Raw genomic sequence first — 72,089 nt, 5'->3', positions numbered from 1 at the left:
GTTCCACCCGCCCAACCCACGAGTTGTTGTAAGCAGCGAACACGCGCTACACGCGCTGATTTTGTGTCTTCCGCCTCCACTGCACCGATCCAGAGACAGTGTAATAAACTTTTTGTGAAGCTACGCATCCCGGGTAAGACCTTCAATTTTCAATTAGACACTGGTGCGTCTGTGACTCTCATAAATAGTGCTACGTATGCGGCTATCGGCCGCCCTAAACTTTCAGTGGCAAAACATTCTTTGGCTACTTATAGTGGAGAACAAATTCCTGTGTTAGGTGTATGTAGCGTGCCAGCCACATTCCGTGGCAATACAAAACAGTTTCATTCACAGTGCTCCGCGCTACAGACAGTGTAAACATTTTCGGATTAGACTGTTTTGACTTGTTTGGCCTGTCTATCCAAGACAATGTGTTGCAAATTAATTCTGTTGTTGTTCCTCAAGACAGCATAACCGATTTGTGTAAACGATACAGTGACATATTTAAAGACGAACTAGGTTGTGCTGCGAACTTTGCCGCTCATATTACGTTAAAAGATAATGCTCAGCCTCGATTTTGTCGTGCTCGTCCAGTGCCTCACGCCCTCCGGGCACCTGTAGAAGATGAACTTCGTCGTTGGCAAAACAACGGTGTTATTCAACCCGTTTCAGCGAGCCAGTGGGCTTCTCCCTTAGTTATTATAAAGAAACCGTCTGGCAAGTTACGTTTGTGTGCTGATTTAAAGTCGACAGTTAATCCTCAGACTGTCATTGATTCTTTTCCTTTGCCTAGACCGGACGAGCTGATGGATAAGTTAGGGGAAGCTCGTTTCTTTTCCAAAATTTATCTCCGTGAAGCATATTTGCAATTGCCCCTCGACGAGCAATCACAACAGTATTTTGTCATAAACACGTCGTTGGGGTTGTTCCGTTTTCTGCGTTTGCCTTTTGGTTGTGCGTCAGCTCCAGCTGTTTTTCAGTGTTTTTTGTCACAACTTCTGGCTAATGTGCCATCGTGTTGCAACTATTTAGACGATATTGTTGTGTCCGGTCGGACGCCTGCTGAACATTTCCGTAATTTGGAGTGTTTGTTTACAGTGTTGTCGCAGGCAGGCCTACGTTGCAACATCGATAAATGTTCATTTTTCCTTACGGAGATGGAGTATCTGGGACATGTTATTAATGCTCAAGGCATTCATCCCTCCCAGTCACATTTAGCAGCTATTCGTGATTTGCCCGCCCCTCGCAATCTGCATGAATTGCAAGCAGTTCTTGGCAAATTGACATATTACATTAGGTTTATACCTAATGCATCACAGATTGCTGCACCGTTGCATCGTCTCCGCCGTAAGAATGTTCCGTTTGTGTGGTCAGCTGATTGCCAATCAGCCTTTTAGCAGCTTAAAGAGGCTTTATTGAATGATCGTTGTCTGGTCCATTACGACCCTAACAAGCCTCTGGTGTTAGCTTGTGATGCCTCTTCTTTCGGCCTCGGTGCTGTGTTATCTCACCGAGTCGGTAACACCGAACGTCCTATTGCGTTCGCATCTAAATTGCTAAACAAAGCTCAGTGTAATTATAGCCAATTGGACAAGGAAGCGTTGGCTATTGTGTTCGGTGTCACAAAATTCCATCACTACCTCTATGGTAGGCCATTCTATTTAGTAACAGATCACAAGCCCCTGACGTCACTGTTTCATCCGTCTAAACCAGTTCCTCAGCGGACAGCTCAGAGACTACAACGTTGGGCTCTTTTGTTATCACAATACCAGTATGAGATACTGTATCGCCCTGCAGCTCAGCATGCAAACGCTGACGCGCTTTCTAGATTGTCGATTGCTGCGGATGATGTCTTCGATTCCTCTGACGACTCTTGCCGTCAGATTGACGCCGATGAGCATCAATCCCTCCGGGATTTTCCGATTGATTATCGTCAGGTGGCACGTGAGACAGCTACGGATCCTCATCCGAGTTTACTATTCCGTTTTGTTCAACGTGGTTGGCCGTCCAAGGCAAAGGACATATCGGATCCTGTGGTTCGTCGCTATTATCCGCAACGTCATCTGTTGTCTGTTTCGCACGGAGTTTTGCTGTTACGCACCGAGAATGACCAGCTTCGTGTAGTGGTTCCCCAAGTGCTCCAATCCAAGGTCCTCGACTTATTGCATCAAGCTCATTGGGGAGTGGTCCGCACCAAGCAGCTTGCCCGCCGTCATTGTACATGGATCGGCATTGATAAGCAGATTACGCAGATGTCTACAGATTGTTCGACGTGTGCCGAACACCAAGCTGCTCCGCCTCAACGCTATTTTGAGTGGGCACGCCCTGCCGGTCCCTGGCAGCGAGTACATATTGATTTCGCTGGTCCATATTGGAATTCTCGTTGGCTCATCGTGATAGATGCATTTAGCAATTTTCCGTTTGTCTACAACGTCTGCACAAACTATACAGGCGTTGACTTCAATTTTTTGTATTGAGGGTCTTCCAGAAGTTTTAGTGTCTGACAATGGTCCAAAATTTACCTCTGCTGAATTTGAAAGTTTTTGTTCTGCCAATGGCATTCGCCATGTTCTTACTCCGCCGTTCCACCCTCAATCGAATGGTGCAGCGGAACGTTTTGTACGCACATTCAAGGATCTTATGGACCGCCTTCGTGCTACGCACTCTCGTCAGCAGGCCCTCATCACGTTCCTGTCGTCGTACCGGACCACGCCACGCGACGGCCCTTCGCCTGCGGAGCTTCTCCACGGCCGTCGTCATCGCACCCTACTACTGTTGTTACACCCCCCGGATCGACCCGCCGCTTCTGAGCATCGCACGCGTTTTCAGCGCAACGACGCCGTTTTTTTCAGAGTTTATCACGGTCGCCGTCGTTGGGAACGTGGTACCGTGATAAGTGTCCAGGGTCGCGGTTTTTATACTGTTCAAGGTGCTACTGGGGTGCACAGGAGGCGTCAGAACCAGTTGCGCCGCGCTGGCCGCCCGGATTCTGCCGCTCGTTCTTTGTCCACAGATTTGGTCCGCGGCGGGTTCCAGCCGCGCCTTCCGACTTCGCTGCCGCCCCCAGGGCAACAGCAGCAGCCGTCGCCGCTACCACGCCGACAGCCCGTCCCGTTGATGCCTCCCGCGCAGCTTCATCCGGGAGCGCCCCAGGTGGTCGCTCCGGCGCCTGTGGTCCCTCTTCAGTCGCCACCGCCTTCGGAGCTGATGGACGTCGACCCCTCAGCCGGGCCGCCTTCCCAAGCGGTGGCTGTGCAGCCTGTCCTGCAGCCGCTTTCCTTGGGCACCCCCAAGGAGTCTGACCCCGCAGCGCCTTGTCCGGCGCCCACTCAGCAGCCGTCGACGCAGCGTCAGGAGACGCTGCCTCTCTTCGTGGGTCCCGACGCCTCGTCGCGTCCAGTAACAGAAGCTGCGCCCGTGGTCACAGGCGTGCACCCTGACCTCGGTTTTCAGTCGGTGTTTCCCGAGGCCCCGCGCAGCCAATGCTGGGGTGCGGACCGGGGACTGCCACCGACAACAGTCTCCGCCCCGGTCTCTTCTGCTACGCCTGCGGCCAGATCCCTCCCCCGCCGTCGACGCTCGCCACGTCATTATTCAACGACGGTGCGGCGATTTGGGGGGGAGGAGTGTTATATCCTAGCCAGTAATGCCACCCGAGCCCGCTGCCAAAAGGTTGGCAGCATCAAAGTCCGGACGCCGTCCGCATATGCAGCGCCAGGGAGACAGGAAATCGCCGCAAGTCTGCGCGCGCCACCGCTGGCTCCTGGGTTCTTAAGCGCTGGAGTCGTGAGCGCTAGGACAGTTCTGTATTCGCCGCTCAGTTGTATACTCGCCACCGAATTGTGTACTTGCTAGTCAGTTGTGTGTTCATCGCAGCAGAGTTGTTGTTTGTCGTCAGCCGACGCTGACCTAGCCGCTCCGACTCGAACTAGACAGATCTCTGTAGACACGGCGTTCACTACTGTGTTCTGTATCTTCGTTAATAAAGATAAGTACCGACTTTTATTTAATCAGAGTGTTTGGGTTTTCATCTTTCTGTTCACTGTTCCAGCGGACCGGTCGGCCCGCTATTAAAAGTGTGGCGGTGACTTCGTAAGCCGTTTCTACAGCGAATTGCTGTCGCTACGAACGCCGCCACAAAACTTTGTAAGTGCGTTGTCCGCCACGTTGCAACCACTGTCAGTACGAGATTCGTGCCCACCTTAGCCGTATATGTCCTGTGAAATAAGAATGGTCGTCGTAAGAGCCAATATCTTCAGGTGTGCACATAACGATCAGTGAACATTGGCTAAACACACTCTTGCTGAAAACAACAATTAGCGTTGCACAATTAAAAATATTAGACACTATCTGGTGGAGAGATTGAGTTTACAATTCATTATTAACAGTAATTCAGCTACTATGGAGAAGTTTTATACTTCCGCTTCCTTGCACGCCGGAGGTCTATATACTCGTATGTTAACTATAGAGAACAGGATTGTTCATGTTACATAGTAGTACTTAGAGCAATTTTGTGCCATAATATAAGACCATATTCTCTGAACACAACAAACTTCCTAACAACAAATTACAAGTGCTTCGCACCCTGAGCAAAAGAGTTAAGGATCACATACAGGGATTACTCGTAATATCCCATACCACTAGACACAAAGTGAAGAACAGGTTCTTTACTCACCATCAAGCCATCGAGCAGAAACGATGGAAAAACTTTTCAAGTGGCTGTTTCACTTCTCCCTGTTCAACTTTCAGAAACATATGTCCTAAAAATTCTGTAGAAATTCCTGCATTATGTATTTGACTGCTGTCATTGTTTTACATGTTTCTCTTCATTTTTAACAGAACATCCACGGTGATTGGCACGGTATAGCCAGCTAGATAGAAGACTTATTTATTGGCCTTCGTTGAACCTTTAAACAAGAAATATCCTGTTGTTCTGCACCACATATTTGCACTCCATATAGATATACACTCTTGGCTTCTTACAACCAACGAGAATTACTTAGTGTCTGCCACAGATGCCTTGCTGACAGTGATTCAAGTGGAATCAGCAACGCTAGTGCAACGTTCTAATGGTATAAAAATTATGTTCCTTTATCAGTCTAACAGTGCGGATCATGGATTCAAAACTTGAAGTAAAAATGAACTCTATGAAGATTTAAAGTCACATACTTTGATCCAGGAAGGAGCTAATTTTTTAGTAACCCGCATTCTCAATAAGATGTCAGCACACGTAAAACATTTATCGGTTTAGTAAGAGCTTTAAGGATTTATTGATGACCAATACTTTCTACAACACAACCAGTTGATGCTTCTATTTTAATTATATCAAATAATGGGATACGTAGCATCTGACTTATGCAAATCTTCAATGCAGCGATTTATCAAAGTAAATAAGTATCGAAAACTGCTTTCTGATGAGGTGCATCCACAATAGCCTTATAATTAGATCATACACCCCGATATATATGCATCTGTATGTTTATGAGTTTCTGACAACACCAAACTGTTTCCTGCTGTTTAGTTGCTCCTCTAACCAGCGTCCCATATGAGCAAACAGTTGCTTCTATAGGTGTGGTTACTCATACTTTAGGTAGTTGGGCTGTGCAAAGCTCTGGTTAAAAAGAATTGCTCGATGTAGTCATAGGGTCGAGCTACGCATGTCTACCTTCATAACTCACAGCTAATCCGCTGCAAATAATGACCTGTAGCTCTGATCCTAAAGTCAAATAGTCTATTAATTGGATAAAATTGCGAGCTCATAAATTACATAGAAATACGGAATAAAAGTTAAATAAATAATTTAATAACAAGTGTGCTGCCCTGACATCTATAATTGATGCAAACGACAGAGAAGTGTACTGAATAATGTTTACTCAAGGAAGGACATCTAAAGTAAACAGGAAGTGGTCACACTATATTCAGTTAAAACACAGAGAGGAAACACTCTTACCAAATGCAGTAATATTACGTTGAGAGCATTACGAGAATGGAAAAAAATTCCACAATTAAATTTTAATCGAAGATATTTGAATAGAAAGTCCATTTCGTAGTCACAGTACATGAAATATTTACCATTTCATAACATTTGAGAATCCCCCCTGATGAGCTACAAATTATCACACATGGTACAAAGAATAGTATGTCATACTATATCCTCAGCTCCATACCACAAGTGGAAAAAAGTTAGAGTCCTACTCAGAAAAACATTCGGAACTCTAGAAATATAACCGTAAAGTATGGTAGCGGCCGTTCACCGTCCACAATGAAACACTTCCACGGTCACATACTACTCTTTGCTACATGGAGGTCTGCTCCTTTCAGAACTCGTGTAATAGTGCCCAGATCCGCTCCCTTGAGCTCTTCATTCGAAAAAGTCCCATTCCCCACTTGACTCCCGTAGTTTTCCACTATTGTCTATTTTTCCAATGGCTGAAAGCCATACCAACTAAAAGTGCATCGTTTATTAATTCTGCAGGTATCATTTGACTCTGCTGGACCACTTCTCAGACTAATGCACTACAACACTTAAATAAGGAAATATTATGTACACTCTGCTACACTCAGATCATTCACAATAAATACAAGCTAAAGTTTGTCAATAAATAACTAGGTCAGTATTCTTGTGCAAGTACACACATGATAAATGACAATAGACTGTCTTCATATATTGTTTAATCAATTATTTAAGCCTGCTTCTCAGAAGCGTCTTTTGGCACTCTTTTACAAAAGGAGGAATCAGTTAACACATACCACTGACCGTTTCTTAAGTTATCATGATTTTATATTATCGATTGTAATCAATATTTAAATAAAGTTATTGGCAAAATAGTAAACTATTCATTAAATAAATGCACAAGTGTGATGAACTCTGAGGAACTCGTATTCATTTGTGCGTGTGATTGTAGAGGATACAATGTTATGGCAAACATTTGCACAATGCTATCGTCATGTTGAAATCCTACGAAGAATTTGAAAGTTGTAAATTCTTAGGTTCATTGTGAAAATTCTTATTTGATATGACATATTAAGGTCTGCAGATTAAATACATTGAAATATTATTGTGTCATTTGATGCACTTCATTTTTCTGAGATCGTGAATGTATTCAGATTTGTTTTAATACTTAACTGTGAATTTTTATAGGTTCTGGAGAAGCTGGATGAAACTGTCTTTCAGCATGTCCGACTCTCTACCACTTAATGGAACACTGTTTGTCCTGTTAATCATCAAAATACCTCGTACCAAGATATACCCATTTCCAGCCACACGCTTCTTGTCTCTCCATCTGAACTTACGTGGAACGGCTGTGTGACTTCCTCGTCTGCCAACTAGTTTCCAGCCAAGCAAGCAAATTTAGCTCTCCTCAGTAGCAGCCCTAGGTGGAAGAACAACTCGTCCATTTATTCGTAATGTTATAGCTCCTGTCACTACGTAAATTAAAATATGTTAAAGGTTTTTTTGAGTTATTCCACATGTACAAGGACAATTTCACTTTGAACGTTTATATGAACGAACATGAATATATGTCTATTTACAGGGTGGCTCATTTAAACGTTTCAGAGCATTTATCTCTGGAACAATAGATACTAAATAACGGGTTTTGCGGGGATGAATGTAAGGCAGGGGATCATGAATGTAAATACTATGAGGCGTTCGGAAATGTACGCAAATATTAAGTTCAACGCAGACTTAGGACTTTTTAAATGGACACCGCGTTTTATTTGTTATGCAATCCGTAATATAAAAAATCGGAAGAAGAATGGTGTTGGTTGCATCGCAATATGTCTGTTACATCCAGATAAATAGCAAAACGAAGTTTATGCTTGAAATAAACGAAACGTGACACTATTGCACCTGCTGAGATGCAAGCGTGAACATGACGTTGCCCGTAACCGCAATGTGACTGACCTACTACGATGCAGAAAACGCTGCACTTACAGCTGTTCACCGAAGACGATACAAATGTCAACTCACTCGTTCACGCTTTATTGGTCTTTACTACAGTACTAGAATGTACACAAGAGCAGCTCGAATATTAGAGGCCAGAGTCAACATAATTAATGACTGACCAAGGATCTAACAGAAGGGTATGTGGTAGTTGTACCTACTCGTACATCAGAGGTAAAAGACATGTGCAGGTTATGTCATGCAATATTTTTAATGATTACGTTACAATTGAACCTCTGCGCATAACGAAACGCTTACTTGAAAGCACAATAGTTTCTAGAAAACAGGGATATATCTTCTCAGAAACACAATTATCTACGCCGGTATGCAATCACACTTCTCATATCAGAAACGCTACAACGTATGTTCGAAGACATCACCATTCACATGGCAACACCGTTGTGCACTCTCCAATAATTATCGACTTACTGTTGTTAGTGTTTCTGGTCTGACTGTAGCACATGTAGTGATAATATGAGCTTTCATGTTGTCCATTCCTGCTTGAAACTTTTGATACACCACATTTTTCACATGTCAGTAAAGTTCATGGAGTGAAGGCTGGTGGCTTTGCTGGAAATCTCTGAACGGGACTGCCCAACCCTGTCCATCAGTTTGGGAACTGTTGGTTTAGTACACTGACTGGTATCGTTCCATAGTGTGTATGAAAATAAATAGCACCTCAAGAGAGTAACAGTTATGTACATACCAATGTTTGTGGTACGAAGCCCTATTATTACTTTCTGGCCTCGTGGAAACAATGAAAGTACCATTTTATACGTCAATCACATCGCTATTACGGGCAACGTGGGGTTCATGCTTACATATCAGGATGTGAAACAGCAGCACATCCTGTTTATTTCAAGCGTTAACTTCTCTTTGAAATTTCTCGGGATGTAGTTGAGGTATTGCGACGCGAGCAACGCCAGTGTTTTTTGTGATTTTTCATGTTACTGATTTCGAAAGAAATAATACGGGGTGTCTATTTTTTAAAAATAAGTGTATGTTGAAAACAATATTTGCTTACCTTTCATAATGTCTGCCTTACATTCATGCCTGCTAAAGTCGTTTGTCAATATCTGTTGTTGTGCCAGAGATAAACGCGCTGAAACGTTTAAGTAAGACACCCTGTGAACGTTTAGGCCAAAAGGTGGCATCTCCAACAAAGAACTAGGGGCTGTGCACTAAACAACAGTGTTAAAGGAACTTCAAGAGTGCACCCAGTTGCATCTTTTTTACATATTCTGCATCCTTGAGGCCATCCTCCTCACAGGTCTAGGGAAGTCTATGTATTCTAACATCATCTAAGCTCATTAAGTGAATAATTCTGCAACATCGTCAGTTTCGTAGCATACGAGGAAACTCCCCCTTTATAAGTGGACGCGACACTCTGACAGTGTTCTAGCAGTAGTGGACACCAAAAGACCCTAGGGAGATCCCAGCAGAGGGGTCGAAACGTCGAACAGTTTAGAAGAAACATGATGCAGCCTAATAACCCAGAAGATTTTAACTTCAGTGACAACGGCCACGAAAGCCTGCAGACTTTCATACCACATCTACTTTATTTCGTAGTAAAATTAGATAGCTTTATGGTAAGTAAATAAGCAGTGGCATTAACAGCCTTTACGAGACTGTTGGAACTAATGTACAAGTTATATTACTGTTTGCAAAAAATTATAAAATGTAATTTAACAACTATCCTCTAAAATATGCACTATAGAATTTTCATTCATGATATTGTTCGGCTAATGTATGTTTTTAATTATATTTCGTCCTGCCTCAAAGATGAAGAAATAAATAATCATCGGCCGGACATCCCTAGACAAAAACAAGCAGATATTGCTTTAAATTTGTATCTGAAGTCCGCAGTCTCCACTCCCACGCCTCCATCCCCTCAGATGATTTGTCTTCTAAGAATAACAGTACTGATAATGGTACGCAGGGAAGGGTCTACATTCTCTCCTCACGCCCACAGTTATTACAAAATACAGAGCCGTGCTACCCTCACTGAACCATTGTACAAATTCCGCATTGTCAATCGAGAAGGACTCTACGTATTTTGCAGCTGATGGAAAGCAGCACAGGAGCATTCAGTTTCGTCGACGTACAGAAAACAAAAGAGCCCATATAGTCGTTCCATAAGGAGTTGCAGAAATGTCTATTGTTTCAGCGATAATGTGTGCGCTCCATGTGTTGAGCTATCTTCCATAAACTATTTTACAGATACTAACGATAGTATTTGGTAATACACTAATTTTAAAGTTTTTACATGCCCCCGTGTCAGTGATACTAGCGCACGCATTTTCATTCGTATGTTATACATTTCATTTCTCTGCTGTTTATATAGACAATTTTAATACATTTGTATTGTAATTAAGGAAGCTGACAAAATGCCAAGTCGGGAATTAGAAGTTTCACGCGAAGCAGGTTACGCCACGAAAGTTAAAGTTATTCCTGGAGACTATGTCAAGAAACTTAAAGTTCTGTCCACAAGAAATACACGAATTATTGTAAGTTCCGTCGAGGTGGCTACGCCGTACTAGTGGGTGTTCTAGCTGCCACAGCAGTGTGGCTGACGCTACAGATGAATCTCGCATATGACATCATCATCAGTATCTGGGCTGATGTAGAATGCAACACTTAATGTGACACAAATTAGGTTTTTCACTCGTATAGCATACAGGTGATATCTTCATTCTTCACAGACACAATTTTAATATTCTAAGTCCCGTCAAGATCGCGAAGACAAGCCAGAGGTTGTTCTGGCTGGCACGCCAGCCACGGCGGATGTCAGCGACTAAGTCCGTATCAGCGGTGAAAGTCACTCGTAGTGACACACGTGGTAATTTCTTTATTGACAAACCATTACGTGTAAGGACCTGCCGTATATGTACAATTTGCCCAAGGATGATGCTGTATCTGTATTTATTAAGGGTCGTGAAATTAATATGAAATTTAAACTTGTTGTAACGTTGTGTAACAGAGTTTAGTTCGTGTACGTCACAAACCTGTACCAGTAACGGATGAAACATCTATATAAATAAACTACACATTGATCTCGTCAAAAGCCGAGAAGTCATTACTTCCTTTCTTTTGTAGCCCTCATCCGCACCACATCGTCCTTCGCTCTGGCAACTCAATACGTTACCTAAGTTAATGAAATGTGCTGTTGCGGTCTGTGACTGGTCCCTGATAAGAACCTACGTAGTATTAAAATTGTGTGTGTGAACAGTAAAGAGACCAAATGGATGATATGTGAATGATATACCTAATTTGCGTCACATTAAGTGAAGGATTTTACATCAGCCCAGATGCTGATGATGATGTCTTATACCACTGATGATGACTGGTAGTGATTGTTCTGTAGCCCTCGCGACCACTACGGTCGCAGGTTCGAGTCCTGCCTCGGGCATGGATGTGTGTGATGTCCTTAGGTTAGTTAGGTTTAAGTAGTTCTAAGTTCTAGGGGACTGACGACCACAGCAGTTAAGTCCCATAGTGGTCAGAGTCATTTGAACCATTTGATCTGTAGCGTCAGCCATTAACCGTAGGTGCGTACAACGAGAGACATTCACGGCAAGAGGGAGGGGGGGGGAGGGGGGGGGGAAGGATAAAGGTTTAATTTCAATAGGAGGTGCCATTATGTGATGGCTGTGGACATTCTCCAAATACAACACTTGCAAGAGAATAGAATGGCATAATATGCCCTCGCCGAAATTTGACAAACATATTGTCACCTATTTTAAGCGGTTACGAATCATTTTAAAAAAATGCACGACAGACCGCTGTTTCACTGTCTTTTTTTAAAATTACCGATTTCGGCTGACATCGCCCTAACGGCATCGGTATGCATCAAGACAAAGCGTGAACCAACTAAAACTGCCATTACTCATAATATTTACAACCAGCTGAAACATTAAGTGGATACACTATGAAACAAGTATCGTTCAGCATGTGTTGGTGTGTCCAATTTGCACCTGTTAAATGTATTCAAATATAGATATTTGTAGTGAAGAGCAAAACGAAGTAAAGAGAAAAGCTAATGCTTCTTCAAGCATTCAGTGTTAAAAGCTACATACACAAAAGAAGTTATGCATCACCTTCGTTCCGAGAATTCCGGAACCTGCACAGAAAATTGGAGATCAGCGTAAACATCATTTTAGCCCTTTTTATGATGAAAATCACGTATTACATGTTGTACCACCATACAGCGAGACTTTCAGAGGTGGTGGTTCAGATTGCTGTACGCACCAGAACCTCTAATACCCAGTAGCACGTCATCTTGCATTGAAAGATGCCTGTATTCGTTGTGGCATACCATCCACAAGTTAATCAAGGCACTGTTGGTCCAGATTGTCCCATTCCTCAACGGCGATTAGAGTGGTTGGTGGGTCACGTCGTCCATAAACAGCCCTTTAAAATCTATCCCAGGCATGTTCTATAGCGTTCATGTCTGGAGAACATGCTGGCCACTCTAGTCAAGCGATGTCGTTATCCTGAAGGAAATCATTCAGAAGATGTGCACGATGGGTACGCGAATTGTCTTCGCCTATATGTTGCGGATATGTTCGCACTGTCGGTCGGAGGAAGGCATTCACGTATCGGATAGCCGTTACGACGCCTTCCATGACAATCAGTGGCTTACTTAGGCCTCACATAATGCCACCCCAAACAGCAGGGAGCCTCCACCTTGCAGCACTCGCTGGACAGTGTGTCTAAGGCGTTCAGAATGACCAGGTTGACTCCAAACACGTCTCCAACGATTGTCTGGTCGAAGGCATATGCGACACTCATCGGTGAAGAGAACGTGATGCCATCCTGAGCCGTCCGTTCGGCATGTTGTTGGACCCATCTGTACCGCGCTGCGTGGTGTCGTGGTGAATCGTAACACTACGTCCTGTGGCTGCGCGAAAATCGTATTCAACATGGTGGCGTAGCTGTCAGGGTTCCTCCGAGCCATAACCCGTAGGTAGCGGTCATCCACTGCAGTAGTAGCTCTTAGGCGTGGACGGCTTCAGCGAGGCATGTCATCGACAGTCCCTGTCTCTCTGTATCCCCTCCATGTCCAAAGAACATCGTTTGGTTCACTCCTAGACTCCTGGACACTTCCCTTGTTGAGAGCACTTCCTGGCACAAAGTAACAAAACAGGTTCAAATGGCTCTGAGCACTATGAGACTTAACATCTGAGGTCATCAATCCCCTAGGACTTAGAACTACTTAAACCTACCTAAGGACAGCACACACATCCATGGCCAAGGCAGGATTCGAACGTGCGACAGTAGCAGTCACGTGGTTCCGGACTGAAGCGCCTAGAACCGCTCGTCCACAGCGGCCGGTCACAAAGTAACAGCGCGGACACGATCGAACTGCGGTATTGACCGTCTAGGCTTTGTTGAACTACAGGCAACAAGACCTGTGTACCTCCTTCCTAGTGGAATAAAGGGAACTGATCGGCTATCGGACCGCCTATGTGCAATAAGGCGCCACACATGCGGGGTTGTTTACATCTTTTTGGGCGGGTTTAGTGACATCTCTGAACAGTCAAAGGGACTTTTTCTGTGATACCATAACCACAGTCAATGTCTATCTTCAGGAGTTCTGAGAACCGGAGTGATGCAAAACTTTTTTTTATCAGTGCATTAAAACCCAGTCGAAACGTCCTGAATCACCTCTCAGTTAGAAATTAATAACGCAGTCATTGGCTGGTGATGTCATGTTAAGCCATCTTTTGAAGTGTCCTTTGACTTTTCAGTGGAGAAACGCCCTATCAACAACCTGTGGTACCCAGGCTTAACTGAGAACAAGATCCAGCCCACGTTGAAAAGGAAATGTCCGGAATGGCACACAGAAGGCGTGTTTATTCCTCATGGCAACGCTCGACCCCATACTGCATAAATTATAATTTGAAAATTACGTTGGGGGTTACTGCCTTACTCTCTAAAGAGGTGACATAAAGTTTCTGCTCACCACCCCTTGGGCCTCTGACCTGCGTTAAATACCAGATCTCCCCGCAGTGTCTCATGACGCGAGGGCATGTGACACTCTTGATGTGATCGCTCTGTTGCACAGGGTCGTCAAACTCAGTGGACCCCATTGTGATTTTCGAGAGCATTAGATTACGTAACGGCATGGCGTTTCACCCTGTCCCTTCTCTCATCATCATCATCATCGTCATCATCATCATCATCATCATACAACACCAACATTACATCACAGTGTACACACAGCCATCACACGTCCCTACACCCAACAGATATGTCATAACTCGCATGTCTGCAACGAAAGGGTCCACTGTGTGACGACGGAAGAAAACCCATTCCGAGTACGCTGCTGAAACTACCCTTTGGGGCTGCAAGCTAACGCTTCCATACGACTTTGCTTTACCTGATCCCCCATGCAGCAATGACGGTGTTCCTTCGGAGTTTTATCTGATGGGTCCGATGAAAGAGGTTATGCGTGGCAACAGGTTTAAAGGCCACGAAGAGGTAAAGAAAACTTCATCTTGAAGAGAAGATGAAGATAAATAATCCTCATCTGGGGAGGGGGGGTGGCATAGCGATATGTTTGCAGTTTAGACGTGGGAGTGGTAAAGTTATGAATCAAAATGAAAAAAAAATAAACAAATATTTACAAATATTTATTTGCCTCCTCGTTATTTTAATATTGACAAAAAACAATTAAAACAACCACTGCAAAATCATTAATAATTACGCCAGTGAAAATGGCGACATTTGCAAAAAATCTCCAGTTTCTACGAATGGTATTTAGATGCGATAAACTGCAAGAGAGTTGGTATTAAGGATTTCTCAAGTTAGAAAACAACAAATCACCAAACAGCTGAAAGCAAACATGTTTGGTTACAAATAGTTCGTTAACATAAGGCTACCAGTTTAACCTAGCTCAGACATCGCTCAGTCCCTTCTAATCTGGAACACACAAACATAGAGTGTAAACTACACACAATAAAGTGACAACGAGAAATGGACGGCAGTTACAACTTTAAACAAGACAATTTTGCGTACCTATTTACAATAAATCTTGAATTAAAAAATTATTGTAGCAATTGAAAGGAAAACAAACATTTCAAAATGATTGGCAGCTGTAGATGATGTAAATTTCTTGTAAATAAATATATAGAGAAATGGGACTTCCACAGAGAAATTAACATTAAAATGTAAAATTCTGTTTGTTTTCAACAAGTGGATTCAAATTACTCGGTTCTGAATTTCGTCCAGTGAACAAGAGAGTGTATAAACTACAACAGCCCATTTACGGCCTTTAATTTCACATAACAAAGGTGCTGACCATTTTCCTAGTAGACCTGTGCATCCATAACTAAAGCAGCAGAAACGAGAAACGTGACTGTTCCGAAGACGCAAACCCACATCCGTGCAAACAGAGGAAAGCAATAATTCTTCGTCATATACACACTGTTTCCACAGCCACCGATAACTACACGAGTCGGATCTCTATCCTCGATGAGCTACCCCAGCTACCGAACAGAATGCCAGGCAAACATTGGGGCTGGGAGCACGAGCATGCGAATTAAGTGACCTCGGTGAGTGACTCCGCAGCCTCTCATAAGACGCTGACCAACCCGTTGCTTGGAAACGCCGAGCAGAGAAGTTCATGAGCAACACGGACCTCGACTTCATGTCGCACGGCACAGATAAGAAGACTCGTAAGATGAAAGAACAAGTGATTAGAATATGGGGAGGATTATGAAAAATAATGGGAAAAACATTGTATTGATTCAATAAATTGTTTTCGTTCTACAGCTACGAGAACGTTCAATAGGTAATGCAACACATTTTTTCTCGTCGGCTTTACATTGCAAAAACGCGAAATTTGTTTTGGGACATGATGGAATATTCCGTCTTCAATCCCTGTAGTCCGCCTCGGTAGCTGAGTGGTCAGCGTGACAGACTGTCAATCCTAAGGGCCAGGGTTCGATTCCCGGCTGGGTCGGAGATTTTCTCTGCTCAGGGACTGGGTGTTGTGTTGTCCTAATTATCATCATTTCATCCCCATCGACACGCAGGCCGCCGAAGTGGCGTCAAATCGAAAGACCTGCACCAGGCGAACGGTCTACCCGACGGGAGGCCCTAGCCACACGACATTTCCATTTTTTTTTCAACCCCTGTGCTTACATGAAGTTCCGATAAATGGCGGCGCTATACGTTTCGTTCAAAATAGCGTCTGTAAAGGAGGTGCGTTCCAAGCAGAGACTGTCACTGAGGTTCTTTGGAGGAAAAAGAGAGCATTGTACATATTCGTAAGCGCTTTCACAATGTCTACGGAGCACTTGCAGTGGAAAAAAGTACTGTGACTCATTGCGCGAGGTGTCTGTCATCATCGCAACAAGCACGCACGAACCTGTCCGTTTTCCCTCGTGCCGACCGACCACGCACAACTGTAACTTCTGCAATGTTAGAACGTGCGGACACTCTCATTCCAGTTGATCGACAGATCACAATCAAACACCTCGCTGTACAACTGGACATCTCTGTTGGTAGTGTTGACACAGTCCTCCACCAGTTGCGATACTCAAACCTTAAACAGCAACGAGGGACCATCTGTGAGGAAATACTTGCGCGTTACGAAGTACACTATGTGATCAAAAGTATCAAGACACTTGGCTGAAAATACTTACAAGTTCGTGGCGTCCTCAATCGATGATGCTGGAATTCAGTATGTTGTTAGGCCACACTTAGCCTTGATGACGGCTTCCACTCACGCAGGTATACGTTCAGTCAGGTGCTGGAAGGTTTCTTCGGGAATGGTAGCCCATTCTTCACGGAGTGCTGCAATGAGGAGAGGTATCGATGTCGGTCGGCGAGGCCTGGCGCGAAGTCGGAGTTCCAAAACATCTCAAAGGTGTTCTTTAGGATTCAGGTCAGGACTCTGTGCAGGCCAGTCCATTACAGTGATGTTATTGTCGTGTAACCACATCGCCACAGGCCGTGCATTATCATCAGGTGCTACATCCTGTTGAAAGATGCAGTCACCATCCCCGAATTGTTCATCAACAGGGAGAAGGAAGAGCGTGCTTAAAACATCAGTGTAGGCCTGTACTGTAATAGTGGAACTCAAAACAACAAGGGTTGCAAGCCCTCTCCGTGAAAAACACGACCACACCATAACTCCACCGCCTCCGAATTTTAGTGTTGGCACTATACATGGTGGCAGATGACGTTCACCGGGCATTCACCGTACCCACACCTTGCCTCGAGCGCCACATTGTGTACCGTGATTCCTCAGTCCCCACAACGTTTTTCAAATGTTAAATCGTCCAATGTTTACGCTCCTTGAACCAAGCGAGGCGTCGTTTGGCATTTACTGGCGTGATGTGTGATTTATGAGCAGCCGCTCGACCTTGAAATCTAGGTTTTCTCACCTCCCATCTAACTGGCATAGTACTTCCAGTGGATCCTGATGCAGTTTGGAATTCGAGTGTGATTGTCTGGATAGATGTTTGCCAATTTACTCATTACGACCCTCTTCAACTTCCGGAGGTCTCTGTCAATCAAGAGACGAGGTCGGCCTGTACGCTTTTCTGCTGTACGTGTCCCCTCACGTTTTCACTTCACTAACACATTGGCAACAGTAGACCTAGGGATGTTTAGGAGTGTGGCAATCTCGTGTACAGACGTATGACAGAAGTGACACCCAATCACCTGGCCACGTTCGAAGTCCGTGAGTTCCGTGGAGCGCCCCCTTCTGCTCTCTCACCATGTCTAATGACTACTGAAGACGCTGATATTGGGTACCTGGCAGTACATGGTAGCAGAATGCGCCTATTATGAAAAACGTATGTTTTCGGGTGTGTCCGGACACTTTCGACCAATTCATCACATAGTGCAGATTGTCACATATATTGTCGAACACCGTCACAGGCGATGAAACGTCGCTTCATCACATCGATCTATAAACAAAACGGAAATCCATGGAGTGGCGCCACATCATCACTCTTCCGAAGAAAAAGTATAAAGTTACACCTTCAGCCGGTTAAGTCATGGCGACGGTCTTCAGGGGCTCTGAAGGTCTTATTCCGTTTGAAGTGGTCCCTTAAGATGCAACGCGTAACTCTGAAATGTATTGCGCTACCCTCACTAGACTGGAGAAACGACTCTAGCGTATTCGTTGCCACAAAACTGGAAACCAACTTCTCCTTAACCATGACAACGGAAAGCCTCGCACAGATCTACGCCCCGAGAGGAGCTCACGAACCTTCATTGGAATGTTCTTCGTCATCCGCCGTATGGATATTATCCCGCACCTTCCGAGTTCTATCTGTTTGGCCCAAAGAAGCAGCAAGTGGGTGTTGGAGAGGTCGTTCATGCAGTACGACGCTGTCCCTGATGTCAACCTGTAGACTGCCACCATGCTGCCACACAGCCAATACGGTGGTGTTGGACCCCCATGTTGAAAGCAGTTTATGTTTAAGAATATTATTTTGTACCCAAAAGAGTAAGGAAAAATGTGGTGTACTGGAATTCCCAATAAAACTAACCTACTTTCAGAAAAAAGGTGTTTTGTTATTTATTGAACGCCCCTGATATTCATCTTTTTGATTATTATATGAACCTCGTAGTACTGACGCACAGTGCACGCACACAAGTAGTCATTCTATGTACTGTAGATGTAACCTTCTTTAGATATCGCAGCGTAGCGAGTATTTCCATTTTCCATTAAAATTTCATTGAAGGGATTCTGCTTGCTAGTGTGCTGTTTACGGGCTACGGCGTTTCCAGAAACGCGGTCAAACGCAGAAAAACGCGCCGGCGGCGAAAGGCTGCGAGTTTTCTTGTAGGCGGGCGGTGAGTGTCGCGCGCAGCACGCAGCGGCCGTGGTGCGCCGACTGCAGACGACGGCCTGTTTAATCAGCGGAGACGCAATTACGGAATTCCATTTTCCGCCGAGAGCGGCGCATTTTGCTTTGTTCCAGCAGCGCGTAACAAAACAAAGGCCCGAGTCACGGGGTGCGTGGCTGGCTGGCTGGCTGGCGGGCTGAGTGGTGCAGCGGCCGCACGGGCGCGTGCCCGCCCCAGAACCCAGCCAGCGGAGGGGCACCGGCACCGGCAGAGGGCGTCCGGCTAGCTTCTCGCTGTGGTCCTAGTGTTAGCACAGCCACAAAAGCAAAGTCCCGAGTCGGCTGAAAATAAATGCTACAGTAGTGTTGTAAACCTTATTATAAATCTTTACAGAAGGGCTGAGCTCTTCGTGAAGTCAGTATAGTTGATGGGAATCTGTGAAGGACCTTCGATGCCGGTAAGATATTATTAGAGTTCCATCATTTATTCGCTGTGTTTGCACGTTGCCATTCCTATTCACCAGCCTCGGCTCTTGTTCATTCAGCTCGAATTTGGATTCTAGCTGGAGTCCATCGAGTCAGCTCATCGTTTGCATGGCCCAGGAGGTGATGTTAGCGACGCGGACGGCGTGGCGGCTGCCGGCGAGTGGGGCTTCGGCTGCAGGGTGTCCTTGGTTCCACTCTACGATGACTCTTGTTGACCCATCCATGTAATGTGGGCCGTTGATCTTCTCCCTATCAACTAGCAGATTTCAGCACTCGGAGCTACCTGAGTATTGAACAAGAATGTGCACTCCAAGAGGTCCTTTGCTGGCTACCACATTGATGCTAGCAGTACTCTGCAACATGGTGTTGCCGGGACAGGTAGTTTCTCCATCAGCAGATGGCAGGTGGCGAGCAGTATGAAGTTCACTACATATGGAATATCTAGGACATAGGTTCACTACAGTAGCATGATCATGAAATCCAGTGCTATTACTACGAATGTCATCCATCCCAATGATCAACTCATGATGAGTGCTGGAACGCTGCGGTATTTAAAGGGAGATAGTGTCAGGACATGCTGTGAAGATTGGTTTGCAATGACCGCATGTACACATCCACTTAACACACTATTAACTGCTGTATCAATTAACTGCTATGTTTACTTGTGGAAGAGATGGAGTTTCTTGCACCATGTGACCTGAGCTAATGAATGTGCTTGTCTCGTTTTCTTTGGTTTTCTGTCACTTTTTTCTACTGAATGCATATCCTCACTCTGCACATGGTGTGGGCCTGGCGTGACTTGATTTTGCCTATAGCAATGTTAATGAGGTTTAATAAAAATTTCTAATCTGCTGCCCGCATCTCGTGGTCGTGCGGTAGCGTTCTCGCTTCCCACGCCCGGGTTCCCGGGTTCGATTCCTGGCGGAGTCAGGGATTTTCTCTGCCTCGTGATGGCTGGGTTAGTTAGGTTTAAGTAGTTCTAAGTTCTAGGGGACTGATGACCATAGATGTTAACTCCCATAGTGCTCAGACCCATTTGAACCATTTTTCTAATCTGCTTCGCCTTGCTGTTGAGTACGGTAACATCTTGAATGTGGTCGGTGTGATTTTCGTCATTCCTCTTACTGCACTGCGCTGCTGCCCCTTAACATTTCAACACCCTGAACGCACCATACAACAAACGTCACATGACATGTTTGGATATGCAAATGATTAGCATACCAGCACAACCACAAGACGTAAGTAGGAGTAACGGCATCTACTTTCTGCGAATATGGAAAGATTGTTCTCTGGTGTTCTCATTCAGAAATCACGTAGATTTGTTTGTTCATGAAAAGTTGGTTTTACACCTCATGCTGAAAGGAGAATTGTCTACCAAGGGATTTATAAATATGTAAGCAGCAAGATTCTGGCTTTCCTTGATGTTCTTCTGACTTTGAACAAGGTTCTAGTGGTATAATGCGAATATGGAATCGATTGATTCAGCTGGATCACAGTCAGTGCCTGAGAGGATCTCAGCTGCCCCACCCGTCTACCGCCTGAGAGGACATACATTTTTCAGTCAGTCTCCATACGATCTCAGTTTATTTAATATGGTAAGGTGAATCTTTCGATTCACTCGAGTGCCTAGGAACTGACTGACCGTTTGGAGGCTTGTCTAATTGAATCATTACCGCTCTGCTACATCATTTCTATTGTTTATATTGTGACTCGTTCCACTATACAGGGTGTCCCTCCTAAGAGTCGTCAGGCATATTTTCTTTGATGTTTTGGCCGATATTTCCAATTTAGTTTGCGCATGGTGTAGTTGGGGTCAACCTAAACAAAATGCTGCCTATCACTTCTTTCGTGTGACTCCCTGTGTCGACGGAAAGCGTCCGTAAGCTTACGGTTGCAAACAAAATAATTTTTAAATCGGAATTTCATGTGTCCATTCGATAGATCACTCACAGATTAGTCGCTTTATCGCTATGTACGAGGGCAGTTCAATAAGTAATGCAGCACATTTTTTTTCTCGGCCAATTTTGGTTGAAAAAGCGGAAATTTATTGTGGAATATTTTCAACCATTCCCGCTTCGTCTCGTGTAGTTTCATTGACTTCCGACAGGTGGCATCGATGTACGAAGCTGTTAAAATGGCGTCTGTAACGGATGTGCGTTGCAACCAACGGGCAGTGATCGAGTTTCTTTTGGCGGAAAACCAGGGCATCTCAGATATTCATAGGCGCTTGCAGAATGTCTACGGTGATCTGGCAGTGGACAAAAGCATGGTGAGTCGTTGGCCAAAGCGTGTGTCATCATCGCCGCAAGGTCAAGCAAGACTGTCTGATCTCCCGCGTGCGGGCCGGCCGTGCACAGCTGTGACTCCTGCAATGGCGGAGCGTGCGAACACACTAGTTCGAGATGATCGACGGATCACCATCAAACAACTCAGTGCTCAACTTGACATCTCTGTTGGTAGTGCTGTCACAATTGTTCACCAGTTGGGATATTCAAAGGTTTGTTCCCGCTGGGTCCCTCGTTGTCTAACCGAACACCATAAAGAGCAAAGGAGAACCATCTGTGCGGAATTGCTTGCTCGTCACGTGGCTGAGGGTGACAATTTCTTGTCAAAGATTGTTACAGGCGATGAAACATGGGTTCATCACTTCGAACCTGAAACAAAACGGCAATCAATGGAGTGGCGCCACACCCACTCCCCTACCAAGAAAAAGTTTAAAGCCATACCCTCAGCCGGTAAAGTCATGGTTACAGTCTTCTGGGACGCTGAAGGGGTTATTCTGTTCGATGTCCTTCCCCATGGTCAAACGATCAACTCTGAAGTGTATTGCGCTACTCTTCAGAAATTGAAGAAACGACTTCAGCGTGTTCGTAGGCAGAAAAATCTGAACGAACTTCTCCTTCTTCATGACAACGCAAGACCTCACACAAGTCTTCGCACCCGAGAGGAGCTCACAAAAATTCAGTGGACTGTTCTTCCTCATGCACCCTACAGCCCCGATCTCGCACCGTTGGATTTCCATATGTTTGGCCCAATGAAGGACGCAATCCGTGGGAGGCACTACGCGGATGATGAAGAAGTTATTGATGCAGTACGACGTTGGCTCCGACATCGACCAGTGGAATGGTACCGTGCAGGCATACAGACCCTCATTTCAAGGTGGCGTAAGGCCGTAGCATTGAATGGAGATTACGTTGAAAAATATTGTTGTGTACCTAAAAGATTGGGGAATAACCTGGTGTATTTCAATGCTGATTAAAACAACCCCTGTTTCAGAAAAAAATGTGTTGCATTACTTATTGAACTGCCCTCGTATTAACAGTAGCAGTAAAACATGAAGAATAACCAGCACTCCAGCAGGAACAGCACCACCCGGGACTGCGCTGACTGCTACTGCCCCAGAGCAGCGCTACTAAGTTGCTGGTGGAGTACTAGTTCCTCTCAGTGTTTTATTTTCCCTGTTAAGTATTGATAAAAGGAATATTGCACTAGATTAAATTAGGACCGCTCTATCAAATGAGTACGCAGAATTTCTTTTAAAAAATATTTTGTTTGTAGAGGAAAACCAACAACGCTTTCCATCGACACTGGGTATTGTATGAAAAACTTGATGAACAGTATTTGCCTGTGCCGACTTCAGGTACACACTGCAAACGTGAAACTGGAAACATGAGTCGCAACATCAGGTGAAATGCGCCTGATGACTCTTTGGAGGGAGACCTTATATACAGAGTATAAGCAATACGAACGACGTAACATACAGTTAATGACTAATTAGACACGGCTCCAGAGGATCAGTCATTCCCTGGGAATGTGTAAAGTATAAAGTAAACGCTGACTTTTTTTTTTACATTAATATTAAAGGATTTTGATCTGTCCATGATTCTTGGCGATGGTATCTCTAAAGCAACTAACCACTGCAATGTAATGTGCTATATGATGAATTACAGTTATCTGCCGACTGCACTTTATATATTCTGATTATTCACATAACAAACATCTTCTATTTGGGAATGCTCATTCCATTATTAGATGTATCCGGAGAGCCAATGACATTTCTGTAGAGTATATGTAATAAAACTGTGCACTACACGAAACGAAGAAACGTAGTATTTTATGACTTCTACGTCAGTGAATCACAATTGCTACCTGTCAGCTCATACGAATGCCTGATTGTAACAATATTTTTTGATATTAAGTGGACAGCACAGGCTTATTTGTGGGTAAAGCCGACGGGAGACTGTAGTCCATTGGCAGAACACTGGAACAAGCCAATTATACCTCGTAAAAGCATACTTACAAATTTTCGGCAACCAATATTAAGTATCGCATCAGTACTCATCCTGAGTACAGACTCAGACTAACCACACTACGCAAATAGACATTTATCCCTGGCCGCAAAAACGACTGGAACGCGAACATCTAACATATGGTACTATACTAAATACTCACTTTCGTGCAGTTCTCAATCCTTTTTAGAGAATGTATGTAGATGTAGAAGTAGATGTAAGCGAAATATACGTAGTAATTCCAGGCGCAGATGAGCTCTATCCATTGGCATGTTTCAATACCACTTTATCTCATAAGGAAACTCAGATGATGTTATACGAAAACTTTTAATTTTTCACGTATGACACGTATAAAACCAAAAATTGCCGGACGGTGTGCCGTAGCTGTAGTTGCTACTTTCACGGTCGACCTGGATTTCATATATGTCGAAAAATTGAAAAAAAATTATTCGCCCAAATTATCAGAAGCTTCACAGCAGAACCTGAGGTAATAGCACTCGTACAAGAAGGAATATTGTGTAGATATGGCCTAGCCACAGCCTGGGGCATTATTTCCAGTATGATTCTTCACTGTGCAATGGAGTGTGCGTTGATAGGTAACTTTCTGGCAGGTTAAAATTCTGTGCTAGACTGCCACTCGAACCCGAGCCTTTGACAGCCAAGTTCTCTACATGCTGAGCTACCCGAGTAGTTTTGCAGGACTACTGCCATTATATCTGGAGCGGAAGAGATGAGGTTTTTTTTTTGTCATCAGTCTACTGATTGGTTTGATGCGGCCCGCCACGAGTTCCTTTCCTGTGCTAACCTCTTCATCTCAGAGTAGCACTTGCAACCTACGTCCTCAATTATTTGCTTGACGTATTCCAATCTCTGTCTTCCTCTACAGTTTTTGCCCTCTACAGCTCCCTCTAGTACCATGGAAGTCCCTTTACATGTCTAAGGAGATGTCCTATCATCCTGTCCCTTCTCCTTATCAGTGTTTTCTACATATTCCTTTCCTCCCCGATTCTGTGTAGAACCTCCTCATTCCTTACCTTATCAGTCCACCTAATTTTCAACATTCTTCTATTGCACCACATCTCAAATGGTTCGATTCTCTTCTGTTCCGGTTTTCCAACAGTCCATGTTTCACTACCATACAATGCTGTACTCCAGACATACATCCTTAGAAATTTCTTCCTCAAATTAAGGCCGGTATTTGATATTAGTAGACTTCTCTTGGCTCGAAATGCCTTTTTGACAATAGCGAGTCTGCTTTTGATGTCCTCCTTGTTCCGTCCGTCATTGGTTATTTTACTGTCTAGGTAGTAGAATTCCTTAACTTCATTGACTTCGTGACCATCCATCCTGATGTTAAGTTTCTCGCTGTTCCTATTTCTACTACTTCTCATTACCTTCGTTTTTCTCCGATTTACTCTCAAACCATACTGTGTACTCATTACAATGTTCATTCCGTTCAGCAGATCATTTAATTCTTCTTCACTTTCACTCAGGATAGCAATGTCATCAGCGAATCGTATCATTGATATCCTTTCACCTTGTATTTTAATTCCACTCCTGAACCTTTCTTTTATTTTCATCATTGCTTCCTCGATGTACAGATTGAAGAGTAGGGCCGAAAGGCTACAGCCTTGTCTTACACCCTTCTTAATACGAGCACTTCGTTCTTGATCGTCCACTCTTGGTTGTTGTACATATTGTATATGACCCGTCTCTCCCTATAGCTTACCCCTATTTTTTCCGGAATCTCGAACAGCTTGCACCATTTTATATTGTCGAACGCTTTCTCCAGGTCGACAAATCCTATGAAAGTGTCTTGATTTTTCTTTAGCCGTGCTTCCATCATTAGCTGTAACGTCAGAATTGCCTCTCTCGTCCCTTTACTTTTCCTAAAGCCAAACTGATCGTCACCTAGCGCATTCTCAATTTTCTTTTCAATTCTTCTGTATATTATTCTTGTAAGCAGCTTCGATGCATGAGCTGTTAAGCTGATTGTGCGATAATTCTCGCACTTGTCAGCTCTTGCCGTCTTCGGAATTGTGTAGATGATGCTTTTCCGAAAGTCAGATGTTATATCGCCAGACTCATATATTCTACACACCAACGTGAAGAGTCGATTCGTTGCCACTTCCCCCATTGATTTTAGAAATTCTGATGGAATGTTATCTTTGCCTTCTGCCTTATTTGACCGTAAGTCCTCCAAAGCTCTTTTAAATTCCGATTCTAATACTGGATCCCCTATCTCTTCTAAATCGACTCCTGTTTCTTCTTCTATCACATCAGACAAATCTTCACCCTCATAGAGGCTTTCAATGTATTCTTTCCACCTATCTGCTCTCTCCTCTGCATTTAACAGTGGAATTCCCGTTGCACTCTTAATGTTACCACCGTTGCTTTTAATGTCACCAAAGGTTGTTATGTCTTTCCTGTATGCTGAGTCTGTCCTTCCGACAATCATATCTTTTTCGATGTCTTCACATTTTTCCTGCAGCCATTTCGTCTTAGCTTCCCTGCAGTTCCTATTTATTTCATTCCTCGGCGACTTGTATTTCTGTATTCCTGATTTTCCCGGAACATGTTTGTACTTCCTCCTTTCATCAATCAACTGAAGTATTTCTTCTGTTACCAATGGTTTCCTCGCAGCTACCTTCTTTGTACCTATGTTTTCCTTCCCAACTTCTGTGATGGCCCTTTTTAGAGATGTCCATTCCTCTTCAACTGTACTGCCTATTGCGCTATTCCTTATTGCTGTATCTATAGCGTTAGAGGACTTCAAACGTATCTCGTCATTCCGTAGTACTTCCGTATCCCACTTCTTTGGGTATTGATTCTTCCTGACTAATGTCTTGAACTTCAGCCTACTCTTCATCATTACTGTATTGTGATCTGAGTCTATATCTGCTCCTGGGTACGCCTTACAATCCAGTATCTGATTTCGGAATCTCTGTCTGACCATGATGTAATCTAATTGAAATCTTCCCGTATCTCCCGGCCTTTTCCAAGTATACCTCCTCCTCTTGTGATTCTTGAACAGGGTATTCGCTATTACTAGCTGAAACTTGTTACAGAACTCAATTAGTCTTTCTCCTCTTTCATTCCTAGTCCCAAGCCCGTATTCTCCTGTAACCTTTTCTTCTACTCCTTCCCCTACAACTGCATTCCAGTCGCCTATGACTATTAGATTTTCGCCCCCCTTTACATACTGCATTACCCTTTCAATATCCTCATACACATTCTCTATCTGTTCATCTTCAGCTTGCGACGTCGGCTTGTATACCTGAACTTTCGTTGTCGATGTTGGTCTGCTGTCGATTCTGATTAGAACAACCCGGTCACTGAACTGTTCACAGTAACACACCCTCTGCCCTACCTTCCTATTCATAACGAATCCTACACCTGTTATACCATTTTCTGCTGCTGTTGATATTACCCGATACTCATCTGACCTTCCACTTCACTTCACTGACCCCTACTATATCTAGATTGAGCCTTTGCATTTCCCTTTTCAGATTTTCTGGTTACCCTACCACGTTCAAGCTTCTGACATTCCACTCACCGACTCGTAGAACGTTATTCTTTCGTTGATTATTCAATCTTTTTCTGATGGTAACCTCCCCCTTGGCAGTCCCCTCCCGGAGATCTGTAATGGGGACTATTCCGGAATCTTTTGCCAATGGAGAGATCATCATGACACTTCTTCAATTACAGGCCACATGTCCTGTGGATACACGTTACGTGTCTTTAATACAGTGGTTTCCATTGCCTTCTGCATCCTCATGTCGTTAATCATTGTTCATTCTTCCGCCTTTAGGAGCAATTTCCCACCCCTAGGACAAGGGGGTGCCCTGAACCTCTATCCGTTCCTCCGCCCTCTTTGACAAGGCCGTTGGCAAAATGAGGCTGACTTCTTATACCGGAAGCCTTCGGCCGCCAATCCCGATTATTTATCAAAATTTAGACAGCGGCGGGGATCGAACCCGGGACCTAAGACGTTTTGATTATGAATCAAAGACGCTACCCCCTTTTTTTTTTATTGTATTTTACTAAAACATACATTTCAAGTATTCAACAGTACAATTAATGATTAAACCATTTGCAACATTAAAAAAAAAGAACCAGTTTTAAACTATTTATATGCTAAATATGTCTAATACAGTAATAATGGTAAAACAAACTTTAAAAGTGGTTACAGTATAAACTTTGCTCAAGATAACTGAGATTATTCTAGGTGCAAATTATTGTCACCCAATCAGTGGGTTTGTCTACAAAGTTGAATTCACTGTTTGATTTGTAAACTGTCCATTGAATAAAAAATATAGCATATTTAATACCAGTTTTCTTGACTATGAACCAGTTTAAATACAATCAAATTAAACACATACAAAAAAAAAAAAAAAAAAAAGTTCCGGAAGCAAGGTTAAAGTAAATAATAATAAGGAACCAAGTGACTTTTATTTTTCTTCTGTTCGTTCTCGTTCAAGGTGTTGTAGTGGTTTCACATATTTAACCAACACCCATTCTTTCAAAAATGATCTTCAGCATGTTGCCATAGTGCTTCTTGTGGTTGCGATACGTGCTGATTTTTGCATATTCACACTTCATGTAAACGCGGAATTCTATCTCGTTGTCCGACCCAAGTGTGTGGATGACATAACTAACATATTTTCCCAGTAACCAGCTAATGGCGTTGGTTTTTAATTTCGGAAAGTATGTCATGTCCGGTCTCAGGAGGAGCGACGGCGTTATATATTGCGTAGAGGATCTGGTGAGAAAGGCGATTTGTTGCCTGATCCAATTCCAGTTATACACATTGCCACCACAGGTGAATCTGTGGCTGAGTGTATCCACCAGATTGCATTTTCCACAAAGGTGTGTCTGGTTTAAACCGATCCCATATAGTCTCTCGTTGGTGCTGATGACATTATTAACTGTTTTGTACCATGCGGAAATAGCGTCTGTAGATAGCCCGGCATAGTTGATGTTCCGCCATACAGCTTTCCAGTCACAATTTGGGAATTTCGTTTCAATTTTGTTTCTACCCTCATTTAACTTCCTTTCAAGTATGATGTCGCTTGCAGTGATACGTGTGTTGCTTCTGATTTCGTCACTAAGATAACTTGCTTCGAGGAAAAAGTTCCTCACATACTGCAGACGGGCATTAATCCTTCGCACATCAATCGGTGCTTGCAGGCTATGGGGTGTCACAGCCTCAAAGAGCTTTGCGGTTATACATTGTGGAAGTTCTCTGAGTATATGGAAAGTCCGTTTGAGGAACAGAGCAGACGCTTTATTGCCAATATGCACCAAACCGAGGCCCCCGTTTCTGACATCCAGTATAACCGTAGTCGCACCAACCCTGAATATGTCTCCTCTCCATAAATAATTGGTAACAGTGGACATGATCCCTTTCGCTACTAGTTTAGGGATTGGAAATACCTGCGCAGTGAAATACGCTTTAGACAAAACGCAGGAGTTGATGAATCTGACTTTTTGCACCAGGTCCATAGTTCGATGGATGTTCTCCATTACAGCACCATGAACTTTCCTCCTAGTTTCCGTCCAGTTAAAAGCAGCCATCCGCATCGGACATGCCATTAAGGTGATTCCCAAAGTTTTATGTTTGTTGTCTTGTTTTGCCCATGCCAGTCGAAGGTGATCTAGGCCCCGTAGATTCAATATTTGACTTTTGTTTTCATTTACTGTCGCTCCCGACGCTAGACAATATCTTTGGATTTCTCTTTCCAGTGTAACTGTCTCCTCCTTATTCCTTATTACAACGCCCACGTCATCAGCATAAGCTCGTATGACAGTTTTCTCACCACTCAATGTTATGCCTGTTAATCTTTCGTGGACAGTGCGGAGGAAGGGCTCTAAAGATACTGAAAATAAAAACATTGATAAGGGACTGCCCTGTGGAACCCCTCGCCTTATCTGTATGGGTTTAGATGTTTGGCCATTGATTGCTATTTTCGCATTTACACCTGTTGCAATATTCCTTAGCATGTTCACAATCTGGGGGTGGAAAGCCATTCTTGACAGCGTCGCAAAGAGGTATCTATGACTAACGCGGTCAAAAGCTTTGTTGAAATCTATAAAGATTAAAGCACATTTTATACTTGTCACTGAGGTAATTGCAATGACGTCTCTGTATGCAGATAGACTTTCGAATATCGTTCTGGTCGGAGAGCAAGATTGGTGATGACTCAATATTTTGTTGGAAAAGGCAGAGAGTCTTTTGTTGATAATACGCGAAATTATTTTGTAATCAGAATTTAGTAGCGAAAGAGGCCGAAAATTGTTTAAGTTGGTTTTGCCTTTACTCTTAGGAATCAGTACTATTTTACTTTCCTTAAACTCTGCAGGGACCGGTTTTCCGTTCAGGACCTCATTTGCCATGGAAGTGATCTTGTCCCCAATTATAGACCAGTAGCGGCCATAAAACTCCACAGGGAGGCCATCAAGTCCCGGAGATTTGTTGAGAGGTGAGTTACGCACTGCCTCATGCGCTTCATCTTTAGTAATAGGTGACAGGATGTCAGCGTTGTCTGTTCCCGACAATTGTGGACCTAAAATAGTGAGAAAGTCCTCGAGAGCTGCATCTTCCACTGTGGTAGGGGCATATAAGGTTTCATAGTACCTGTGGACTTCGTCCAGTATTTGTTTCTGGCATGTGAGCCTCGTACCAGTATGCGTCTGGACTTCATCAATTAAAGTTTGACGTCTGTTTTTAACATGCCGCACCAAGTGATACAGAGAAGCTGTTTCATCTGCTACGACTGATGTGGCTTTCGATTTAATTTTGAGTCCCTCCATCTGTTGCCGTTTAATGCTTAATAACTTGGCTTTTATTTTTTTGATATCATTTAGACGAATTACGTCATCATGGGCCTGTTGATATAAGTCTCTTAAAACTTTATAATAAAACTCCATTGTATTCCTCAACTCCCTGTGCCTGGCTGCACTATACTGCATGACAACTTTCCGCAGCCTTGGTTTAGCCCTCCTTGTCCACCAGTCTATGACTGTTGGGTGCTTGTCTACTGTGCGGAGGCACATAGTCCACGCAAACCTTATTTCCTGTTCCAGTTCTTCGTCAGTTAAAACAGAGATATTTAAGTTCCATTGGCCTCTGAATCGACGGGTTGGTTGTACACTTAGATTAAAGCAAGTTAAAAGTGTACTGTGATCGCTAAAATACACTGGAATAGTCTCAACGTTTAATAAATAATTTTGCAAATTTGGTGACACGTAAATTCTATCTAGTCTGCTGCTTGAGTGGCTGGTTATATACGTGAACCCGACTGACGTCGGGTGCTGAAGTTCCCACACATCCTTAAGGTGTAGATCACTTACTAATTTTTTTAACTGTGGCGAGTAGTTGAAGTTGGGTTGTTGATCCTTCTGGTTTAAAACACAGTTAAAATCTCCACCTAGTATAAGAGAACACGGATTTTTCCTCAATAAATAAATCAGTTCATCTTGAAAAAACTTCGCACGATCCAATTTGTGGGAAGTTCCTGATGGGGCGTAAAGGTTAATCACTGTCACATCGAAAAGTTTTATGCCTATGGCTCTTCCTGATTCTAGTCGTTCGATTTCAGTCACCGGAATGCCTTCCCTTATAAGAATGGCTGTACCGATATTGGCTTCCGTAGAAACATTAACAATTTCAATAAAGCCTGGGATCCGAAATTCCGTTATCGCAACTTCTTGTAGCAACGCGATATCTGTTCCGGATTGGTACAAGAATTCCTTTAGTGCTGCCAATTTCAAGGGTGACTGTATTTTATTAATGTTAATAGTAGTAATGCTATAAGCTTGCAGCACAGACATACCGGAAGAAGCTATTTGGGATGAGGTTCGGTATGATTATAGCAGCAAACGTGCTTCCCTACAAGGCACGATCTTTACAAGCTTTGTGCCCATTACATGTACTAACTGCCTAGAAAATTTGCACTGCTTTTAAACGAATAGCTTGAGAAGAAAAGTATCCTGAAATCCTGACAATGCATTGCTATAAGTCACTGTGGCCATTCTCTTTCTCCTCGTCAGTGTTGGACCTTATGACTTCATATTTGATATTCTTTTTCTTGATGTCTTTCTTCTCTGGTGTGACTTTCGCTTGATGACGCGTGACAGCAAGGCCCGGTGTCTGTCGCAGCCGCCGGCGGTGGCTAAATGGGGCAACGGCCGTGGCTTGCGAGTCGTCAATGTTTGGTTCCGGCGTGGTGTCTGTTGTGTTGTTTTGCTGGCGAGGCGGTGATGCTTGTGTATTTCCTCCTTCGGCGCGGCGTTGCGCTTCGGAGTCAGCAGGTTCTTTACCTGGTACTTCCTCGTACGGTTCGCACTGTATGAGTTGTGCACTTGATGCGGTTATTTCAGCCGTGACCTCAGACTCAGGGTCACATTTCCGTGAAAAATCACTACCCGCTGCGTCACTATCTGTTCGTGGCGGTGTAAGTCCTTGTGCGGAAGTGGGAGCCACATCGACCTTCATTCCATCTCCTTTTTCCACTTCGAACAGATCTTCAGGACTGGGCTTCGGCCTCCTGGCAACGGGTGTTTCACAGGAAGAGTCCTCATCAACATTTCTTTCAGTGTCCTCTAGAGGACGCTTTTTTGTGGGAATCTCGCTGTCACGGGACGGAATTTCAGCAGTTAATGCAGGTTTTAAAGACGGAAAGTCATTAACATTAAGTGCAACATTTTCAGAGGTAGTAACAGGATCCACGACCGCCGCTGGCTCTGTTGTATTACTGGCTGGCAACAAATCGTTGAGTGTCAATTTCCGGCGTTGCGTAAGGTTATTTGTTAGCACAAATACACGGCGAGGGCAGTCCTGACGGAGGTGACCAGACTCGTTACATACATGACATGTAGGGGTTTGTCCTGAGTACATAACATGCGCCTTGTGCCCGTCAACAAAGATGTGGGAGGGAATGTTTGCTTTCACTTCCATCTCCACGGAGCGAATGCCGTTAAAGCACTGCAGCTTGAAATGCGAAGCCCACCTTTCGTTGACTATTTGCCTGACAACCCCATACTTTGAAAGGACATCTTTAATTTTCGAATTGTCTACTTCTATGGGAATATTCAAAACCCTAACATTCCTAATTACAGACTCGGAATTCCGGAGTTTGACAGTACTTTTAGTACCATCACGGTGTATAAATTCCGTTTCATAACCAAATTTTGCCAGAAAGCGGTCTACACTCGCGGAATCGTTAAACTTTACAAAAATGCAGTATTCATCAGAGTCCAGCTGCATGGTATGAACAGATTCAGAATGAAGGCCAATTACCTCGGTAATCCAGTCGTGTATTTCAAGTGCAGAGGGCTGTACTCGACGGGTGTACTTGTCGAAGGTGAAAATCACGGTGTTTTTTCTCACGGAGTTTGCCATGGTGTTCTGCAGCGAAGAAATCTCGGACAACGCCGAAATTCCAACGGCACTTCGTAGAAAGATGACACGAAAGAAGACCAAATGCTCGATTGATAACGCTTAATTCACGTGCAAAACGTCAATAAACGAGCACAAAACACGAAAACACTGGCGTAAACACTGAACGTTCACGGAGCAAACTTGAGGAGCGTGCGACCGCTGCGGCAGCTAATGCCAGACTGGAGACCACGGTTGAGGTACGGCGAAGCAAAGCTATGAGGATGGGTTGTCACGAAGCCACACTACACACAGTCTTAAGTATTCTACACAAACACTGCGTCATATGTTATTCGCAGGCAACTGCGAAACACACTTAGCAGGCATGCCACAATGTGACATTACCATTCCATTAGCTACAAAATTGACTGTATAGCCCACTACCACACCGAGGAAAAAACCTTCTTACATACATAATTCAGTAACATGTAAGAGTTCCTATCACAGATCCATAGATGTACACTTTTCATATATTACTAACACATACGCCCACAGAAAGTTGATCAACGTTTGGGGAATGTGTTACGCCGTGAAGTCAACCACTCGGGAACGAAACAGATGGCCGTGAGAAGACGTCAGCCAGTAGCACGCTGGCCGATACCTCTCCAGGACGACAACTACACACATCAAAAAAAAAGTTTTGCATCACCTCAGTGCCAAGAGATCCGGAACCAATAAAGATATTTTGAAGAGAGATCAACATAAACATCATTTCCGACCTTTTCAATGCTCATAAAAACCGCTCATTACATGTTGTACCACCATCCAGTGCGACTTCCAGGGGTGGTGGTCCAGGTTGCTGTAGACAGCGGTACCTCTAATACCCAGTAGCTCGCCCTCTTGCATTGATGCATGCCTGTATTCATCGTGCCGGCCGCGGTGGCCGTGCGGTTCTAGGCGCGTGACTGCTACGGTCGCAGGTTCGAATCCTGCCTCGGGCATGGAAGTGTGTGATGTCCTTAGGTTAGTTAGGTTTAAGTAGCTCTAAGTTCTAGGGGACTGATGACCTCAGCAGTTAAGTCCGATAGTGCTCAGAGCCATTTGAACCACTTTTGTATTCATCGTGGCATACTGTCCACAAGTTCACTAAGGCACTGTTGATCCAGATAGTCCCACTCCTCAACCGCGATTCGGCGTAGATCCCTCAGAGCGGTTGGTGGGTTATGTCGTCCATAAACAGCCCTTTTCAACCTATCCCAAGCATGTTCGACAGGGTTCATGTCTGGAGAGCATACTGGCCACTCCAGTCGAGTGACGTCCTTATCCTAAAGGGTGCACGATGGGGGCGCGAATTGTCGTCCATGAAGACGAGTGCCTCGCCAATATGCTACAGATATGATTACACTATCGGTCGGAGGGTGTCATTCACGTATCGTACAGTTTTACAGCGGCTTCCATGACCAGCAGTAGTGTACGTCGGCCTTACGTATTGCCACCCCAAAACAGCAGGGAACCTCCACCTTGCTGCACTCGCTGGACAGTGAGTCAGACGTCCAGCCTGACCCGATTGCCTCCAAACACGTCTTCGACGATTGTCTTGTTGAAGGCAAATGCGACACTCATCGATGAAGAGAACGTGATGCCAATCCTGAGCGGCCCATTCGGCACGTTGTTGGACCCATCTGTACCGCAGTGCATGGTGTCGTGGTTGCAAAGATGGACCTCGCCATGGACGTCGGGAGTCAAGTTGCGCATTTTGCAACCTATTGCGCACAGTTTTAGTCATAACACTACGTCCTGTGGCTGCACGAAAAGCGTTATTCAACATGGTGTCGTTGCTGTCAGGGTTCCTTCGAGCCGTAATTCGTAGGTAGCGGTCATGCAGTGCAGTAGTAGCCCTTCGGCGGCCTGAGCGAGGCATGTCATCGACAGTTCCTGTCTCTCTGTATCTCCTCCGGGACGCCTGGAGACTCCGTTTGTTGAGAGCCCTTCCTGGCGCAAAGTAACAACGCGGACGCTATCGAACCGCGGTATTGATCGTCTAGGCATTCCTGAGCTACAGACAACACGAGCTATGTACCTCTTTCCTGGTAGAATTACTGGGACTGATCAGCTGTAGGACCCCCTCCCTCTAATACGCGCTGCCCATGCATGCTTGTTTCCATCTTTGGGCTGGTTTAGTGACATCTCTGAACAGTCAAAGGAACTGTGTCTGTGTTACAATATCCACAGTCAACGTCTGTCATCAGGAAATCTGGGAATCGGGGTGATGCAAAACTTTTTTTTATGTGTGTATATTTACAAAAACGGTAAATCGTGCCTAGTCGTCAGTATGGGGTGTCTAGGAGACCTGCTTTCTCACATTGCTAGATAACACTCAAAGAAATCATATTAATGAGTTTTATTACAGAAGGAGCAGTAACGATACTCTGTGTTACACAGCAAAGGGCGACGTACGAAATAATCAAGTTTGTTTAGTATAACAGTTCCAAAGTCTGATATGCATGGGGTACAAGCGAAGTAATGAGCTCTGACGCTTCTATGCATGCCGTTAGTCTTGAGGCTGCTGAACGACTGGGCCGCGACCAGTCTGGCGAGGCGCTTATGTCCTCTCCACGTAGGAGCCACTACTGTCGCGTTGTCGTCCTGGAGGGAGGTCGGACAGCCTGCGATTCGCTGACTTCTTCTCACAGCCATCTCTTCCCTCTCGTTGCCGACTGGCGTGCCGGCGCTTGACTCTACGCCGTAACAGATTGTTCGACAATGCATCGAGAACTATGGATAACGTTTTAAAGAACCAAGTACTACATAACTTATTTATTATAGATTCTCATATTTTCAGCTATATCTTCTCGATGTACAATTAAACGAATGTCTCCTCACACGCACACAGAAAAAAATAAGAGCACACATGACTTATATCAGGCCCGGTCAATCTCTGCTCCCCAGAGCCGGGCCTAAACAGTTCTCCAGCTTCCGCCACAGCTGCACTATTCGCAGCCCGTGTGTGAGTGAGATGGCTTAGGAAGATAGGCCTGCTAGATAGTGCGATTACAACTAAGACGCGGATATTGCTGCATATTTTATAAAGCATGATTTTATCACTAGTGTTTGATTTCAGCTTTTTATTTTTCTACCAAAGCAGCAACTTTACTACTTAATTCATTAAGTATATCGTACAGTGGTAATACAGTGAGCTTAACTACAAAAGCTTTACATAAAGGAATTTAACATTAGGTTTTGAGGTTCATAAATTTCGTGATACAAAAAAAAATTTGTAATTGCCCAGATTGAAATGTGTTGGACCGGAACGCTGGCGGGACTTTGTCGATTTCATAACAGAAGAAAACCGTTCGCACACACACGTTGAATCAAACACTGGAATAACTTTATCGGCTTGTCTTACTCTTGGGATGACGTTTCGTAGGAGTCTAGTAAATAGTTGGTTGGACAAACATGCCACTGTATGGCCTTCAACTCAAATTGGAGGTATTGCCGCGGTACATCCGCAGCAAAAAGTGTGAACACTGACAAATAAATCTAAATCAGTCTTCAAAAAGTCACGGAATCTCTTTCAGAACTGACTATTAAATGCTTCAACTATTCAAAAGTAATCAGTCGTGTCTGTTCGAAAAGTAACTGCCTTGAATTCTAGGCAATGTTGCATGTCAAGAATGTAAATCTGGTTTTTATTTTATGATTTATTTCTTAAACATGACAGATACTGCTTATGATATGTTGTTTAAACGGATGCGTAAAGTTTAGGTGTTTTTAGGGATGTGTATGTGACACATCTGGCCTGCATCTAACTGAGTAACATAGGTCCTATGACAATTTTTTTTTCTACTATTATTTGAATTTAATAGGTTTTATTTGGTTAGGTCTTGGACAGCAGATCCTAGAGGTGGTCTGTAATTTTGAGAAAACAAAATTTTGTCACTGTTTCCTCCTGCTTTCTCATTAGTAACGTCTATATTTACATTCATTAAAATAATAATAGTAATTTCTACTGTTTGCAAAGGTCCCCCTGTCCCCCCCCCCCCCCCCCCCACATCTTTCACTGGGTATGTGGAATTAAAAGTGTGGTAAAGTTTTAATCTCTGTGTACAAGGGGATTGCATGTTACTGTTATCATACATTTTGATATATGATACTGTGTGAGGTTTTTTTTTTTGTTATTCACACTGTTCACGAAATTATACGATGCATCATTTTGAGAGCTGATGTTTACTCGCTAGTAAATGCTACTTTGGTTTTTATTTGTTAACCTAGCAAATCCTACCGCAGTAATATGTTCTAGCGGACTTTTTTTCAGTAATTACAATTTTTCTAATATACAAACTTTCGCCAATTTGCCTTTACCTGATGTACTGATGTCAATAAATGGACTTTTATGGGTTAAGTTGATTTATTTCCGGCAGTTACGATGTATTTTAGACTACAAAGTCGCCAGTGTGGCATTTCTTGATGTACTACGTTTGTATGTACGGAATTTCTCGATCTAGCTCACTAATGTACGGTGTTTACATGGAACCGAAGATTATAATGCATTGCAATCATTCACAATAGTTTTTATCTCTGAAATGGTGCTGCCTTTGAATGTATCCTTGACTGTTCGGCCTGATTACGTCTGTCAGTGTGTTACTAGCCGTCGATGTTGACTTTGATTTGTGACGCAGCAACCTGGGATAATATTAATTCTCCTCTTGTTTTGACATCTGCCTCTTTAAATCCGTTTTGTTACTTTTAACTAGTTATCATTAACATACCTGAATATAATCTGCATTTCCATTGGCCCTCAGTTTTAAAGTAAATAATAGCAGATCTAATTTTGTGCTTACTTTCATGTATGTAGTTCATTTTCTAATTTATTCTGACTATTCCTAGTTATTATCGTTTGTCATAGGGTGAAATCAGTGATTGTTTTGTACGGTGTTCTATTTTTGACATATAAACAAGTATAAATTCTGGAATAATTGTGAACATTTGCAAGATGAAGTACTAATAATCTTCAAGTATATATTTAGTTCTATTCAAAAAGATGTTAGCAAAACCATCCCTTCATTAATTCCAAAGTAATTATAAGTTTTGTCAAAACTATTATTTACGTAACTATATTTATTAATTTCACTATTTACACAAATAATTTGTAATAACCCTCGTAGTAGAAGAAACTGCTAAAAAGGACCAGTTTTTCGATGTATTCAGTTAATTTAATGAGTTAAGTTTTAATTGCAATTCCTGTAAATTTAACTTCGAACAATTTGTAGTTTCAGTACCGATTATTGTGATGATATATAAGGGCCCTAATTTTGGTCACGAGCCAGTCAGTCCACGGCCGAGTTTCTGACGAGTAACCCGTGTTGGTTAGAACAACAACAATGCTTCATATTAACTGTGGAATAAGTGTTAAACAATTAGGCAGTGTGTAAAAACCATGACAGTGTCTGCTCCATACGTACCTGATTGTTCTTCAAGAACTGTGATCTTTGTGGTTAGGTTTTACAGCTCGTAGATGTTCAACAAGAAACTATTGTAACAGTATGTGGAGTTTCGCCTGCTAAGTATTAATGAGGCTTATGGAAAATGCAGACCTGAAGAGGAGGCAGAAGACCGGACAGCCTGGAGAACTACCGCGTAAAAACCTGCCTTTTGGCAGAACACTGATGATGAAAAATTTAAACAATAATGCACTGGCCATACACATATAACTGTGTATTATTGGTGGGTTATGAACAGTGAAATTTAAATACTGTGACACACAACTGTGCATCTGTTGGCTACACAATTTACAGTAGTCAGTGTCGGAATCGACAAACAATTTTTAGCCAGTGGAGCAACGCAATATGACGACACCAAGGACAACAAACGAAATAATTAAAGCAGGTGGAACCGCCACAGATTCTTGACGAGAACTATTGTACGCAATTATAACTGTGAAAAAGTTTCACGTACTGTGGTGGCATGAAAAGAGCATATTACTTTTGTTCAAATTCTGGTATAGCTGTCCTGCCGTTTGTGCCAGTAAGTGATAATACTATTTAACCCTATGTTTCCCCGTAAACCGTGTAATCTCTTATGATTTGGTTTATTCGTTTTATACTAAGCTTGATAATGGTTACTGACCGAAAGTAGTAACGAAATATGAGAAATAAAGAATAGCTAATCATTTCACCATAAATATTAATGAATACCGCAACTTTTAGTATTTTTATCCAGCTATGAGATGAACCTGCCAATGCGTTTATGATAAAATGTTTGTGGTTGCCTGCGCAACCTCTTAAGCCGCCGCTGATCGGCTGCTACAAATGTCTGTCTTTAGATCTCCAAAAAATTGGAAGGTACATGGAGAGAGAACGGGACTGTATGCAGGATGTGTAAGGGCTTCGCTGGGAAGGTGCAAGTGATGATTTTACTCGAAAACCTGCCGACTAGTCGGATTCCAGGGCACAAAGTATTTTCCTGCATTTCCTGCTAACGTCGAGAAGTTTCATATGAGGCAGCAGGTTATAGCAACAAGGTACCTGGTATAACGTGCTGTTCCTACAAACTTCTCGAAAATTTCTATCTGAAAACGTGTTAGAAAATACCGAACAGGCTCTGAATGTCACTTGAGAACACTGTGGCCGGCCCAGGCTACCATCCATTTAGCCGGATTAGGGGAATTAGGACCCATTATCTCATGGGTGAGCCGGCCGGGGTGGTCGAGTGGTTCTAGCAGCTACAGTCTGGAACATCGCGAAAGCTACGGTCGCAGGTTCGAATCCTGCCTCGGGCATGCGTGTGTGTGATGTCTTCAGGTTAGTTAGGTTTATGTAGTTCTAAGTTCTCTGGATGTGGACTCGTGGTCTCGGGGTAGCGTCTTTGATTCATAATCAAAACGTCTTCGGTCCCGGGTTCGCTCCCCGCCACTGCCTAAATTTTGATAAGTAATCAGCATTGGCGGCCGAAGACTTCCGGCATAAGAAGTCAAAGAGGGCGGAGGAGCGGATAGAGGTTCAGGGCACTCTCTTGTCCTAGGTGTGGGAAATTGCCCCTAAAGGCGGAAGAATCAGCAGTGATCAACGACATGAGGATGCAGAAGGAAATGGAAACCACTGCATTAAAGACACGTAACGTGTATCCACAGGACATGTGGCCTGTAATTGAAGAAGTGTCATGATGATCTCTCCATTGGCAAAAGTTTCCGGAATAGTCCCCTATTCGGATCTCCGGGAGTGAACTGCCAAGGGGGAGGTTACCATGAGAAAAAGATTGAATAATCAACGAAACGATAACGTTCTACGAGTCGGGGCGTGGAACGTCAGAAGCTTGAAGGTGGTAGGGAAACTAGAAAATCTGAAAAGGGAAATGCAAAGGCTCAATCTAGATATAGTAGGGGTCAGTGAAGTGAAGTGGAAGGAAGACAAGGATTTCTGGTCAGATGAGTATCGGGTAATATCAACAGCAGCAGAAAATGGTATAACAGGTGTAGGATTCGTTATGAATAGGAAGGTAGGGCAGAGGGTGTGTTACTGTGAACAGTTCAGTGACCGGGTTGTTCTAATCAGAATCGACAGCAGACCAACATCGACAACGAAAGTTCAGGTATACAAGCCGACGTCGCAAGCTGAAGATGAACAGATAGAGAATGTGTATGAGGATATTGAAAGGGTAATGGAGTATGTAAAGGGGGACGAAAATCTGATAGTCATGGGTGACTGGAATGCAGTTGTAGGGGAGGGAGTAGAATAAAAGGTTACAGGAGAATATGGGCTTGGGACTAGGAATGAAAGAGGAGAAAGACTAATTGAGTTCTGTAACAAGTTTCAGCCAGAAATAGCGAATACCCCGTTCAAGAATCACAAGAGGAGGAGGTATACTTGGAAAAGGCCGGGAGATACGGGAAGATTTCAATTAGATTACATCATGGTCAGACAGAGATTCCGAAATCAGATGCTGGATTGTAAGGCGTACCCAGGAGCAGATATAGACTCAGATCACAATACAGTAATGATGAAGAGTAGGCTGAAGTTCAAGACATTAGTCAGGAAGAATCAATACCCAAAGAAGTGGGATACGGAAGTACTACGGAATGACGAGATACGTTTTAAATTTTCTGACGCTATAGATACAGCAATAAGGAATAGTGCAGTAGGCAGTACAGTTGAAGAGGAATGGACATCTCTAAAAAGGGCCATCACAGAAGTTGGGAAGGAAAACATAGGTACAAAGAAGGTAACTGCGAAGAAACCATGGGTAACAGAAGAAATACTTCAGTTGATTGATGAAAGGAGGAAGTACAAACATGTTTCGGGAAAATCAGGAATACAGAAATACAAGTCGCCGAGGAATGAAATAAATAGGAAGTGCAGGGAAGCTAAGACGAAATGGCTGCAGGAAAAATGTGAAGACATCGAAAAAGATATGATTGTCGGAAGGACAGACTCAGCATACAGGAAAGTCAAAACAACCTTTGGTGACATTAAAAGCAACGGTGGTAACATTAAGAGTGCAACGGGAATTCCACTGTTAAATGCAGAGGAGAGAGCAGATAGGTGGAAAGAATACATTGAAAGCCTCTATGAGGGTGAAGATTTGTCTGATGTGATAGAAGAAGAAACAGGAGTCGATTTAGAAGAGATAGGGGCTCCTGTATTAGAATCGGAATTTAAGAGAGCTTTCGAGGACTTACGGTCAAATAAGGCAGAAGGCAAAGATAACATTCCATCAGAATTTCTAAAATCAATGGGGGAAGTGGCAACCAAACGACTATTCACGTTGGTATGTGGAATATATGAGTCTGGCGATATACCATCTGACTTTCGGAAAAGCATCATCTACACAATTCCGAAGACGGCAAGAGCTGACAAGTGCGAGAATTATCGCACAATCAGCTTAACAGCTCATGCATCGAAGCTGCTTACAAGAATAATATACAGAATAATTGAAAAGAAAATTGAGAATGCGCTAGGTGAGGATCAGTTTGCCTTTAGGAAAAGTAAGGGGACGAGAGACGCAACTCTGACTTTACGGCTAATAATGGAAGCAAGGCTAAAGAAAAATCAAGACACTTTCATAGGATTTGTCGACCTGGAAAAAGCGTTCGACAGTATAAAATGGTGCAAGCTGTTCGAGATTCTGAAAAAAGTAGGGGTAAGCTATAGGGAGAGACGGGTCATATACAATATGTACAACAACCAAGAGGGAATAATAAGAGTGGACGATCAAGAACGAAGTGCTCGTATTAAGAAGGGTGTAAGACAAGGCTGTAGCCTTCCGCCCCTACTCTTCAATCTGTACATCGAGGAAGCACTGATGGAAATAAAAGAAAGGTTCAGGAGTGGAATTAATATACAAGGTGAAAGGATATCAATGATACGATTCGCTGATGACATTGCTATCCTGGGTGAAAGTGAAGAAGAATTAAATGATCTGCTGAACGGATTGAACAGTCTAATGAGTACACAGTATGGTTTGAGAGTAAATCGGAGGAAGACGAAGGTAATGAGAAGTAGTAGAAGTGAGAACAGCGAGAAACTTAACATCAGGATTGATGGTCACGAAGTCAATGAAGTTGAGGAATTCTGCTACCTAGGCAGTAAAATAACCAATGACGGACGGAACAAGGAGGACATCAAAAGCAGACTCGCTGTGGCAAAAAAGGCATTTCTGGCCAGGAGAAGTCTACTAATATCAAATACTATCCTTAATTTGAGGAAGAAATTTCTGAGGATGTACGTCTGGAGTAGAGCATTGTATGGTAGTGAAACATGGACTGTTGGAAAACCGGAACAGAAGAGAATCGAACCATTTGAGATGTGGTGCAATAGACGAATGTTGAAAATTAAGTGGACTGATAAGGTAAGGAATGAGGAGGTTCTACGCAGAATCGGGAGGAAAGGAATATGTGGAAAACACTGATAAGGAGAAGGGACAGGATGATAGGACATCTGCTAAGACATGTAAAGGGACTTCCATGGTACTAGAGGGAGCTGTAGGGGGCAAGAACTGTAGAGGAAGACAGAGATTGGAATACGTCAAGCAAATAATTGAGGTCGTAGGTTGCAAGTGCTACTCTGAGATGAAGAGTTTAGCACAGGAAAGGAATTCGTGGCGGGCCGTATCAAACCAGTCAGTAGACTGATGACAAAAAAAATATTCTATGGGACAGATGACTTCAGAAGTTATGTCCTATAGTGCTCAGAGCCATTTTAACCATCTCATGGGTGATGAAAACGCCACGCCCACCGAAACCTGGAAAACAACATTGATATTCGCTAGACAACACAGACCAGCCGAATGGTGCGTCCCGGAAATTACTCCGAATGGGATGGAAATTGGTAGATGTGATGTACATGCACAGATAAATAAATAATTAAAATATCAGAGAAAGTTAGATGGTTGGAGGGCCTTCCCCTTAAAGGTACAAACGTTCTTAATTGGGGAGAGATCCGGCGGTCTTGCTGGCCAAGCACGAACAGATGATATCCAAGACCGTCAATCCTGGTTGTCGGGCCATATGATGGGCGACAGTGAGCTTCATACCTAATCATTGTCCTGAGCGTCATCAGACAGGTCTTTGACCTGAAATCTCATTGAACTGTCTTCAGTCATGAGTCTCACTTCAAACTGAGCCCCAATGATCAGCGAAAACGTATGTGGGAGACGCCCTAGCCCCTGATCATCGTCAGACCTACGGCCTGACAACCAGGAGTGATGGTCTGGGTCGCCATATCATTTCACAGCAGAACCTCTTTCGTTGACACCCGCGGCAACCTTACAGCACAGAGGTACGATGCCGATACTGTACGCCCTGTTCTGTTTCCGCTCATGGCAAGCCTTCCTGGGATTACATTTCAGCAAAATAATGCCCGACTGTGCACAGTGAGGGTTTCTACTGCTTGTCTTTGTGTTTGCCAAACCCTACGTTGACCAACAAGGTTGGCGAATCTCTCGCCAGTTGAGAACATTTGGAACGATATGGATAGGGTCCTCAAACCTGTTCTCTATTTTGACGATCTATAGGGCCAATTGGACAGAATTTGGCATGACATCACTCAGGAGGACATCCAACAACTTTGTCGATCAATGCCAAACCGAATAACTGCTAGAATAAGCGCAAGAGGTGGAACAACAAGTTATTGACTTGCTCTGATTGTGAAGCTATTTCTGTTGAATAAATCGTCCAATTACTCTGGAACTATAACCTTCCTTTGTCGATACACGTCCATCACGTCTATCGATTTTCCTCCTATTCGGATAAATCCTACGTGGTGTGCTCTTGTTCCTATGGGACCAAACTGCTGAGGTCATCGGTCCCTAGGCTTACACACTACTTAATCTAACTGAAACTAACTCACGCCAAGGACAACACACACACATATGCCCGAGGTAGAACTCGAACCTCCAACGGGGGGGGGGGAGGGGGGGGGGGGTTAACCGGCGCGAACCGTGGCAAGGCACCCTTGACCGCGCGGCTACTCTGCGCTGCTCCTAAGTGGTGTGTTTTTCGTAGAGGCTTTAAGTGAATTGGAAGTTTCTGACGTTTAGGTTCTACAGAAAAGTCTAAGCAGACGTACTGTCACGTTGTTGATATTGACCTGTTTCAAGAGCAAGCTGCCCTTATTTACCTGAAGGTGAAATGGAAACAAAGTGTCCACTATATTGTTTTATATTCAGACAAGACTGTCATTGTAAACGAATGCGATTTTGATGAGCGACGTGAAGCTGGATGCTATAAGACGACGGTACCACGTGGCTCAAACCTAAAGACAATCTAAACATATGGATGAGGCCTGTGTCCAGCAGTGGACAGAGATAGGCTGAATAAGAAGAAAAAAACAAGAAGGGGATGAAATACCAGTTGTGTTGCAGCCTCTGTCGTAAGCTATTGTCGCTCCGTTGCAAGCTTAAATTTTATTGGTGTATTACTCTAATGATGTTTGTTTTGTCTTTTTCTGATACCGCGTACTTTGCACGCAGGGTTTAATAACAAACTTTTGCCCGAATCTCGTGGTCGTGCGGCAGCGTTCTCGCTTCCCACGCCAGGGTTCCCAGGTTCGATTCCCGGCGGGGTCAGGGATTATCTCTGCCTCGTGATGGCTGGGTGTTGTGTGCTGTCCTTAGGTTAGTTAGGTTTAAGTAGTTCTAAGTTCTAGGGGACTTATGACCACAGCAGTTGAGTCCCATAGTGCTCAGAGCCATTTGAACCATTTTAATAACAAACCCATACCCCACCTCCACCCCATCACCATCTCACCGGCACGTAAAAAGAGGACGGGATTGCATCGTTTTCCGAAGACTGGTTTGATGCAGCTCTCCATGCAGTTCTATCCTGTACAAACATCTTCATCTCTGAATAACTACTGCAATCTTCATCCTCCTGAACCTATTTTCTGTTTCTTGGTCTCTCTCTACGATTTTACCCCCTTTAATATATATTCGATGTTAACAAATTTCTCTTCTTCAGAAACGCTTTTCTTGTCATTGCTAGTCTACATTTTATATATTCTCTATCTCGGCCGTCATCAGTTATTTTGGTACACAAATAGCAAAACTCATCTACTACTTTAAGTGTCTCATTTCTTATTCGAATCCCTGAACAGCACCTGATGTAATTCGACTGCATTTTGTTACCTTGTTTTGCTTCTATTGGCGTTCATCTTATATTCTCCTTTCATGATAATCTCCATTCCGCTCAAATGCTCTCCTTTGCTGATACAGTTACAATGTCATCGGTAAACCTCGAAGATTTTATTTATTCTCCCTGGACTTTAATTCGTACTTCAAATTTCTGTTTTGTGTCCTTTACAGCTTGCTCAATAAACAGATCGAATAACAACGGGAATAAACTACAACCCTGCTTCACACCATTCCCAACCACTCTTTCTCTTTCATGCCTCTCGATTTTTATAACTGCCATCTGGTTTCTGTAAAAGTTGAAAATAGTCTTTCGCTCCTTGTATTTTACCCCTCAACCTTCAGAATTACTAAGGCAGTATTTCAGTCACCATTGTCAAACGCTTTCTCTAGTTCTACAATTGCTGTAAACGTAGGTTTGGCTTTCCTTAAGCTAAGTCGTAGGATCAGTATTCCCTAGTGTGTTCGCCGGCCGCGGTGGCCGTGCGGTTCTGGCGCTGCAGTCCGGAACCGCGGGACTGCTACGGCCGCAGGTTCGAATCCTGCCTCGGGCATGGGTGTGTGTGATGTCCTTAGGTTAGTTAGGTTTAAGTAGTTCTACGTTCTAGGGGACTTATGACCTAAGATGTTGAGTCCAATAGTGCTCAGAGCCATTTGAACCCTAGCATGTTCCTACATTTTTCCAAAATCCAGACCGATCTCCCCGAGGTCGGCTTCTACCAGTTTTCACATTCTTCTGTTTAGAATTCGTCTCAGTATTTTGCAACCGTGCATTATTGAACTGATGGTTCGGTAATTTTCACACCTGTTATCAACAGCTTTCTTTGGAATTGGAATTATTACATTTTCCCTTCATGTGTGAGGCAACTTGGCCTGTTTCATACGCCTTGCACGCGAGAGGGAAGATTTTTCTCATGGCTGGTGCTCTCAAAGCTGTCAGTACATCTGCCGGAATGTCGTCTTCTCCACAGGTCTTGTTTAGACTGAAGCTGAAGTCTCTCAGTGCTCTTTCTAATTTTTTTAGTAGTGTTGTATTTCCATCTCATCCTCATCTGCGTCCTCTTTCATTTCTATAACATTGCGTTCAAATTCATCTCCTCTGTATACATCCTCTATTTACTCCTGTCACCTTTCAACTTCCCCTTCTTTGCTGAATACTGGTTTTCCATCTGAGCTCTTGATATTCATACAGCTAATTCTCTTTCCACCAAAGGCCTCTTTAATTTTCCTAGAGACAGTATCTATCTTTCCACTAGTGAAATACGCTTCTAAACACTTACATTTGTCCTCTATCCACTCCTGTTTAGCCATTTTGAACTTCCTGCCAATCTCATTTTTATAGACGTTTGTATTCCCTTTCATCTTTTCATTTACAGCATTGTCCGCCCCCTGTATCTGAGTGATCAGCGCGACAGAATGACAATCCTAAGGGCCCACCTTCGATTCCCAGCTGGGTCGGAGATTTTCTCCGCTCAGGGACTGGGTGTTGTGTTATCATCATCATCTCATCCCCATCGACGCCCAAGTCGCCGAAGTGGGGGCAAATCGAAAGACTAGCACCCGGAAAACGGTCTACCCGACGGGAGGCCCTAGTCACACGACATTTAGATTTTTATTTACTGAATTTTTTATTTTTCATCAGTTAAATTCAGTATATCCTGTGTTATCCATAATATCTATTACGCCTTGCCTTTTTATCTGTTAGATCCTCTGCTGCCTTCGCTATTTCGTTTCGTAAAGCTACCCATTCGTCTTCTACTATATTCCTTTCCCCTGTTGTTGTCAATCGTTGCTTAATGCTGTCTCTGAAACTCTCAGCAACCTCTGGTTGTTTCAACGTATCCAGGTCCCAGCTCATGGATTTCTTACCTTTTTGCAATTTCTTCAGTTTTAAGCTACAGTTCATAGCCAATAAATTCTAGAGCTCATAACCAAGAAATTGTGGCCAGAGTCCAATCTGCCCCTGGAAACGTCTTACAATTTAAATTGTGGTTGCGAAATCTCTGTCTTACCATTATATAATCAATCTGAAACCTTCCAGTGTCTCCAGGTCTCTTCCACGAACACAGTCTTCTTTCACGATTCACACAAGTGTTACGATGATGGAGTTATGTTCTGTACAAAATTCTACCAGGCAGCTTCCTCTTTCATTTCTTCCCCCAATCCATATTGCCCGCTCCGATAGCTGAGTGGTCAGTGCTGTGGTTTGTCACGCCTAGGGGCCGGGGTTTGATTCCCGGCTGGGTCGGAGATATTCTCCGCTCAAGGACTGGTGTTGTTCTCGCTAATATTTCATCAGTGGAAGGCAACGGGAAACCACCACTGGAAGCATTTCCCTAGACGCTCATGCGGTGCACCTCTTTCACGAGGCTTTCCCCAATGACAAGACCTGCCGTAAGGCAGAACACGAAGTTTTCAATCCAAATTCGCCCACTGTTTTTCGTTCTCTTCCTTTTCCTGCTATCGAACTCTCGTTCCTCCATCACAATTAAATTTTCGTCTCCCTTAACTATTTGAATAATTTCTTTTATCTCATCATACGTTTCTTCAATCTCTTCGTTACCTGCGGAGATAGTTGGGATATAAACTTGCACTAATGTGGTAGGTGTTGGCTTTGTGTCATATGAGCAATACAATCAGTTCTTGCCTGATGTTTGAGTTTGTAATCCAGTCAACATGAATGCATTACTGCTGATTGTTATAATAATGTGCCTCCTGTATGACTTTATGTGACATTTATATTACTGAAATAGTCCACTTCCTTAGCTGAGTGTTCAGTGCATCTGACTACCTTTCAGAGCGCACGAGTTCGATTCGCGGCCCGGTCTGAGATTTTCTCCACTCGGGAACTGGGAGGTGTGTTGTCCTCATCACCATTTCATCATAGCCGTTATGCAAGTCGCCATCGTTGCGTCAACTGGAAAGACATGCAGCTCGGTGGCCGAACATCCCCACGTGGAGAATGTCGGAAATCAGTGACATACATTCTCGAAAATCTTGGAAACTTTAAAACCAATATCTTGCCAGTATCAATGTCGATAACGGACTAAAATGATCGAGAATCTCGATTCCTAGAATGGATGAACTGTATACCCGAGAATTGGAACATCAGTAGTGGCAATTACTTATTTACAGCTCGTACAAAATAGATACGAGATTCAAAGTTTTACTGACCTTCAAAGTAGTCACCAGCATTGTGTATGACCCGTTGCCAGCGATGTGGAAGTCGTAGGATACTCTTAGCAGTGCCAGTTGTGTTGACAGTTCGAGCTGGATGGTCAATTGCCCGACGAATTTGTAGCAATTCTGAAGCGAATTCCGTGAAGTGTTTCCTTCAGTTTAGAAATCGAGGTGAAGTCACGAGGGCTTAAGCCTGGAGAGTACAGTAGGTGGTATAGCACTTTGCAGCCCCATCAGTCAAACATATCAGTAACAGCTTACACCGTGGAAGCACTGTGCGTGCTTGTGGATTGTCGTGCAAAATGATGGTCAGGTCCTGCAGAAAGTGTCATCACTTCTGTCTCTAAGCTGGTCGTAAGTTTTTTGTTCCAAAAATGAGCAGCATAGATATAGAAGTGATGATACTTTCTGCAGACCTGACCACCATTTTGCAGGACAATGCTCAAGCACGTACAGTGCAAGCTGTTACTGATTTTTTTGACTGATGGGGTTGGTAAGTGCTATACCACCTCCTGCACTCCCCTGACTTAAGCCCTCGTAAGTTCAACTCGATTTCTAAACTGAAGGGAAAACTTCAAGGCATTCGCTTCAGAACTGCTACAAATTCATCGGGCAATGGACCGCGCCGCTCGAATTGTCAGCACAACTGGTACTGCAAAGAGTATCCTACGACTTCCACATCGCTGGCATCGAGCTATACCCAATGCTGTTGACTACTCTGAAGGTGAGTAAAACTTTGAAACACGTATCTATTTTGTACGAGCTGTAAATAAATAGTTGCCACTATTAAAGTTCCGACCCTAGCAAGTATTACCGAGCTTTCGGTGGGTAAGTCCTATTTTCATAGGGCCATTTTTTCTTAAATGATCGAACTGTGAATGGATAATACGCGTCCGGATGCTCCTGAGCTCCGTATGATAAAATCTGAATGTTGTTTTTCCTTAAGCTCGTAGTATAATTCTTGCTATCCAGAAAGAAAATGCGGCTCTGGGAAGTATTCACTTGTGTGACCTGATTTATTAATTCTCCAGAGGGTCCCTGGCGGTGCATTCACTTTGGCGCGCCCCGGCACGAGGAACGGGGCCGTAGGACGTGTCTGGCCCCGAGGCTTTACGGCTCCGCTCGCTGGCTGGCGCTCCACTGGCGCGGCATGGTGGCAGCAGGGCCGGCCGCGCGGAGCCAGAGTTGCGGGCCGGTCTGCTCGCTGCTGAATGTTTCAGGGCCGGTGCCCGCCCGCCTCCCAACCCCACCCTAGCCGGCAAGTTTCCCCAGGGTTATGAATGTGTTAGCTCGCTCCGCGCCCAGCCGCCCTCTCTGTCCGCTGTGCATATAGAACACTCGACACACGCGCAGACGCGAAAGCGCTGGATGCGAACGGCAGCTCCGACAACCGAAAGCACTATCCCGATTTCCATGCCGGGAAAACAGAATAAACTCGTTGGGGCCTGAGTATTTTTTGTTTAGGTGCTGTGGGGAGTTCGGTACAGTTATATCGGTGCAAAAGTGGGACGATCGTTGGTCGTTCATAAGCGTCTACAACTACATGCCCGCGAGGTGCGTGGCACAGGATCTATAGTAGGGTTCAGATCGGCAATTTTAGTACAGTACATAAATTACGTTGCAAATGGTAGCATTACTGCCGGCGCCTTGTTTCGACTCAGGTCTTTCAGTGCTCTGTCAAACTCTTCACGCAGTATCATATCTCCCTTTTCATCTTCATCTACATCCTCTTCCATTTCCATAATCATCATCATCATCATCATTTAAGACTGATTATGCCTTTCAGCGTTCAGTTCGGAGCGTAGCCCCCTTTTAAAATTCCTCCATGATCCCCTATTCAGTGCTAACATTGGTGCCTCTTCTGATGTTAAACCTATTACTTCTAAATCATTCTTAACCGAATCTAAGTACCTTCTCCTTGGTCTGCCCCGACTCCTCCTACCCTCTACTGCTGAACCCATGAGTCTCTTGGGTAACCTTGCTTCTCCCATGCGTGTAACATGACCCCACCATCTAAGCCTGTTCGCCCTGACTGCTATACCTATAGAGTTCATTCCCAGTTTTTCTTTGATTTCCTCATTGTGGACACCCTCCTGCCATTGTTCCCATCTACTAGTACCTGCAATCATCCTAGCTACTTTCATATCCGTAAGCTCAACCTTGTTGATAAGGTAACCTGAATCCACCCAGCTTTCGCTCCCATACAACAAAGTTGGTCGAAAGATTGAACGGTGCACAGATAACTTAGCCCTGGTACTGACTTCCTTCCTGCAGAAGAGAGTAGATCGTAGCTGAGCGCTAACTGCATTAGCTTTGCTACACCTCGCTTCCAGTTCATTCACTTTGTGGCCATCCTGTGAGAATATGCATCCTAAGTACTTGAAACCGTCCACCTGTTCTAACTTTGTTCCTCCTATTTGGCACTCAATCCGTTTATATTTCCTTCCCACTGACATTACTTTCGTTTTGGAGACGCTAATCTTCATACCATAGTCCTTACATTTCTGATCTAGCTCTGAAATATTACTTTGCAAACTTTCAATCGAATCTGTCATCACAACTAAGTCATCCGTATATGCAAGACTGCTTATTTTGTGTTCACATATCTTAATCTCACCCAGCCAGTCTATTGTTTTCTAATTGCTTGCAAAAGATTGCCTCCTATTCCATATTCTCGTAGAACAGACAAAAGCTTCCTCCTAGGAACCCGGTCATATGCCATTTCTAGATCTATAAAGCATAGATACAATTCCCTGCTCCACTCATAACACTTCTCCATTATTTGCCGTAAGCTAAAAATCTGGTCATGACAACCTCTAAGAGGCCTAAACCCACACTGATTTTCATCCAATTGGTCCTCAACTAATACTCGCACTTTCCTTTCAACAATACCTGAGAATATTTTACCCACAACGCTGATTAAAGAGATACCTCTGTAATTGTTACAATCTTTTCTGTTTCCATGTTTAAAGATTGGAGTGATTGCTGCTTTTTTCCAGTGTGATGGAACCTGTCCCGACTCCCAGGCCATTTCAATTATCCTGTGTAGCCATTTAAGACCTGACATTCCACTCTATTTGATGAGTTCCGACTTAATTTCATCCACCCCAGCTGCCTTATTGCACTGCAATCTATTGACCATTTTCTCCACTTCCTCAAATGTGATCCTATTTCCATCATCATTCCTATCCCATTGTACATCGAAATCTGAAATATTACTGATCGCATTTTCACCTGCATTGAGCAAGTCTTCAAAATATTCCCTCCATCTGCCCAAGGCATCCAAAGGATTCACCAGCAGTTTTCCTGACCTGTCCAAAATACTTGTCATTTCCTTCTTACCTCCTTTTCGAAGACTGCTAATTACACTCCTGAATGGTTTTTCAGCAGTTTGACCCATAGTCACCAACCTGTTTCCAAAGTCTTCCCAAGACTTCTTCTTGGATGCTACAATTATCTGTTTGGCTTTGTTTCTTTCTTCAACATAACTTTCTCTGTCTACCTGAGTTCTAGTATGTAGCCATTTTTGATACGCCTTCTTTTTCCTTTTACAGGCTGCCTTGACTGTGTCATTCCACCAAGCTGTTTGCTTCATCCTACTTTTACACACTACTGTTCCAAGACATTCTTTACCCACTTCTAGTACTGTGTCCCTGTACCTTGTCCATTCCTTTTCCAATGACTGTAATTGACTACATTCAACTAACTGGTACCTTTCTGAGATCGCTGTTATGTACTTGTGCCTGTTATGTCCTTATCCTGAAGTTTCTCCACTCTTATCCTCCTACATATGGACCTGACCTCCTGCACTTTTGGCCTCACAATCCCAATTTCGCTGCAGATTAAATAATGATCAGTGTCATCAAAGAATCCCCTGAATACACGTGTGTCCCTCACAGCCTTCCTGAATTCCTGATCTGTTATTATATAATCAATGACAGATCTGGTTCCCCTGCCTTCCCAAATATACCGGTGATTGTTCTTATGTTTAAAAAAGGAGTTTGTGATTACTAAGCCCATACTGGCACAGAAATCCAAGAGTTGTTTCCCGTTCCTGTTGGCCTCCATATCCTCTCCAAATTTACCCATAACATTTTCATACCCTTCTGTTCGATTTCCAATCCTCGCATTAAAATCACCCATGAGCAGAACACTGTCCTTGTCCTGTACTCTAACAACTACATCACTGAGTGCCTCATAAAAACTATCCATCTAATCTTGATCTGCCCCTTCACAATGTGAATCTACTGACACAATCCTAATTTTCTTGCTAGACACTATCAAATCAATCCACATCAGTCATTCGTTTACATACCTTATTGCAACTACGCTGGGTTCCATTTCTTTCCTGATGTAAAGCCCTACACCCCATTGTGCTATTCCTGCTTTGACTCCCGACAGGTAGACTTTGTATTCTCCCACTTCCTAGTCTTCTTCACCACTTACCCGAACGTCACTAACAGCTAAAACGTCCAGCCCCATCTTACTTGCAGCCTCTGGCAGCTCTACCTTCTTCCCAGAATAGCCCCCATTGATATTAATAGCTCCCCATCTCATTACCATTTGTTTGCCAAGTCGTATCTTAGGAGTCCCTGGTTTGTCAGTTAGAGGTGGAACTCCGTCACCTCCCATGGTCCGAGGCATTTTGCTCTGATTGTTGCCAGCATCATTTTTAATGTACCAGAGAAGCAGATTGCTAGCCTTACTTGCCCCGAGTCCCATTGGGTTTTACCCCTAACGGTTGAGGGACTAACGGGTAGATTTGGTAATCTTTTCCGTATGAGCACGAAGGTGACCACGACTCAGAATATGTCCGAGATGCCCAGCCTTATTCCAAAGTAACTGGTATCCCGACTGTCGGGACCACTTACTTGGCCACTCATACGTTGCCCGTGGTTCATGAACTAGGACATGACTACAGGAACCCACACCAGTGCTCTGTCAAACTCTTCACGCAGTATCGTATCTCCCATTTCATATTCATCTACATCCTCTTCCATTTCCATAATATTGCCCTCAAATACATCGCCCTTGTATAGATCCTTCATATACTCCATCCACCTTACTGCTTTCCCTTCTTTGCTTAGAACCGGGTTTCCATCTGAGCTCTTGATATCATACAAGTGGTTCTCTTTACTCCAAACGTCTCTTTAATTTTCCTGTAGGCTGTATCTGTCTTACCCCTAGTGAGACAAGCCTCTACATCGTTACATTTGTCCTCCAGCCATGCCTGCTTAGCCATTTTGCACTTCCTGTCGATCTCATTTTTGAGACGTTTGTATTCCTGAAATGAAGGTACTAGCCAGGAACTGGGGGCCGAAGACTTGTGTTTCTTTTTTTTTTTTTTGTTTATTTGTTTTGCACACATCATTCAGTGTTCATCTATTGTCTGTTTTATGTCGAAACGAAACTCCTCCCGAACAGCCCATGAAGGCCCAACGGGACCGACCGGCCGCCATGTCATCCTCAGCCCATAGGTGTCACTGGATGAGGAAATGGAGGGGCATGTGATCAGCACATTGCTCTCCCGGCCGTATATCAGTTTACGAGACCGGAGCCACTACTTCTCAATCAAGTAGCTCCTCAGTTTACCTCACAAGGGATGAGTGCACTCCGTTTGTCAACAGCGCTCGACAGATCAGATGGTCACCCATGCAAGTTCTAGCCCAGCCCGATAGCGCTTAACTTCGATGATCTGACAGGAAACACGTTGGCGTGGTTTACATCTTTACAGAATATAAATTGCGTTTTATGATTAATAAAAACTATCATGTAAACTGAAGGTGGACGTGAGGAAAGGTAAGGAAAGGAACTATTCATAACAGCTGCAGCGGGATTCTATACTGAATCAGCGCGACGAGTGACAATTGTGCCATCCCGGGATTCGAGCCAGTGACCGCCTCGTCTGACCCACATTCCCTCCAAGCGCCACCTATCCACAGTCTCCGTCAATGTCCCCTATGCCCGCTACTTTAAGATTCCCGCAGTTGGTCGAACGAATTGTGTATCCTCAGTAAAGACCGTGGATTCATTGCTTATCGAGACGAATCAGTTACATGAATGCTTGGTGCCTGTTCTTTCGGAAATATTCGAAACAACAGACACCTCGCGGAATCCACAGCCGCAACTCAAGGTGGAGTGGGGGAGAAACAAAAGGAAAGGGAGGGACCTATTGATGTCACCTGTGACTCGATGTGGAGGGGAGGGGGGGGGGGGGGGAAGGTAAGGAAAGGAACTATTGAAGTCAGATGCATCAGGACTTTATGCGAAATCAGTGGCGGCGAGTGAAAATGTATGCTGGACTGGAAATCGAACTCGGAATCTGCTGCTTATTAGGCAGCTGTGTTAACCCTTTTTCCCTTTACTTACTTCACTATCGTATCGCTATTTTCTTGTATGGAACTTCCCAGAGCCCAGAGGGAGGATTGGGTCAAAGTGGGCAGGGGTCAAAAACCGAGATGTGCACACCATATCCCGCTTCCTCTCCTAGGAACGAAGGCAGGCGTAGGGAACGTGGAGTAGGGGTTCAAACACGTAAGTGACTTTTATTTCATTTCCTTGCTGTCGATGCATAGTTTCGGGAGCAGTCCATTCCAGCGACCAGCGATGAATCAGTGCTAAGAGCGGAAAGGCTTGGATCTACTCCACATTGAAGTAACACCCCAAATCGGGGGTGCGTTGAGAAGCAGATTACAAATAACAAATGAGGAAAAGTGTCTGTATTTGAAATTGTAGATAACTGCGCAATGTCGTTCATTCAGGAAGCGCCAAAGAACAAGGACATTCTTCTCGCCATCACAAAACAAGTAATTCGCCTTTGTTTAGGGGAAGTACCCCGAGTCCAGAAAGATGTGCAGATGAGGAGGTATCTGATGAGGAGTCGTACGGCTAATTAAGGGCAGCATATGTCGCGCCAAGAACCAGACACCTGACTCCGATCCGCCCAACAGGCGGTGTCCACAACATCACAATCAATGCACCACGATGTGACCACTGCGCCATTTGTGCACAATGTCTTTCGCAGTTGCGCGGAATATCTCTGCACGTCATTCGGTTGACCCACATTCCCACCTAATACCCCCTATCGGCAGTTCCCGTCCATGACCTTAATGCTTGTTAATTTGAGATTTCCGCAGGAGGTCGAACGAACTGTGCATCCACAATGAAGGTAGTGGATCAATTGCCCATCGAGGCGAGTCAGTTATATGAAAGCGTGATGTCTATACTTTCGGACATGGGCAATGAATTCACGACCTTCACTGTGGATGCACATTCACGTACGACAGCCAGCGAGCATGGATGACATGGACCGGGGTTGCAGATAAGGGGTACTAGGTGGGAATGTCGGTCAATCGCGAGACGTGCTGAGATAGTGCGCGCAGTTGCAATGGACACGGTGTCTGGGTGGCAGAACGGTTAGTGAAACTGCCTAGTAAGCAGGAGATCCCTGGTTCGAATAATTTTGCCTCGTCACCGCCGATTCAGCGTAAAGTCCCGAAGCATCTGACATCAATCGTAAAGATTAAAACATTTATATAATTACTGCTGTTATCTTGTACTCAACAGAAAGTTCCTCATCGTGATAAAAGGCGAGAGTACGAAAGTTATTTTTAACTAACAAGGTATGGAAATTTTACCTTTGTCTGACGAAATCGCTTTTCCAGCCCTTTAATATAAGCCTTTTTTCTGTTTTTACTACAACATTCCACTGTTTCACGTTACAAACCAGCTATTTTCGAATAAAATCTGAATTAAACATTGACAGTGTCAATTCTGTTATAGCCGGCCGCTATGACCGAGCGGCTCTAGGCGCTTCAGTCCGGAACCGCGCTGCTGCTACGGTCGCAGGTTCGAATCCTGCCTAGGGCATGGATGTGTGTGATGTACTTAGGTTAGTTAGGTTTACGTAGTTCTAAGTCTAGGGGCTAATGACCTCAGATGTCCCATAGTGTTTAGAGCCATCTGAACCATTTTTGAATTCTGTTATGAAACAATATTGTTTATTTTTAGGTAACAGACAGGGCGATTACCGTTAGAAGAAAAACTTTACGTAAATTACGTGGCCCTTTGTATATCCTCACTCAGTGTACAGACGATTCACCATATCCTGTTTCTACGAGAGTCTAGTACGGCACTGAACGCATACGCAAAGCGATCGAAATGAAGTAACGCCCAATAAGTATGCAATACACCTAGCATACAGGTAACACATTTAAATTCTTAACTGACCGAGGCTACTAGGAAACTTCCGTGGACTACGGTTATTTATGACAAGTCTACCGTAGTCTGCAGTAGTTTTACAACTCTAATATAGAGTGAATAGATAGGTGGAGTTCTGTACCCAGAGGACAGTGTACCTATTAACACATGAAGGTTTTGCTCGATCACTTTTGAATACATTGTGGGATTGAACAGTGATGAATGTGTTCCAAATATTTACTATCAAGAAACAGTCTTGATCACAATTAATTCATTACGGTGACCGGTTTCGACGACTACTGCGGCCATCTTCAGACCTACAAGTCGTATACAAAGCTTTAATTAGAGGGCTACATACATTTTAGAAAATACATAAAGTTATAAAGCTATAAAACGATTAAATACCATTGAGTATGCACCTCCTTTTGGTGGTAAATCACTACTGGAGAAACCAGTGTACGTGTTACTATGTATAATGGAGGCTCCACCCACTTCTGACGGAATGATGTCATTACTAACCAAGGGGTTATAGGTCGAATAACAGTGTAAAATTTCTTAGTTAAAAGAACATTGTCAAGAAAGCAAAATAAACACACACTAAATTTAGCTTGGTCAACAGCTATTGTCAATTTAAAAAATATTTAAACATGTAGGATAAATGAACTTCGTCTTGACAGTACGTGGGTTGCCCTCTCAAGGCCTGTTAGCGAACCGTTTGGAACGAATGGTTATCATGGTGAAGTTGGACGCCGTTCCAAAGATGTGATAGCAGGCTTCTTTCCACTGAAGTTGTTGTAAAGTCGATAGGCAAATTAGTGGTAGCCATGGTGAAGATAAATGCCAGGCCAAATGTGATGCAGCAGGCTTCTTTCTAACGAAGTTCTTGCGAGAGTGGAATGGCAAAGACTGTCACGTCAGACGATGCACCAGCATGTATTTATTGAAACGATTTTCAATGAGTAGGCTGCAATAATCGTTAACTGACATGTGTAGTACATGCCGCACAGAAACGATTTACTGGTGTAATACGAGACTTCCATTCACAGAAGATGTGCATATTTATGAAATATTGTCTATGAAGCTCATATGTAGATCCCTTTTTTTTTTACATGTGACAATTTTTAAAAGGCATTGCTATGTCTTATGTTGCATGCCAGTCTTATAAACAAATAAAAATAATGAAAATGGAGGGAATTTAAAATTATAATACTACGAGCCATAGTGCCAAAAATAAAGGGATGTGAATTAGAAATATGCAGTCTTAAAGCATAGAAGCAAACATTCTAAAAACAGATAGTCAGTCATAAAATAACATTTGGCGAAATAAAATTACGAAGTAAAGATAAAATATTTCCTAAAGGTCTTAATAATTTTAGCCCTCTAATTAAAGCGTTGTATACGACTTGTAGGTCTGAAGATGACCATAGTAGTGGTCGAAACCGGTCACCGTAATAAATAAACTGTCATCACGATTGTTTTTGATAATAAGTTTTTGCTCGATACTTCAGTCTAGTGACAGATTTTAGAATCGGATGCCGCGCGGGATTAGCCGAGCGGTCTAGGGGCGCTGCGGTCATGGACTGGGCGGCTGATCCCGGGGGAGGTTCGAGTCCTCCCTCGGGCATGGGTGTGCGTGTTTGTCCTTAGGATAATTTAGGTTAAGTAGTGTGTAAGCTTAGGCACTGATGATCTTGGCAGTTAAGTCCCATAAGATTTCACACACATCCGAACATTATTTTTTTTTAGAATCGGATAAAGGAATGCGCACTACAGACCGCCATAAGCAGCTTCGGCTATTTTCCACAGTAAGTGTTGTTATTAGACATGAAGTTGATTTTTGTTCAGCATTTGTAAATATTTTGAGTTCTGCATATTTAAGTGCTGCATAATATGTGTTTTGGAACACTCACAAATCGTTAAATCTTCAGGTACAGAATTTTATGATGAGTAAACTGCTAAATATTTTTAGCAATATTTATATAACAATTGAACTATACATCCTCGATTGTGCATCAAGCTGTACCTCGAAACCAAAGAAGGTCTTTTACCGTGGTACGTATGATACTTGCAAATGAAGTATGTTTCTTCAAAGTTTTAACAGTTATCAGTGTTTCCAGAATGAGATTTTCAATCTGCATCAGAGTGTGCGCTGATATGAAACTTCCTGGCAGATTAAAACTGTGTGCCCGACCGAGACTCGACACAGTTATCAGTGTCCTGAACAGTGCACCCATGGTATAGAGGTGACGGAACGGTAGCTCAGCACGTTCGGTCAGTGGGTTAGCTGCACTCTGTAATAAAAAGCTGAGTTAGTGGATCAACGCTGAACTTGAACAAGTGTCACAGGACGTCTGCCCCGAACAAATATAGCAATCCATTACGAACAAAATGAGATCAACAACGGAAAATGGGGAACCGTCTTTGACCCATAAACAATACGTCTTCGGCCCCGAGTTCGAATCCTACCACTGCTTGAATTTTGATTAATAATCAGAATTGGCGACAGAGGACTTTCGGGATAAGAAGTCATCCCTCATTCGGCCAAAGGCCTTGTCGAAGAAGGCGGAGGAACGGACAGACGTTCAGGAAACTCTCTTGTCCTTGGGATGCAAATCTGACCCTATAGCCTGTAGAATCAGCATTGATCAACGGCATGAGGATGCAGAAGGCAATGGAAACGACTACGTTAAAGACACGTAACGTGTATCCACAGGAGATGTGGCCCGCAATTGAAGAAGTGTCATGATGATGTCTCCATTGGTACAAGATTCCGGAATAGTCCCCCATTCGTATATCTCAGAGGGGACTGCCAACGGGGAGGATACCTTGAGAAAAAGATTGAATGATCAGAGGAAGGACAACGATCTACGAGGCGGGGCGTGGAATGTCAGAAGCCTGAACGTGGTAGGAAACTAGAAAATCTGAAAATAGAAATGCAAAGGCTCAATGTAGATACAGTAGGGGTCAGTTCAAAAGGCTCTGAGCACTAGCGGTCGCGCGGTTCAGGACTGTAGCTTCTAGAACCGCTCGGCCACTCCGGTCGGCTTGGTGGTCAGTAAAGAAAAGCGGAAAAAAGACGAGGATTTCTGGTCAGATGAGTATGGATGATATCAACAGCAGCAGAAAATGGTATAACAGAAGTAGGATTCGTTATGAATAGGAATTTAGGGCGGAGACTGTGCTACTGTGAACAGTTCAGTGACAGGGTTGTTCTTATCAGCAAACCAACACCGACAACGATAGTTCAGGTATACATGCCGACGTCGGAAGCTAAAGATGAAGAGATAGAGAAAATGTATGAGTTGACTGAAAGCGTAATACAGTATCTAAAGGGGGATTAAAATCTAATAGTCATGATGGACTGGAATGCAGTTGTAAGGGAAGAAGTAGATGAAATGTTTACAGGAGAATATGGGCTTGGGACAAGGAATGAGAGAGAAGAAAGACTAAATGGGTTCTGTAACGAGTTTCAGCTAGTAATAGCGAATATTCTGTTCAAGAATCACAAGAGGAGGAGGTATACTTGGAAAAGACCAGGTGATACTGGAAGATTTCAGTTACATTGCATCATGATCAGACAGAGATTCCGAAATCAGATAGTGGATTGTAAGGCGTACCCAGTAGAACATATAGACTCAGATCACAACATAGTAGAGATGAAGAGTAGGCTGAAGAAGACATTAGTCAGGAAGAATCAGTACGCAAAGAAGTGGGATACGGAAGTACTAAAGAATGACGAGATACTGTTGAAATTCTGTGAGGCTATGGATATAGCAATAAGGAATAGCTCAGTTGGCACTACAGTTGAAGAGGAACGGACATCTCTAAAAAGGGCCATCACAGAAGGTGGGGAGGAAGACATAGGTACAAAGAAGGTAACTGCGAAGAAACCATGGGTAACAGAAGAAATACTTCAATTGAAGGATGAAAGGAGGAAGTACAAAAATGTTGCAGGAAACTCAGAAACAGATAAATACAAGATGCTGGGAAATGAAATAAACAGAAATTTCCAGGAAGCTAAGACGAAATGACTGTAGAGAAAATGTGAAGACATCTATAAAGAAATGATACAGGAAAGTTAAAACAACCTTCGGTGACAGTAAAACTAAGGGTGATAACATTAACATTGAAACGGGAATTCCACTGTTAAATGCAGAGGAGTTAGCGGATATGTGGGAAAAAATACATTGAAAGCCTCTATGAGGGGGAAGATTTGTCTGATGTGACAGGAGAAGACACAGGAGTCGATATAGAAGAGATAGGGGATCTAGTATTAGAAACAGAATTTCAAATATCTTTGGAGGACTTGAGATCAAATAAGGCAGTAGGGATAGATAACATTCCATCAGAACTCTTAAAATCGTTGGGTGAAGTGGCAACAAAACGACTGTTCACGTTGGTGTGTAGAATGTATGAGTCTGGCGACACACCATCTGACTTTCGGAAAAGCATGAGCCACATAATTCCGAAGGCGGCAAGAGCTGACAAGTGCGAAAATTTCCACACAAGCAACTTAACAGCTCTCGCATCAAAGTTGCTTACAAGAAGAATGGAAAAGGAAATTGAGGATGCGCTCGATGACGATTAGTTTGGCTTTAGGAAAGGTAAAGGCACGAGAGAGGCAATTCTGACGTTCCGGTTAACAATGGAAGAAAGGCTAAAGAAAAATCAAGGCATGTTCATAGGATATGTCTACCTGGATAAAGCGTTCGACCATGTAAAATGGGGCATGATGTTAGAAATTTTGAGAGGAGTGGGAATAGGCTGTAGGGATAGACGGGTCATATACAATATGTACAACAGCCAAGAGAGAATAATAAGAGTGGACGACCGAGAATTAAGTGCTCGTATTAAAAAGGGTGTAAGACATGGCTGTAGCCTTTCACCCCTACTGTTCAATCTGTACGTCGAGGAAGCAATGACGAAAATCAAAGAAAGCTTTCGGAGCGGAATTAAAATTCAAGGTGAATGGATATCACTGATACGATTCACTGATGACGTTGCTATCCTGGGTGAATGTGAAGGAGAATTACATGATCTGCTGAAAGGAATGAAGAGTCTAATGAGTACAGAATATGGACTGAGAGTATATCGAAGAAAGACGAAGATAATGAGAAGTAGTACAAATGAGAACAGAGAGAAACTTAACATAAGGATTGATGTGAATTTTCATAGTTTCTTCATGTACCTCTTAGGGGAGGAGATGGTTTTAAGTGTTCGCCGACTGGATAAGTTAAGACACTTGAGAGCGAGGTTACTGAGCTATTTAAGTTTTTTATTAAGATGCCGTGACTGTGGCAGAGTTTCAAACATTTTTCCAGGTTAGTATATTTTGCAAAGTCGACTGCTATGAATAAGATTTTAAGGAAAGCTGGCGCTGCTATTGTGAAGGAGAGGATCCGTTTTATCCGCTGAAAGTTGGACCTGGTTTCGAAATAACTTTATCGCCTGCATCTAAAGATATCTGTAAAGATACGCGACTATTCATGGAACTTGACTGATGGTATAACATGGGCCACGTTTGAGTGGGTTCGGGTGGTAGCTACATCAAGGCATAGCAACGTTTAGCCGGCTTGAGACATCTTCGCAGCAAGAAACTGTTATTCGACGCTCCGTCATTAATATGACGGATAAAGATTTGGACGACACTACGATGATGGTTTTAAGTAAAGGACTGAACTCTGCACCCCCGGCAAGGGTTTTACCAATACCAGCGTTCACCAGTGCCGCCGAAGTAGCTGTTCGTCCTCTTTCTACGGAATCAGTGGAAGAAATAAGACGCGAAATTTGTCGAGCAGTTACTAAGGCTCGCCCACAAAGGAGTAACGTATCTGTGGCAGAGAGGGCTGCACTACGTAAGCTTCACTACGATACCGAGTCGGTGGTTCTTCCGCTGATAAGGTAATACCACTGTTTTAATGTATCATGATAAAATGGACAGTTTACTGAGTGACAGCGCGTACCGGAAGATCAGCAAAGACCCCACCAACTAGGTGGCAACGAAGACTGATTCGCCTCTGAACGCCTCCCCCTTTCCACCAGAAGTTGTACGATGATTGAAACCAAGTGGCGCGGTTCCTCCAAGGCTTTACGGACTTCCAAAGATACACAAGAAAGGTATTCCTCCGATAGTGAGCAACATGGGTTCTCCAACCTATGATTGTGCCATACACTTAGCGTTTTTATTAAGACCTCTGGTGGGAAAATGCACTCATCACATACGTAACTCTGTGGACTTCATTGGTAAACTGAAATCACTCAAACTGAACAATTCTGATATGTTAGTCAGTTTCGAAGTAGTGTCGTTGTTTACTAAGGTTCCTCTTTCGGAATCACTGTTTCCATTGGAAAAACCCTAGATAAAGAGATTTCAGCTTTGTTTGAACATGTTTTGACCTCGACAATTTTTTTTTTTTTTTTTTTTTTCAGTGACGAATTTTACGAGCAGACTGACGGTGTCCTTTGTCGCCCTTGGTGGCCAACATTTTTATGGAGGTCTTCGAGGAGAAGGGACTAAAATCCGCTAGCTTGACTCCCACAGTGTTTTGGAGGTATGTTGGTGACATGTAGTGTGGCCCCATGATGAAGACCAGTTAAAAGAATTTTTAAACCATCTGAAGTCAGTCAATATGCAAATTCAGTTCACGATGGAAACCGAAAAAGATGGATGCCTTCCATTTTTGGATGTGTTGGTACGGCGCAAATGTGATGGCACTTTGGAATATTCAGTGTATCGGAAACCGGCAAATACGGATTTATATTTACGCCCAAATAGCTGCCAACATCCTTCGTAGACGATGAGTGTTCTCAGAACCCTGGTACCTAAAGCACACGACATTGCCGACGAGGGCAGTTTGGCAGACGAAGTTTGACACCTGAGAAGACTTTTTGAAGCCAACGGGTACTTCCCACAACAGATACGTAAGGCACTACAAATGAGGCCAACAGTGGTTATAAGAAATGCAGACACGGGAAGTTTTAAATCCATGGCTTTTCTGCCATACATGGGAAGCTTACCATGAAATATAGGACGGATTCTCAGTAAACACAAAGCGAAAGTGATTTTTCGCCCTCCACCAAAGACAGCAACACTCCTGGGTTCAGTTAAAGATCATCTGATGCTTCGCAAACCTGGGGTTTACAAGATCCCTTGTGAGTGTGGGCATTCATACATTGGAAAGACGACAGGTGCAGTCCAGGAGAGATGCACAGAGTACCGCAGGTACACCCGCCTTTTGCAACCTAACAAATCAGCGGTGGCCGAGCACTGTATTGACACTGGGCACTCTGTTGTGTACGACAACGTCAAAATTTTAGCCTCGACTTCATCTTTCTTGGACTCAGTAGTGAAAGAAGCGATTGAAATTCGGTTGGCGGCGGATATAATTAATAGAGACAGCGGCTTCAGCTTGGACAAATCTTTGAATCCGGCAATTTCTGTAATAAACTTACGAAGATGGCGTGGATGTGCAGCTCGCAGTGATACATCCATATCACCGTGTGCATCGACCGCGCAGCCGTAGATCTAATTCCAGGCATATGTTATACCCCTTTGCCGCCGATCAACGTCTCTGGCGCCTTATGTATCTGTGGTCGCATGCGCAGTCGTCCGGTACGCGGGTTTAAAAAGACGGAGCAAGTGCCGGTGCGTCAGTCACCTCGGCTCACTTTGCAGATGGCTTTACGTTATTCAGCCGAAGTATTAGAAGAAGAAGTCCAATTTATGAGGCTGCACGTCCGAAATTTTATGGAACCATCAGGACTGAAGGTCACGAAATAGATGAAGTTAAGAAGTTGTGTTACAGAGGCAAAAAAAAAAAAAAAAAAAAAAAATAACAAATGACGGACGGGGCAAGGAGGACATCAAAAGAGGACTAGGAATAGCAAAGAGGGAATTCCTGGCCAAGAGAAGTCTACTAATATCAAATATCGGCCTTAATTTGAGGAAGAAATTTCTGAGAATGTACGTCTGGAGTACAACATTGTATGATAGTGAAACATGGACTGTGGGAAAAGCGGAACAGAAGAGAATCGAAGCATTTGTGATTTGGTGCTACATACGGATGTTGAGAAGTAGATGGACTGATAAGGTAAGGAAATAGGAGGTTCTGCACAGAATCGGAGAGGAAAGGAATACGTGGAAAACACTGATAAGGAGAAGGGACAGGATGATGGTACACCTGTTTAAATATTAGGGAACGACTTCCACGGTACTAGAGGGAGCTGTAAAGGGCAAAAACTGTAAGAGGAAGACAGAGATAGAAATACATCCAGCAAATAACTGAGGACGTAGGTTGCAAGTGATGCTCTGAGATGAAGAGACCGCATCAAACCAGTCAGAAGACTGATGTCCAAAAGGAAAAAAATCCAGTAGCTTCAGTTTCAAAAAGTATCTAACTTGTAACTTTTGAAAAATATGTAAAAATCTGCCAACTGGTTCAAATTTGTGTATACGGTTACTGCAAACGTCAACCATGTTCAAAGTTGTAGCTTGTAACTGGTTTTTGATTACAATTTCGCTTAATTTGATTTCTAGTACACATTTTTGGGCTGTAGTAGAACAGTAATGTAACAGATATGAGATTAAATACAGTGCTGACAAAATTTCTGGATTTTAAGAGACCCGAAGCACTAGAAATTTTGTTCTACAGAAGGACACTGAAAGTTAGACAAAATGATATGAGAAGAAAGAGGAGGTCATCAGCAGAATCTGCGGGAAGAGGAAGATGTAAGCATTGACATGAAGCAGGTAAGCACTGGCCACAAGCACACTTGCATCTAGATTTTCTGGACTACCTCGTCGCTTTCTTGAACAGTCACTTCCCACAGAGTCCTAACGGTCCCTGCGGAGTCACCGTTGGAGATCCAATGTACGGCTATTAACATCTTACATTTCCTTCTGGTGAGTACTACTGTGATTTCTACCAATTCTTATTACAAACTGAACCGGGTGAATCAAAATCAGGCTGAATTTGAATGAGTGTGAAGACCATAAAACTTTTATCAAGACAATTCGTCTTGTTTCGTCGGTGATCATATCGATATGCCGCGACGAAATCGAATATGTCAACATAGCATTTTATTTTGTCTGAACAAGTCAGAATGTTTTGAGAAGCTTCTGTTACTATTCCAGGAATTAATGGAATTTTGACTGATGTATCTGCCTTATTCACATTTGTACTTTTTCATTTTACTTTGTTGCTTTCTTTCGTCCTTCTCTATCAACATTTTTTAAGTTGTTGCAGATTTTGATTGATTTCAAAGTTGTTTCCCAGCATAGTAATAATAACGATAGTAAACGCAGTAATAATGTTAGAAATGATAATAATGATAATAACAGTGACAAACAAGAAAAGAAAGAATGTGCACACATTCGTAAATGTACTATTAATCAGTTAGAATATTAGTTGAGAGACTATAAGTGTATGTACGGACTAAAAGTAGAGGAAATGTAAGTTTAAGAAGTAGTATAAATGCTAGTCACACGAAGTTTTTAGTAAATGCCATTTTACACAAGATTGTAACAAGGAACCTCTTGAGTGCGAGGTCATAAGATTAATATTTAGTAATACGTATTTGAAAATGTTTGTTAATAATTGTGACAGTAAAATTTTTGCCTTTAATGACTCACCATGGGCATCACCAGGGTGACAGATAACGGGTGTCCGGGAGGGACAGAGATGAACAGTCTATGGAATGTGCGTGTTACACTTCACAAAATGGACGTCATCAACATTCAAGAAATGTTCAAAACAAACCATTAACACGTACCACGAGCACTGAATGAAAAATGACACTCCACAGTTAGCACAAAGGTTAGCACCGTCGAGATGGAAAGCGAACTACTTAGGCGTTACAAACCATTCAGCTACGTATCCACTCTTACAGAATATTTATAGAATCATATTGGTGTAAACTGGTGATAAGAACTCATGGAATGTGATGGCATGCAACCAAATGCGAAACAATCTGTCGTGGAGCTCATCGTGCAACTGGCTGTCCTCTAAGGCGTAGCTGCAGATAGTGTGATAATATATTTTATAGGCACAAAAAAATCTTCTAGACACTGAATTTGGCCAGAGGTTCCAGGTGGTATGAATCGCAATGTCACACACATTTCAGGAAGAATAATTTGCTCTAATGGAGAATGATTACTATACACAGACCAGGAATCAAGGAAGAGCAAGTTTCTTTTTCCAGCTATTGGCCAAAAGCAGTGCTCATATCATAGTTGTAGTTCTCTTACGCCCATTTTCCCGCTCTTGATTGTTGTGACGTACATATTCCCTACTGCCCGTGCAAGGTCACGCACACCAGGAAGAAGCGTGGGGGCAGAGCACCTCCAACATCTCACCGCACAATTAATAACTTTCCAGCCAATTTTCCAACCAGATTAATAGTCGGCATAATTGACACGAATGTTTAAAGGCATTGATGTTACCTGATCTTGATACAACTCTCTTGGTGTCTCTAATTTCCAGAGTTCCTTTCAAATGCATTTTCTCTTCAAATCCCAGTTGGTCGGAGTTGAAAATACATTCTTTACTGAACAATGGGATAAGTTCGTTTATCCAATCTACAAATTTTCGGGCCGATTCCACAGTTTGCTGCGCATTCTCAAGTTGACGCTTTGTTTGAAATTTCGTTATCTTAGATCTTCCTAATCCGTAGCACTGTTTATAGTTACGAAACCATTCACTACTTCTTTTGAAATCACCGTAATCTAGGGGGCTCGTAATTTGATGTGTATAACGTAGCAGGTCACAATACATTGTATCCAGCATCCTTGAAATGTGCAAACACAGATTTTGTAACAACATCCGCGGTTTTTCTTATGTGCTACAGGGTCATATCGCTGCAGACTTATTCGATCTGTTCATAATTTTTTTTTCAGTATGCTGCCGATGATCCCCCATGTACGTAATTATGTTTCGTACTCGCTCTTTGGCCAACGGTTGCCCTATACTACGTTTCACTGGGTATGAGATTTGTGGCTTCCTGTCTGACAAGGATGATGAAGTACATCGCTTGGCACATGTTTCAATTGCACTTTCACTTGTTAAGCACGAATCATCATCACTGTACTCGTCATGTACAGTGTCCGAACTGTCGAGCGTATACAATACCATACTTTCGACTGACCTATCTTGCAGAAGCGCTAATATTTCATCTGCCACGTCTTTCTCATACTGCGAAATTTCATGGGTTTCTTTCTGAAGAAATGTCAGCTTCGACCTCTGTTGTCGCCACTGCTATGCTTTGTATCAACGGCACTAGCATTGTAGCACTGTAGCACTGTTGCGAGTTACTCGTCGACTAGGCAGTTCAGTTACGCTCTGCAGCCTCATTCTATGCTCACCATTGGATACCTCTAGTCCCCCCCCCTCTCCACCCCAGCCATTAGCAGCGAGTCCTGTGGTTACATAGAAGACAATATAATATGTAGGGCGTTGAATGCCGTGGAGGCCTTTGGCGACCTCGCTCTCAAGGGGTTCCTTATGAGTAAATATACAGAACTGGTATCCCAGGGAGACTGTACAGTCTTACTGTGCACCCATCTTACGTCCCGCATAGGGTACATGCTATTTAGGTAAGAGAGTTTAGATAGCGTACCAAGGCTACACACAGTTATCCTTTCCCTTGTTCAGTGAGGGAGTGGTTTAGAGCAGATGGTCATTTGTATTAATATGAAGAAACCTTCGACGAGTACTTTATAGTTTCTTACGAAATATGCGCATAGGTGTAAGAGCAACAATGTTTTAATATGAATAATTAACATTGTTCTGCTTCCTCATAGTATCAGTTATCTGTATCTTGGAAACAAATAGTAAGGAAGTGTATCTTCATCCACTGTTTCACCTTCAAAGCGATTCATATCCACGTGTTCTTGATGAAAAGTTGTTGATTTTGATAGCATGTTCAGTGAAGTTAAGTTTTGACGTTTTTGATTCCTAATATGCACCATTTGCGCCTTCAGTCTAAAGCAACTACCTGTGAGCTTCGTAATCCTTCAACGGTACTTCTAATTGCAGGTACCAAGATTACCTTTTAGTGATTAATAATTTACACAACATAAAGGTTTCTCCAGTCACAGCTATCAGTATTTTACTAAGCATTGCGACTGTGAACTCTGCTCTATAGTCTAAGGCTATACTTGCGTGCAAATAAGCGAAATGTTGAATAAAATGTTCTAAGGCTTTAAGCCAGTTCAAGTTGTCAAAAGGCCGAGAGCTTTGAGTCATGTACTCCTTGGCCATTAACAAGTGGTGTGACTGCTGATGGCCTACTCGTACTCCCTCATATTCTACAGTTACCGGTTGTGATGTTCTATGTGCCCGTTTGAACATTGCGATCTTTGTACCCCACATCGCACTGCGCTGGGAAAGTTGTTTTTTCTAGTCGTTTCAAACTTTTTTTCTAGTTGTCTTTCTCCTTTGTGGAACGTCTTTCCCTTTCCGTTTTCCCTTCTGCGGGTTGCCGGTTCCACCTTTGGATTCATGAAGTGTTGACAGCAGGTTACAGTCAGCTTTGAATGTAAGTTGTAAAATACTTCGCGAGTTGTGAGACTCTTGGTTTTTGTGGTGCTTTTCATTCGAAATTTACGTGTAAAATTTAGAAACCTATTTATGTAAAAGAATAAAGTATAAAGGAACATTGTAGATGATCTGTAAATAATCTTTGAAGAAGTTTGGGAAAGAGAAAAGATCACAGAAGAATGGAAAGTGGCTCCAATACTCCCAATGTACATGAAGGGTATCGGGGAAGATGTCGACAATTACATGTCCCTTTTACGAACTGCTGATAAGATATTATCAACAACATTAATTAATACAGCGTCATTATACTTGTGACTGACAAATGGATGGATGTGAAGGTATGTTTAGAAAAGGCAGATCCTGCTCAGGACATATTTTCGACTTAAGATCCGAAATTCGTCACAGGTTAATAACCTCCACAGCTGACACATTTATGGATGAAAAAAATTAAAAAAACTTAATCAAGGCATTCCGTGAATTTTCAGTGAAAACTAAGTTGACAAACCCAATTCGGCAAACTCTGGCAAACACAATCTCAGAAGCAAAACTTGTGGGTTAGATACAGGCGTCAGACAAGGTAATGGTTTATACCCACTTCTTTCCAACTAGGTTATGCAGAAAACTGTAAGAATTATATTGACTATCGAATGTCCCCAGTAGTCCCAGGAAGAAAGAATAAAGCTACTGCAACGAACTTCGTACCACTTGCGGATGATTTTTTCATACTTTGTGAAAGGCTAACAGCTGTGCAAGATAATCGTTTCGAAGAGACGGCCAACATGATAGACATAACAATCTCTGCAGTGAAAACAAAAGTTGTAACAAGTAGTCAGTGTCTTCTCCTTCCTCTTCTCCTTTTCAAGTACTAAGCGAAATTGCACTTTACGGTACTCATCGTTCCGTGGTCTTCCTCTGTCTCTTCTTCCTTGGCTCTTATAATTTATAGCATTTAAGGGAAGTCTGATACTCTCCATTCCTTCTAGGTGTCGCTTCCATTTTCTTCTATAATCTAGCATATTAACATTTAGACTAAAAATTTTTATTTCTTCAATATTATCCTGATTTTCTAGTCTGTCTTCTATTGTGCAACATATAACTCGCCTGAGGAATTCCATTTTCTGTGTCTCAATACGGCTTTCTTGCTTTTTGCTAATCACCCTGGTCTCGTTCCCATAGAATAGTGTAGGGACAACGTCTATTTTGTGGAATTTAATTTGAGTATCTTCCCTAGTTTCGTTTTTAAGGTTTCTATGAATTGTTCCACATACCCAACTGAATTTACTAAGCTTAATTTCTATATCTTTGCCTGTAGCAGCATTTCACCTCACATTCTAGGTAACTGAATTATTCTAATTCCTCTAAAATCTCCTGATCTACCCCTATTTTTGGTTTTAATGTGTTGTTAGCCAATTGTCTTGGTTTTGTCTGGTGAGATCTCCATGCCAAATTTCGCACGTTTTTATTTCACTGAGTAAATTCCTTTCTAAATGTCCTCTTCTTTATCGCCAGTATCACTGCATCGTCATCATATGGAAATATATTTAAAAGAGTCATCTTGTTTAGGTACAAACCTTTTTGAAATTCTGCTTTCCATATATACATCGTTCCGTGTTTGTAAACGTTAAACAAAATTGAGAAGCTACAGCAGTCTTATCGTACTCGTTTGTTATTTGATATCTCATTAGTTATTTTTCCATTGAGATCTACGAGTAATAGTCGTGTGCTGATACAAACTTTTTATCGCGTTTGTTAGATGTTTCGTATATCCGCGATTTCTCATTATCTTCGAAAGTTTCTGTCTGCTGGCATTGTCAAAAGGTTTTTGTTTCTTTTTTTTTTTTTTTTTTTAAATCGATAAAAGGAATATTTGTTTCTTTATAAAATTATCTGTGGTCTTCTTTTATCTGGTGTCCGCGTCCTCTCCTAAGAACCATTTCTTCCTCATCCAGTATTACTTTCGTTATGTATTTAAGTCTTGCCCTTAAAATCTGAGCATACAACTTGTATTCTGAGTCCAGTAAACTTATTCTTCTATTAATACTGCATAGGCTTTTGTCTCCTTCTTGTCTTTGGGGATATTCTGGCTTTTCCTGCATTCGGTTATGAGGCGTAGCAGTCGTAGACGAAGCATCATTCCTCCATATTTTAGAAATTCAGCATTAATACCATCTCTTCCTGTTGCTTTTTTGTCCTTAAGTGATGTCAAGGTAGACGTTATTTCGCCAGACTGTACTTCATCTAATCCCTTGTCATGTAATGGTTCAATTTCAATTTCTTGTGCTGTAATAATTGTGCTGTAATAATTCAGGCATTGTTCTTCTTGAAAGTTGTTTATTTGTACCTTCTCTATTTGTGTTGTCTTTAAGGTTTTTAAAACTTAAGACGCTGAAAAGAAACAGTTCTACAAGAAGAGAAGAAATACTTCTAAATGCATAGTAAGAAAAGCTCACCAAGAACACTGGGACAGATTTATTTGTAATATCGAGAATGAAGTTTACAGGAGCCAAGTATTCAATGTGTTCCAATATGTATAATAACAGGTATTGGGCAAGCAGGAAAGGTAAACAAAACTCAAATATTTGGGAGAGGCTAGTCGAGAAAACGGTTTAGACACATCTGATTTAGGGAAAATGATAGGCAAGGTGCGAAATTCTTTTGGTGTAA

This window comes from Schistocerca serialis, chromosome 5, assembly GCF_023864345.2.
Source record: "Schistocerca serialis cubense isolate TAMUIC-IGC-003099 chromosome 5, iqSchSeri2.2, whole genome shotgun sequence".
Classification (NCBI taxonomy): domain Eukaryota; kingdom Metazoa; phylum Arthropoda; class Insecta; order Orthoptera; family Acrididae; genus Schistocerca; species Schistocerca serialis.
This window is presented reverse-complemented; position numbering follows the sequence as displayed.